Raw genomic sequence first — 71,524 nt, 5'->3', positions numbered from 1 at the left:
CGGCCCAGCTCCTGCCTCTCCTCGGCCTCTCCAGCTGCCAGACTTCCTCAGGTCAGCCTCTCCAGTGCCCGCTCCTCCTCCCGGCGGCCTCTGCAGGCCCACGCTGGCCTCGACTCGGCCTATCCAGGGCTCGCTCCCGCTCCCGGCGGCCCCTGCAGGCCCAACTCGTCGCCCAGTCGGCCTCCGCCGGCCCAGCTCCTGCCTCTCCACGCCCTCTCCAGCTGCCAGACTTCCTCAGGTCAGCCTCTCCAGGCCCAGCTCCTCCGGCCTGCCACTGGCCTCTTGAGGCCCAGCCCCGATCACGCCTCTGGGCGACCTCCTCAGGCCCAGGACTTGACCTCCAGTCGGCCTCGCCAGGCCCAGCCTCCTGCCTCGCGAAGGCCTGCACGGGCCCAGCCTCTGCCTCACAGTGGACTGTCCACGCCCAGCTCTCGCCTGACCGCGGCCTCCCCAGGCCAGAGCTCCTCTTGCCTTTCGGCGGCTCCGCCACGCTCTCCTCCCGACTCCCCGTGGCCTCATTAGGCCCAACTCATTCGTCACGGGGAACGGCCTCTCCAGGCCCAGCCTTTGCCTTTCGGCGGCCTCTCCAGGCCCCGAACTTCCTCAGTCCGGCCTCTCCAGGCCCAGTTGCGGCCTCCCGGCCTCGTGTCCAGGCCCAGCTCGTTCTGCTCCTGCTGCGGCCGCGGGCCGATCTCCGGCCTCACGACAACCTCTTTGGACTCGGCTCCGGCCCAGCTCCCTCTCCGCGGCCTTTGTAGGCCCCAAACGTCCTGAAGCCGGGCCCCACGGTGGCCTCTCCGGGCCCGGCTCCTGCCCTCCAATGGCGTCTCCATGCCCCAGACTTCCTTCAGACAGCCTCTCCAGGCCCAGCTCCTCCTCCCGGCGGACTCTGCAGACCCAGGCTGTCCTCGACTCGGCCTCTCCAGGGCTCGCTCCTGCTCCCGGCGGCCCCTGCAGGCCGTGCTCGTCGCCCAGTCGCCTTCCGCCGGCCCAGCTCCTGCCTCTCCTCGGCCTCTCCAGCTGCCAGACTTCCTCAGGTCAGCCTCTCCAGTGCCCGCTCCTCCTCCCGGCGGCCTCTGCAGGCCCACGCTGGCCTCGACTCGGCCTATCCAGGGCTCGCTCCCGCTCCCGGCGGCCCCTGCAGGCCCGACTCGTCGCCCAGTCGGCCTCCGCCGGCCCAGCTCCTGCCTCTCCACGCCCTCTCCAGCTGCCAGACTTCCTCAGGTCAGCCTCTCCAGGCCCAGCTCCTCCGGCCTGCCACTGGCCTCTTGAGGCCCAGCCCCGATCACGCCTCTGGGCGACCTCCTCAGGCCCAGGACTTGACCTCCAGTCGGCCTCGCCAGGCCCAGCCTCCTGCCTCGCGAAGGCCTGCACGGGCCCAGCCTCTGCCTCACAGTGGACTGTCCACGCCCAGCTCTCGCCTGACCGCGGCCTCCCCAGGCCAGAGCTCCTCTTGCCTTTCGGCAGCTCCGCCACGCTCTCCTCCCGACTCCCCGTGGCCTCATTAGGCCCAACTCATTCGTCACGGGGAACGGCCTCTCCAGGCCCAGCCTTTGCCTTTCGGCGGCCTCTCCAGGCCCCGAACTTCCTCAGTCCGGCCTCTCCAGGCCCAGTTGCGGCCTCCCGGCCTCGTGTCCAGGCCCAGCTCGTTCTGCTCCTGCTGCGGCCGCGGGCCGATCTCCGGCCTCACGACAACCTCTTTGGACTCGGCTCCGGCCCAGCTCCCTCTCCGCGGCCTTTGTAGGCCCCAAACGTCCTGAAGCCGGGCCCCACGGTGGCGTCTCCGGGCCCGGCTCCTGCCCTCCAGTGGCGTCTCCATGCCCCAGACTTCCTTCAGACAGCCTCTCCAGGCCCAGCTCCTCCTCCCGGCGGACTCTGCAGACCCAGGCTGTCCTCGACTCGGCCTCTCCAGGGCTCGCTCCTGCTCCCGGCGGCCCCTGCAGGCCGTGCTCGTCGCCCAGTCGCCTTCCGCCGGCCCAGCTCCTGCCTCTCCTCGGCCTCTCCAGCTGCCAGACTTCCTCATGTCAGCCTCTCCAGTGCCCGCTCCTCCTCCCGGCGGCCTCTGCAGGCCCACGCTGGCCTCGACTCGGCCTATCCAGGGCTCGCTCCCGCTCCCGGCGGCCCCTGCAGGCCCAACTCGTCGCCCAGTCGGCCTCCGCCGGCCCAGCTCCTGCCTCTCCACGCCCTCTCCAGCTGCCAGACTTCCTCAGGTCAGCCTCTCCAGGCCCAGCTCCTCCGGCCTGCCACTGGCCTCTTGAGGCCCAGCCCCGATCACGCCTCTGGGCGACCTCCTCAGGCCCAGGACTTGACCTCCAGTCGGCCTCGCCAGGCCCAGCCTCCTGCCTCGCGAAGGCCTGCACGGGCCCAGCCTCTGCCTCACAGTGGACTGTCCACGCCCAGCTCTCGCCTGACCGCGGCCTCCCCAGGCCAGAGCTCCTCTTGCCTTTCGGCAGCTCCGCCACGCTCTCCTCCCGACTCCCCGTGGCCTCATTAGGCCCAACTCATTCGTCACGGGGAACGGCCTCTCCAGGCCCAGCCTTTGCCTTTCGGCGGCCTCTCCAGGCCCCGAACTTCCTCAGTCCGGCCTCTCCAGGCCCAGTTGCGGCCTCCCGGCCTCGTGTCCAGGCCCAGCTCGTTCTGCTCCTGCTGCGGCCGCGGGCCGATCTCCGGCCTCACGACAACCTCTTTGGACTCGGCTCCGGCCCAGCTCCCTCTCCGCGGCCTTTGTAGGCCCCAAACGTCCTGAAGCCGGGCCCCACGGTGGCCTCTCCGGGCCCGGCTCCTGCCCTCCAGTGGCGTCTCCATGCCCCAGACTTCCTTCAGACAGCCTCTCCAGGCCCAGCTCCTCCTCCCGGCGGACTCTGCAGACCCAGGCTGTCCTCGACTCGGCCTCTCCAGGGCTCGCTCCTGCTCCCGGCGGCCCCTGCAGGCCGTGCTCGTCGCCCAGTCGCCTTCCGCCGGCCCAGCTCCTGCCTCTCCTCGGCCTCTCCAGCTGCCAGACTTCCTCAGGTCAGCCTCTCCAGTGCCCGCTCCTCCTCCCGGCGGCCTCTGCAGGCCCACGCTGGCCTCGACTCGGCCTATCCAGGGCTCGCTCCCGCTCCCGGCGGCCCCTGCAGGCCCAACTCGTCGCCCAGTCGGCCTCCGCCGGCCCAGCTCCTGCCTCTCCACGCCCTCTCCAGCTGCCAGACTTCCTCAGGTCAGCCTCTCCAGGCCCAGCTCCTCCGGCCTGCCACTGGCCTCTTGAGGCCCAGCCCCGATCACGCCTCTGGGCGACCTCCTCAGGCCCAGGACTTGACCTCCAGTCGGCCTCGCCAGGCCCAGCCTCCTGCCTCGCGAAGGCCTGCACGGGCCCAGCCTCTGCCTCACAGTGGACTGTCCACGCCCAGCTCTCGCCTGACCGCGGCCTCCCCAGGCCAGAGCTCCTCTTGCCTTTCGGCAGCTCCGCCACGCTCTCCTCCCGACTCCCCGTGGCCTCATTAGGCCCAACTCATTCGTCACGGGGAACGGCCTCTCCAGGCCCAGCCTTTGCCTTTCGGCGGCCTCTCCAGGCCCCGAACTTCCTCAGTCCGGCCTCTCCAGGCCCAGTTGCGGCCTCCCGGCCTCGTGTCCAGGCCCAGCTCGTTCTGCTCCTGCTGCGGCCGCGGGCCGATCTCCGGCCTCACGACAACCTCTTTGGACTCGGCTCCGGCCCAGCTCCCTCTCCGCGGCCTTTGTAGGCCCCAAACGTCCTGAAGCCGGGCCCCACGGTGGCCTCTCCGGGCCCGGCTCCTGCCCTCCAGTGGCGTCTCCATGCCCCAGACTTCCTTCAGACAGCCTCTCCAGGCCCAGCTCCTCCTCCCGGCGGACTCTGCAGACCCAGGCTGTCCTCGACTCGGCCTCTCCAGGGCTCGCTCCTGCTCCCGGCGGCCCCTGCAGGCCGTGCTCGTCGCCCAGTCGCCTTCCGCCGGCCCAGCTCCTGCCTCTCCTCGGCCTCTCCAGCTGCCAGACTTCCTCAGGTCAGCCTCTCCAGTGCCCGCTCCTCCTCCCGGCGGCCTCTGCAGGCCCACGCTGGCCTCGACTCGGCCTATCCAGGGCTCGCTCCCGCTCCCGGCGGCCCCTGCAGGCCCAACTCGTCGCCCAGTCGGCCTCCGCCGGCCCAGCTCCTGCCTCTCCACGCCCTCTCCAGCTGCCAGACTTCCTCAGGTCAGCCTCTCCAGGCCCAGCTCCTCCGGCCTGCCACTGGCCTCTTGAGGCCCAGCCCCGATCACGCCTCTGGGCGACCTCCTCAGGCCCAGGACTTGACCTCCAGTCGGCCTCGCCAGGCCCAGCCTCCTGCCTCGCGAAGGCCTGCACGGGCCCAGCCTCTGCCTCACAGTGGACTGTCCACGCCCAGCTCTCGCCTGACCGCGGCCTCCCCAGGCCAGAGCTCCTCTTGCCTTTCGGCAGCTCCGCCACGCTCTCCTCCCGACTCCCCGTGGCCTCATTAGGCCCAACTCATTCGTCACGGGGAACGGCCTCTCCAGGCCCAGCCTTTGCCTTTCGGCGGCCTCTCCAGGCCCCGAACTTCCTCAGTCCGGCCTCTCCAGGCCCAGTTGCGGCCTCCCGGCCTCGTGTCCAGGCCCAGCTCGTTCTGCTCCTGCTGCGGCCGCGGGCCGATCTCCGGCCTCACGACAACCTCTTTGGACTCGGCTCCGGCCCAGCTCCCTCTCCGCGGCCTTTGTAGGCCCCAAACGTCCTGAAGCCGGGCCCCACGGTGGCCTCTCCGGGCCCGGCTCCTGCCCTCCAGTGGCGTCTCCATGCCCCAGACTTCCTTCAGACAGCCTCTCCAGGCCCAGCTCCTCCTCCCGGCGGACTCTGCAGACCCAGGCTGTCCTCGACTCGGCCTCTCCAGGGCTCGCTCCTGCTCCCGGCGGCCCCTGCAGGCCGTGCTCGTCGCCCAGTCGCCTTCCGCCGGCCCAGCTCCTGCCTCTCCTCGGCCTCTCCAGCTGCCAGACTTCCTCAGGTCAGCCTCTCCAGTGCCCGCTCCTCCTCCCGGCGGCCTCTGCAGGCCCACGCTGGCCTCGACTCGGCCTATCCAGGGCTCGCTCCCGCTCCCGGCGGCCCCTGCAGGCCCAACTCGTCGCCCAGTCGGCCTCCGCCGGCCCAGCTCCTGCCTCTCCACGCCCTCTCCAGCTGCCAGACTTCCTCAGGTCAGCCTCTCCAGGCCCAGCTCCTCCGGCCTGCCACTGGCCTCTTGAGGCCCAGCCCCGATCACGCCTCTGGGCGACCTCCTCAGGCCCAGGACTTGACCTCCAGTCGGCCTCGCCAGGCCCAGCCTCCTGCCTCGCGAAGGCCTGCACGGGCCCAGCCTCTGCCTCACAGTGGACTGTCCACGCCCAGCTCTCGCCTGACCGCGGCCTCCCCAGGCCAGAGCTCCTCTTGCCTTTCGGCAGCTCCGCCACGCTCTCCTCCCGACTCCCCGTGGCCTCATTAGGCCCAACTCATTCGTCACGGGGAACGGCCTCTCCAGGCCCAGCCTTTGCCTTTCGGCGGCCTCTCCAGGCCCCGAACTTCCTCAGTCCGGCCTCTCCAGGCCCAGTTGCGGCCTCCCGGCCTCGTGTCCAGGCCCAGCTCGTTCTGCTCCTGCTGCGGCCGCGGGCCGATCTCCGGCCTCACGACAACCTCTTTGGACTCGGCTCCGGCCCAGCTCCCTCTCCGCGGCCTTTGTAGGCCCCAAACGTCCTGAAGCCGGGCCCCACGGTGGCCTCTCCGGGCCCGGCTCCTGCCCTCCAATGGCGTCTCCATGCCCCAGACTTCCTTCAGACAGCCTCTCCAGGCCCAGCTCCTCCTCCCGGCGGACTCTGCAGACCCAGGCTGTCCTCGACTCGGCCTCTCCAGGGCTCGCTCCTGCTCCCGGCGGCCCCTGCAGGCCGTGCTCGTCGCCCAGTCGCCTTCCGCCGGCCCAGCTCCTGCCTCTCCTCGGCCTCTCCAGCTGCCAGACTTCCTCAGGTCAGCCTCTCCAGTGCCCGCTCCTCCTCCCGGCGGCCTCTGCAGGCCCACGCTGGCCTCGACTTGGCCTATCCAGGGCTCGCTCCCGCTCCCGGCGGCCCCTGCAGGCCCAACTCGTCGCCCAGTCGGCCTCCGCCGGCCCAGCTCCTGCCTCTCCACGCCCTCTCCAGCTGCCAGACTTCCTCAGGTCAGCCTCTCCAGGCCCAGCTCCTCCGGCCTGCCACTGGCCTCTTGAGGCCCAGCCCCGATCACGCCTCTGGGCGACCTCCTCAGGCCCAGGACTTGACCTCCAGTCGGCCTCGCCAGGCCCAGCCTCCTGCCTCGCGAAGGCCTGCACGGGCCCAGCCTCTGCCTCACAGTGGACTGTCCACGCCCAGCTCTCGCCTGACCGCGGCCTCCCCAGGCCAGAGCTCCTCTTGCCTTTCGGCAGCTCCGCCACGCTCTCCTCCCGACTCCCCGTGGCCTCATTAGGCCCAACTCATTCGTCACGGGGAACGGCCTCTCCAGGCCCAGCCTTTGCCTTTCGGCGGCCTCTCCAGGCCCCGAACTTCCTCAGTCCGGCCTCTCCAGGCCCAGTTGCGGCCTCCCGGCCTCGTGTCCAGGCCCAGCTCGTTCTGCTCCTGCTGCGGCCGCGGGCCGATCTCCGGCCTCACGACAACCTCTTTGGACTCGGCTCCGGCCCAGCTCCCTCTCCGCGGCCTTTGTAGGCCCCAAACGTCCTGAAGCCGGGCCCCACGGTGGCCTCTCCGGGCCCGGCTCCTGCCCTCCAGTGGCGTCTCCATGCCCCAGACTTCCTTCAGACAGCCTCTCCAGGCCCAGCTCCTCCTCCCGGCGGACTCTGCAGACCCAGGCTGTCCTCGACTCGGCCTCTCCAGGGCTCGCTCCTGCTCCCGGCGGCCCCTGCAGGCCGTGCTCGTCGCCCAGTCGCCTTCCGCCGGCCCAGCTCCTGCCTCTCCTCGGCCTCTCCAGCTGCCAGACTTCCTCAGGTCAGCCTCTCCAGTGCCCGCTCCTCCTCCCGGCGGCCTCTGCAGGCCCACGCTGGCCTCGACTCGGCCTATCCAGGGCTCGCTCCCGCTCCCGGCGGCCCCTGCAGGCCCAACTCGTCGCCCAGTCGGCCTCCGCCGGCCCAGCTCCTGCCTCTCCACGCCCTCTCCAGCTGCCAGACTTCCTCAGGTCAGCCTCTCCAGGCCCAGCTCCTCCGGCCTGCCACTGGCCTCTTGAGGCCCAGCCCCGATCACGCCTCTGGGCGACCTCCTCAGGCCCAGGACTTGACCTCCAGTCGGCCTCGCCAGGCCCAGCCTCCTGCCTCGCGAAGGCCTGCACGGGCCCAGCCTCTGCCTCACAGTGGACTGTCCACGCCCAGCTCTCGCCTGACCGCGGCCTCCCCAGGCCAGAGCTCCTCTTGCCTTTCGGCAGCTCCGCCACGCTCTCCTCCCGACTCCCCGTGGCCTCATTAGGCCCAACTCATTCGTCACGGGGAACGGCCTCTCCAGGCCCAGCCTTTGCCTTTCGGCGGCCTCTCCAGGCCCCGAACTTCCTCAGTCCGGCCTCTCCAGGCCCAGTTGCGGCCTCCCGGCCTCGTGTCCAGGCCCAGCTCGTTCTGCTCCTGCTGCGGCCGCGGGCCGATCTCCGGCCTCACGACAACCTCTTTGGACTCGGCTCCGGCCCAGCTCCCTCTCCGCGGCCTTTGTAGGCCCCAAACGTCCTGAAGCCGGGCCCCACGGTGGCCTCTCCGGGCCCGGCTCCTGCCCTCCAATGGCGTCTCCATGCCCCAGACTTCCTTCAGACAGCCTCTCCAGGCCCAGCTCCTCCTCCCGGCGGACTCTGCAGACCCAGGCTGTCCTCGACTCGGCCTCTCCAGGGCTCGCTCCTGCTCCCGGCGGCCCCTGCAGGCCGTGCTCGTCGCCCAGTCGCCTTCCGCCGGCCCAGCTCCTGCCTCTCCTCGGCCTCTCCAGCTGCCAGACTTCCTCAGGTCAGCCTCTCCAGTGCCCGCTCCTCCTCCCGGCGGCCTCTGCAGGCCCACGCTGGCCTCGACTCGGCCTATCCAGGGCTCGCTCCCGCTCCCGGCGGCCCCTGCAGGCCCAACTCGTCGCCCAGTCGGCCTCCGCCGGCCCAGCTCCTGCCTCTCCACGCCCTCTCCAGCTGCCAGACTTCCTCAGGTCAGCCTCTCCAGGCCCAGCTCCTCCGGCCTGCCACTGGCCTCTTGAGGCCCAGCCCCGATCACGCCTCTGGGCGACCTCCTCAGGCCCAGGACTTGACCTCCAGTCGGCCTCGCCAGGCCCAGCCTCCTGCCTCGCGAAGGCCTGCACGGGCCCAGCCTCTGCCTCACAGTGGACTGTCCACGCCCAGCTCTCGCCTGACCGCGGCCTCCCCAGGCCAGAGCTCCTCTTGCCTTTCGGCAGCTCCGCCACGCTCTCCTCCCGACTCCCCGTGGCCTCATTAGGCCCAACTCATTCGTCACGGGGAACGGCCTCTCCAGGCCCAGCCTTTGCCTTTCGGCGGCCTCTCCAGGCCCCGAACTTCCTCAGTCCGGCCTCTCCAGGCCCAGTTGCGGCCTCCCGGCCTCGTGTCCAGGCCCAGCTCGTTCTGCTCCTGCTGCGGCCGCGGGCCGATCTCCGGCCTCACGACAACCTCTTTGGACTCGGCTCCGGCCCAGCTCCCTCTCCGCGGCCTTTGTAGGCCCCAAACGTCCTGAAGCCGGGCCCCACGGTGGCCTCTCCGGGCCCGGCTCCTGCCCTCCAGTGGCGTCTCCATGCCCCAGACTTCCTTCAGACAGCCTCTCCAGGCCCAGCTCCTCCTCCCGGCGGACTCTGCAGACCCAGGCTGTCCTCGACTCGGCCTCTCCAGGGCTCGCTCCTGCTCCCGGCGGCCCCTGCAGGCCGTGCTCGTCGCCCAGTCGCCTTCCGCCGGCCCAGCTCCTGCCTCTCCTCGGCCTCTCCAGCTGCCAGACTTCCTCAGGTCAGCCTCTCCAGTGCCCGCTCCTCCTCCCGGCGGCCTCTGCAGGCCCACGCTGGCCTCGACTCGGCCTATCCAGGGCTCGCTCCCGCTCCCGGCGGCCCCTGCAGGCCCAACTCGTCGCCCAGTCGGCTTCCGCCGGCCCAGCTCCTGCCTCTCCACGCCCTCTCCAGCTGCCAGACTTCCTCAGGTCAGCCTCTCCAGGCCCAGCTCCTCCGGCCTGCCACTGGCCTCTTGAGGCCCAGCCCCGATCACGCCTCTGGGCGACCTCCTCAGGCCCAGGACTTGACCTCCAGTCGGCCTCGCCAGGCCCAGCCTCCTGCCTCGCGAAGGCCTGCACGGGCCCAGCCTCTGCCTCACAGTGGACTGTCCACGCCCAGCTCTCGCCTGACCGCGGCCTCCCCAGGCCAGAGCTCCTCTTGCCTTTCGGCAGCTCCGCCACGCTCTCCTCCCGACTCCCCGTGGCCTCATTAGGCCCAACTCATTCGTCACGGGGAACGGCCTCTCCAGGCCCAGCCTTTGCCTTTCGGCGGCCTCTCCAGGCCCCGAACTTCCTCAGTCCGGCCTCTCCAGGCCCAGTTGCGGCCTCCCGGCCTCGTGTCCAGGCCCAGCTCGTTCTGCTCCTGCTGCGGCCGCGGGCCGATCTCCGGCCTCACGACAACCTCTTTGGACTCGGCTCCGGCCCAGCTCCCTCTCCGCGGCCTTTGTAGGCCCCAAACGTCCTGAAGCCGGGCCCCACGGTGGCCTCTCCGGGCCCGGCTCCTGCCCTCCAGTGGCGTCTCCATGCCCCAGACTTCCTTCAGACAGCCTCTCCAGGCCCAGCTCCTCCTCCCGGCGGACTCTGCAGACCCAGGCTGTCCTCGACTCGGCCTCTCCAGGGCTCGCTCCTGCTCCCGGCGGCCCCTGCAGGCCGTGCTCGTCGCCCAGTCGCCTTCCGCCGGCCCAGCTCCTGCCTCTCCTCGGCCTCTCCAGCTGCCAGACTTCCTCAGGTCAGCCTCTCCAGTGCCCGCTCCTCCTCCCGGCGGCCTCTGCAGGCCCACGCTGGCCTCGACTCGGCCTATCCAGGGCTCGCTCCCGCTCCCGGCGGCCCCTGCAGGCCCAACTCGTCGCCCAGTCGGCCTCCGCCGGCCCAGCTCCTGCCTCTCCACGCCCTCTCCAGCTGCCAGACTTCCTCAGGTCAGCCTCTCCAGGCCCAGCTCCTCCGGCCTGCCACTGGCCTCTTGAGGCCCAGCCCCGATCACGCCTCTGGGCGACCTCCTCAGGCCCAGGACTTGACCTCCAGTCGGCCTCGCCAGGCCCAGCCTCCTGCCTCGCGAAGGCCTGCACGGGCCCAGCCTCTGCCTCACAACGGATCTCCACGCCCAGCTGTCGCCTCACTGCGGCCACCCCAGGCCAGAACTCCTCCTGCCTCTCGGCAGCTCCGACAGGCCCCGCTCCTGACTCCCAGCAGCCTCTTTAGGCCCAGCTCATTCATCATGGGGAACGGCCTCTCCAGGCCCCGTCTTTGCCTTGTGGCGGCCTCTCCAGGGCCAGACATTTTTTAAGGTGGCCTCTCCAGACCCATTTGCTGCGTGTCATCATCCCCTTCTTGCCCAGGTCTTCCTCCCAGTTTTGGCTGCTGCTTAAATTTTTCCTCACGACAATCTGTTTGGACTCAACTCCTGTCCAGCTCCTCGTGGCCATTTAGACCGAGAAGTTTCTCAGGTCCAGCCCTCCAATTTCACTACCTTCCTCGTGGCAGCATGAGCTGTCACTGCTTTTGCCTGACTATTTTTTCTCCAGGCTGCCTTAGCAGCCTCACATTGGTGTTTCTAGGCCCGGATGCTGCATTTTGCTTTTTTCACGTTGCCCGTCTCTTTCCTGGTGCCTGCCTCCCAAGTCCCAGCTCCTGTCTTATTGTGTTGTGTGTTATACTAGCTCCTGTCTCACGATGGCCTGTTCTGCCCCACCTTCGGCGTTATAGTGGACAGTCAAGCCCATCCTCTGCCTCTTCGTGGCCTTTTCTCCCTTTCCTCTTGCCCCACAGTCACCTCTTCTGGATCCATCTTTTTAATCTTTGTGGTCAACAGTATCAAGGAGCCTAAAGCTTCCCTGGACTCTTATTTGTTGGTAACTCTACATCAGAGTGCTTTAGCAAAACACCTCCCTCTTCTGTTAACCTTGACAATGGATTTATGACAAATTTATAATAAATTCTGCCTGCGTGGTTTCATACTGATTTTTGTTTTATTTAGTGTCTCATCATTTTTCTTTTCTTTTTTGGGTGGGAATGGGAATGAGCCTCTGCTTGGGCCCTTTTTCTTCACTATGGACATGGTAGCTTCTCACTTCCTGTCTTCTGTATTTATGTTGTTACAGTTATGTTTTTTTTAGGGTCTTGCTCTGTCACCCAGGCTGGAGTGGAGTCGTATGATCATGGCTCACTGCAGCCTTGGCCTTTTGGCCTGAAGTAATTCTCCCAACTCAGCATCTTGAGTAGCTGATACTACAGGCACGTGCCACCATGCCTGGCTAATTTCTGATTTTTTTCTGAGAGGTTGGTTCTCACTATGTTGCTCAGGCTGTTCCCAGACTTTTGGACACCAGCAATCCTTTTGCCTGAGCCTCCCAAAGTGCTGAGATTATAAGCATAAACCACCATGCCCAGCTTGCTATTTGTTTGTCATAAACTATTAAGAGTTTGCTTTTTGATTAATATACTATTTCTATATAGATTTATGTAGATATAGATAGTTTCAATTTTTCATGGATACCAATTTTTTCCCTTTCTTTGAGGCAAAGTACCACTTTTCCTTCAGGATGGAGTGCAGTGGTATAATCCTGGCTCACCACAACCTCTTCTTTCTTGGCATAAGTGATCCTCCCCCCTCAGCCTGCTGAGTAGCTGGGATCCCAGGTTCGAGCTGCCATAGCCAGGTAATTTTTATATTTCTTGTAGAGAGGGGGTCTCACCATATTTCCCAGGCTGGTTTCAAACTCCTGGACTCAAGCAATCCTCCCCTCTCAGCCTCTTGCAGTGCTGGGATTACAAGTGGGAGCCACCACATCTGGCCTACCATTTTCTTTTAATGCATCATTAAGAATTTACTTTATGCCAGCACAGTGACTCACGCCTGTAATCGCAGCACCTTAGGAGGATGAGGTATGTGGATTACGACGTCAGGAGTTCAAGACCAGCCTGTCCAAGGTAGTGAAACCACATCTCTACCAAAAATTAGTAGGTTTGGTGGCAGGTACCTATAATCCCAGCTACTCCAGAGGGTGAGGCAGGAGAATTGCTTGAGTCTGGGAGGAGGAGGTGGCAGTGAGCTGAGATCACGCCACTGCACTCCAGCCTGGGTGACAGAGTGAGACTCCATCTCAAAAAAAAAAAATTTACTTTTTTTTAGTATAATGTAAATATATAAATATGTGTGTGTATGTATTCATATGTGAATATATGTGTGTATATATTTTCATAGCATACACACACGCACATATACAGTGTGAAATAGATATTTGAATACCTAGAAATTGATAAGCTTCTTCCTGGTTTTGAAACCACCTTTAGCACAAACACGAAAGAAGTACAAACTATCATTATTAATGACAATGGACCAAGATGACCGTGAGTCAATAGTACTTTGCACCTCAACCACCTTCCAGCAGAGCATCTCAAAGGGCTGGGTATATCTGAAAATCACACCCTTTCACATAGACTAGGATGATTTGTAATTCTAACTTATTTTAAGACCTCATTGTGATCCTTGTCATAATGAAATCAAACCATTTCTCAAATCACAGAGATACTGAATAACAGGTTTGGTCAGGAAATAGGTATTGCATTTGGTTTGTCATGACAAGCTCCTGGCCTAGGCAGATGGAATATAGCAGAAATGTGTGTGTGTGAACATTCTTACTCACAGGTGTGGCTGAGGAAGTGGGGGGTAGAATTTGATAAAACCAGCAGGGAGCAGGCTTCTGGGAAGAGGGCACTTGTTTTGGCAGCAGCTGTGTAACTCTAGAATGAACAAAGGCTTGTAATCCACAGTTTTTCCTCCTAGAAAATAAAGATTATAATTCCTGCCTTGATATGTGGACTACGTGATTTGCTACATGCAAAATATCTAGTATATAATAGGTGCTGAATTAATACTACTTTCTGTAGCTCATTCTTAATCACTGCTTAATTTTAAAAAGTTTAGAATGACTATTGCTTTTGTAAAAATTGTTTGTAGTTATTATATAAAATCTAAGTCCTATAGAAAAGTACAAAGCAGGCCGGGTGCTATACCTTACACCTGTCATCCCAGCACTTTTGAAAGGCAGGGTAGAAGGATTGCTCAAGGCCAGGAGTATGAGACCAGCATGAGGAACATAGCAAGATCTCATCTCTAGAAAAAATTAAAACCCAGTTATGATAATATGCACCTGTAGTCTCAGGTACTTGGGAGGCTGAGGCAGGTTGATGACTAGAACCCAGGAGTTTGAGACTGCAGCCTGGGTAACAGAGTGAGACCCTGTCAGATAGAGGGAGGGGGGGAGAGAGAGAGAGGGAGAGAGAAAAAAAAAGTACAAAGAAGCCAGTAATCATGAAATTTTCAGCCACCAAGAAATAACTCAACATTGAGTGACATCTCCAGGCCTGATAGTCCATGCCTGGCTGAGGCACAAAAATCACTTGAGCCTCGGAGGCAGAGGTTGCAGTGAGACAAGATTACACCATTCCACTCCAGCCTGGGCAACAGAGACAGACTCTGTCTCGGAAAAAAAAAAAAGAAGTTGATAATTTATACCCCATTTTTTGCAAATAGGTAGTTAGATAAGTTGATATATTAATGCATTAAAAATAACTTTGCCTGGTGTGGTGGCTCAGGCCTGTAATCTCAGCACTTTGGGAGGCCAAGGCGGGCAGATCATGAGGTCCGGAGTTAGAGATAATCCTGGCCAACAGAGTGAAACACTGTCTCTACTAAAAATACAAAAATTAGCTGGGCATGGTGATGGGTGCCTGTAATCCCATCTTCTTGGGAGGGTGAGGCAGGAGAATCGCTTGAACCTGGGAGGTGTAGGTTAGATTGAGCCGAGATCACGCCAGCCTGGCAACAGAGCGACACTCTAAAAAAAAGAACAAATATCTTTACATATTTTATATGTGTTTTAGTTCAAATATATATAACTTTCATTTTGCTTGATACAACAGAAGCTGAAGAAACTAAAGTAAGGTGGGAGAATTTCTGACCTTCAGATAAATGCCTATGTGAAAGTGATATCTTTTTATTCAACATTCATTAAAATTATGAAAAAAGATAATAAAAGTATCATGATTCTTTTTAATCTGCAGTTTCTATTTTCACCTACAGCTACTGTATTTTTTGAATTGGTGCATGTTTGAGAGATTCTGTTTAATGCGTTTATACTTGGATAGCTATTTCTTTTTGTTTTGATTATTTATTTTTTTGAGACAGAATCTTGCTCTGTCGCCCAGGCTGGAGTACAGTGGTGTGATCTCGTCTCAGTGCAACCTCCGCCTCCCGGGTTCAAGCGATTCTCCTGCCTCAGCCTCCTGAGTAGCTGGGATTACAGGTGCACGCTACCACGCTTGGAAATTTTTGTTTTTTAGTAGAGATGGGGCTTCACCATCTTGGCCAGGCTGGTCTCGAACTCCTGACCTCAGGTGATCTGCCCGCCTCGGCCTCTCAAAGTGCTGGGATTGCAGGCACTCAGCCATCGCACCTGGCCTGGGAGAATATTCTTGATTCATTTTCCTTTTCTTCAGTTTTTCCTTTAACTTCTGACTTTATTGTCATCTAGCTTTGGCTGGGGTTATGGGAAGCTCTGAGGCTGGCTGGAGGTTCTTCCCACATGTACTTATGTTTTCCTGCCCAAAGACCAGTGGAGTACTTTCATTATCACTGAAATTCAATAGTTTCGCCAAGGTTGGCTCCAGGCTAGTCATTCTGTACTAGTTTTTCCAGGTATATGGTTTGCCCTTTGATTACTATGTACTTCTCTATCTCTGCACACAATCTTTTCTTTCTTTCTTTCTCTTTCTTTCTTTCTTTCTTTTTCTTTCTTTCTTTCTCCTTCTTTCCTTTTCCTTCCTTCCTTCTTTCTTTTCTTTCTTTCTTTCATTTTTTCTCTCTCTCTCAACAGGAAAAAAAAATCTAATAATCTGATTTTAAAATGGACAAAAGACCAGAATAGACATTTCTCAAAAGAAGACATACAGGCTGGGCGCGGTGGCTCACGCCTGTAATCCCAGCACTTTGGAAGGCCGAGGCGGGCGGATCACAAGGTCAGGAGATCGAGACCATGGTGAAACCCCGTCTCTACTAAAAAATAGAAAAAAATTAGCCGGGCTCAGTGGCGGGCGCCTGTAGTCCCAGCTACTGGGGAGGCTGAGGTAGGAGAATGGCGTGAACCCGGGAGGCGGAGCTTGCAGTGAGCTGAGATTGCGCCACTGCACTCCAGCCTGGGCGACAGAGCGAGACTCTATCTCAAAAAAAAAAAAAAAAAAAAAAAAAAGAAGACATACAAATGACAAATGGGTATTTGAAAATGTGCTCAACATCATTGATCATCAGAGAAACGGAAATCAAAACTACAATGAGCTATCATCCCACCCCAGTTAAAATGGTTTATATCCAAAAGACAGGCAATAACAAATGCTACTGAGGATGTGGAGAAAAGGGAACCCTGGTACACTGTTGGTGGGAATGTACATTAGTACAACCACTACGGAGAACAGTTTGGAGGGTCCTCAAAAAGCTAAAAGTAGAGCTACTTTATCATCCAGTAATCCTACTGCTAAGTATATATCCCAAAGAAAGAAAATCAGTGTATTGAATAAATATCTGCATTTCTGTATTTATTGCAACACTATTCATAATAGCCAAGATTGGAAGCAATCTAAGTGTCCATCAACAGGTGAATGGATAGAGAAGATGTGGTACATACCCACAATGGAGTATTATTCAGCCATGAGAAAGAATAGAATCCTGTTATTTGCAACAACATCGGTAGAACCGAAGATCATTATGTTAACTAAAATAAGCCAGACACAGAAATGCAAATTTTGCATGTTCCCAGTCATTTGTGGGTGCTAAAAATTAAAACAATTGAACTCAAAAATAGAGAGTAGAATGATGATTACCAGAGTCTGGGAAGGGTAGTGGGCTGGAGGGGGTGCACAGGAATAATTAACGGGTACAAAAATACAGTTAGAATGAATAAGATGTAGTATTTGGTAGTACAACAGGGTGACTGTGGTAAACAATAATTTATTGCATATTTAAAAATAGCTAAAAGAGGTCAGATGTGGTGGCTTATGTTTGTAATCCCAACACTTTGGGAGGCCAAGGCAGGTGGATCACCTGAGGTCAGGAGTTCGAGACCAGCGTGACCAACATGGCAAAACCCAGTCTCCACTAAAAATACAAAAATTGGCCAAGTGTGATGGCACATACCTGTAGTCCCAGCTATGCAGGAGGCTGAGGCAGGAGAATCGCTTGAACCTGGGGGAGGGGGGTGGAGGTTGCAGTGAGCCAAGATCACACCACTGCACTCCAACCCAGGTGACAGAGATAGACTCCATCTCAAAACAAAACAAACAAAATAAAGCAAAAAAGCGATAAGAGCATAATTGGATTGTTTGTAAAGCAAAGAAAGGACAAACACTTAAGGTGATGGGTATCCCAGTAACCCTCCTATGATTATTACACATTACATGCCTGTATCAAAACATCTCATGCACCCCATAAATATATATACCTACTAAGTACCCACAAAAATTAAAAGTAAAGCATTTATAACTCCCTATCTTGGCCAGATGTGGGGCATCCACCTGTAATGCCAGTGTTTTTTGAGGCCAGGATGGGAGGATCACTTGAGTCTGGGAGTTTGAGACCGAGACCCACCTAGGCAATATAACAGGACTCCTGTCTCTAATAATAAAAAACTTAGCCAGGCATAGTGGGGCTCATGCCAGTAGTCCCAGCTCCTTGGGAGTCTGAGACAACAGGATCCCTTGAACCCAGGAGGTTGAGGTTGCAGTGAGCTATGATTGCCCCACTGCACTCCAGCCTGGGTGACAGAGCGAGACCATATCTCTTAAAAAAGCAAACCAATCCTAGCATGATCTGACCCTGCCTGCCACCCTCTATTCTTTTCCTCTTGCTTATTGTGCAGCAGGCATCTGGGCTGCTTTTCTGCTCCTGTAAATGCCAAGTGGTTTCCCTCTTCAGGACCTTTGCACATGCTCCCCCCTGCCCGAAATGGACTTCCCATACCTCCTGCTGGAGCTGGATTTTTCTCATGTTTCAGACCTCAGCTCCCACATCACCTTGGCAGAGAAATCCTCCCTCATCCTGTGGAGGGGGAATCATCCTCCTTTTCATTGCCTCCTCCTGCCGGGTTCTCCCAAAGCAGATATCACACTCAAAATTCAGCTTGCTATTTATTGAATTGCTTGTCTGTATGTCCTCCTCCCAAACTCACATCAAATCAGAACAGAGGCTCCCTGCGGCAGGAGTCCCATCTTATTCATTCTCAGAACCTAATACAGTACTTGGTACATAGTAGGCACACAATAAATGTCATTAGAATGAATAAGTATCAAGGGGCTGGCTGTAGTGGCTCATGTCTGTAATCCCAGCACTTTGAGAGGCTGAGGCAGGTGGATCACCTCGGGTTAGGAGTTTGAGACCAGCCTGGCCAACATGGTGAAACCTCGTCTCTACTAAAAATACAAAAATTAGCTGGGCATGGTGGTGCACACCTGTAATCCCAGCTACTGGGGAGGCTGAGGCAGGAGAACCACTTGAATCTGGGAGGTGGATATTGCAGTGAGCTAAGATTGTGCAACTACACTCCAGCCTGGGTGACAGAGTGAGACTCCATCTCAAAAAATAAATAAATAAAAAGAACAAAAAATGAATGAATAAGTATCAAGGAAGGAAGATTTTGTGATTTGCCACCTTTACATGGAAATCCTGCTTAACATTGACATTTTCTATTTGATGGTATTTCTATAAGAAGAAATTGAAACTGAGCTAATTGAAAGAGAATGAGTTTGGGCACGGTGATTCATGCCTCGAATTCCAGCACTTTGGGAGGCTGAAGGGGGAGTATCATGTGAGGGTAGCATTTTGAGACCAGCCTGGGCAATGTACAGATAACCCTGTCTCTGCAAAAATAACATTTAAAAACTGAACCAGGTGTGCCAGGTGCAGTGGCTCATGCCTGTAATCCCAGCACTTTGAGTGGCTGAGGCTGGTGGATCACCTCAGGTCAGGAGTTCAAGACCAGTCAGGCCAACATAGTGAAACCCCATGCCTACTTAAAATACAAAAATTAGCCAGTGTGGTGGCAAATGCCTGTAGTCCCAGCTACTCGGGAGGCTGAGACAGGAGAATTGCTTGAACCTGGGAGGCAGAATTTTTAGTGAGCTGAGATCAGGCTATTTCACTCCAGCCTGGATAGCAAGGGTAAAACTTCATCAGATGTGGTGGCACATGCCTGTAGTCCCAGCTCTCAGGAGGCTGAGTGGGGAGAATCACTTGAGCCCAGGAGATAGAGGGTGCAGTGAGCCATGGTTGCACCACTGCACTCCAGCCTGAGGGACAGAACTAGACCTTATAGCTAAAAACAAAAAACAAAATAATCAAATGAAAAAAACCGGGCACGGTGGCTCATGCCTGTAATTCCAGGACTTTGGGATGCCAATGCGGGTGAATCACCTGAGGTCAAGAGTTCAAGTCCAGCCTGGCCAACATGGTGAAACACTGGATGTCTCCAGCCCACAGCCAGAGAGGACCTGAGGCCTGCCAGCAGCCATGGAAGGGGGTTTGAAAGAGGATTCTGAAGCCTTGAGAGAGCTGCAGCCCTGGTTGACAGCTCAATTGTATCCTGGTGAGAGCCTGAGCCAGAGGACACAGCTAACCTCACCCAGATTCCTAGCCCATGGAAACTGAGGAAAAAAAAAAGTTTATTGTTTTTTAAGCTGCTGAATTGGGGGCAATTTTTACCCAACAACAGATAACGATTACAAGGATATTGCTTATTACTCAAAATCACTATATAAAGCCCCTGAAAAATTGAAAGCTGCAACCAGGGAAACACTGAAAATCTCCAAGAACACTGTGTTTCTTCTTGAAGACAGTGAGAAAGAATATACATTTGTTTCCCTTTTAGTTTTGGCCACCAGAAAGCTCAGAGCCAAATTTACGACACAATTTTTATAATTTTGTAAGCTCCTATAGCCTGCTTATCTGTGTTCTTATTCCTAGCCTTTCATTATATTCTGACTTTTGGTTTTCTTCGTCCTGATTGTATTAGCTCATCTTTATATTTTTCTATATTATTTGAATTATGGCAAACCACCTCAAATTCAGCTTACAGAGAAGCAAGGCATTTGTAAGTTTTTGTTGTTGTTGAGTCTTTCACTCTATCACCCAGACTGGAGTGCAGTGGCACGATCTCAGCTCACTGCAACCTCTGCCTCCTGGGTTGCAGCAATTCTCATGCCTCAGCCTCCGGAGTAGCTAGGATTACAGGGTCTCATCACTACACTCGGCTATTTTTTTTTTTTTTTTTTTTTTTTTTTGTATTTTTATTAGAGATGGGGTTTCACTATGTAGACCAGGCTGGTCTCGAACTCCTGACCTCAAGTGAGCCACCTGTCTCGGCCTCCTAAAGCATTGGGATTACAGGCTGTGAGCCACTGTGCCCGGCCCATAAATCATTTTATAAAAACAGTTTTTTAATTTAGAACATAGTTTTGCACATTAAAAAAAAAAAGTTTTGCACAGGTTGAACACAAAGTGCCTAGAGGTGGTAGTGGGAAGATGAGGTCATAGGAGTGTGGCTCTAAAGTTCCGAGCATTGGCCAGGGTTGATTTGGATTGGGTCAGAAATATCAAGTGATAACGACGAAAAAGGGAAAAAGGATGGGAATTCGGAGGGAGGGGCCGAGGTCTCGCCCAGTCACCCACAGTAGCATCCTTGCAATGTGTTGCTTGCACCGGTCCCCTAAGTCCCTCCTGCGCTAGCCGCCCGGCCTCGCCCAGCCCCGCCCCGCCCCTCCAGACCCCGCCCTTCCCCGCCCCGCCCCTCTCCCCCCGGGCCCCACCCCTCCCCAGGCCCCAAGCCTGGAGCGCGCCTCGCCCGGCATCCTCTGTCTCCGCCGGCCATCCGGCGTCCCGGCGGTTGCGTGCTCTGCCCCATCCCTCCGCGCCGGCGCTCGCCTTCCCCGCCCTGCAGGCCTCACTAGGTTCGGGGCGGTTGGGGCGCACGCCTGTCGGGGCGGGGCTGGAGCGGGCGACCGAGCCAATGGGGCGAGGCGGCGGCGGCGGTGGCTGTTGCGGTGGCTGTTGCGGTGGCGGCTGTGTGGGACCCAGACGGGCTGGGATGGAGGCGGAGGGAGGCGGAGGAAGGCGGAGTCGGCGGCAGCGGCGGAGGGAGGAAGGTGGCGGCGCCCGTCCTGCTGAGAGTGTCGGTACGGCGGTGGGAGAGGGTAACCGACATGCTGCGTGCAGTGCCGCCGGGATCCTGCTCTCCATCTGCGCTTACCATGTGGAGCTGGAGAAGAAGCGGGACCACCGGCCCTCTGCGACCTGGGACCCTGGATGAAGTGCTCCGCTGCGCTTGCCTCCAGGTAGCCGGCGTTGGGGAGTGGGGCCGGGAGCGGCCGAGCGGGGCGAGCGCGGAGGCCGAGGCTGGGGAGCGCGCGGCTGGAGCTCGGGACTGGAGGCCGCGGGGGGTACTGACGTGGTCGAGCCGGGCGGGGGGCGACCCGAGCCCAGGTCGCGGGGAGGAGGTGGCGGTGCCGCGAGGCAGCCGGGGAGGAATGAGGTGGCAGAGTGCAGCCGGGAGGCCGGGGCAGACGGGGAGCGGTCGGGCGGGCTGGGGCCGGGCTGGGCAGGAGCGCGAGGGGGCTGCGGAGGGTGGGTCTCGGCCGGCTTGACAGGTTTCCTGGTTGTCGGGAGGCGGCCGGGGGTGTGGGATCCTGTCCGCCGCACCCGCGAGACCAGCGGCCACCTCTTGTCCCCGCCATCGCTGCAGCCGAGGCTCTGGGGCCGGCTCCGACCCGAGGAGGGTTGCGTTTCCCACTGTCTTCGTGATGCTGGGTCAGGTGTTTCCGTGGTCAGGCCTCTTTGTACTCCAGCGCTGGTGAGAATTTGCAGACTTACTGGGACGGTGACATTTGCGGATAAACTCGAATTTGACCCTATTCTGGAAGAAGTTACCAGCACTTAACATATCTGATTTCTTGGATTCCCCCTCGTATATTTCAGTGTGTCAGGAAGGGGGCAAATGGTCTGAGTTTGAGTCTAGTTTAAGCTTCATTGGCATAAAGGACAAGTATGTATATGGCGATGTTTTAGGCATTGGGATGACTTTTAAGCATTGTTGCTTATTAGTATAATAGGATACCCATAACAGATTAAAAGCATACGCTTTGCTGAACTGCAGCTATTGGTTTGTGTTACTGATCATTTTAGTTTTTTTTTTTTTAATGTTGTAATTAGTTTGTCTGTTAGGTTTTATTTTAATGCGTTAAATTTCCCTAGGCAAGTTACTTTGAAAAAGGGGGGAATTTACATTTTAAAAGAGGCTGTTTTTGTTTTTTTAACGGGGTGATTAAAAACATAACAAAAGTCGAAGGAATGATTTCAAAATTGGTAGGTTACGATTTTAATAGAGACTATGTCTGATATTTAGATGTTTGTTAACAGTAGTCACATTTGAGCGTTTTCTTCCCCTCCTGTTGATTGGCAAATTGGTATGTATCAGAAATGTATAGCTCACTAGTTTATTTCGACTCACATATTGTTGATTACATGAACAAGGTAGCATTGGAGTTTGTCTTGTTATTGGTTACAAACTTTAGGGAGCTGATCTTTCCACTTAGCTTTTTTCATGGACCAGATACTCTTATCTCATTTGCTCTTAAACAAAATTCCTGTAGCTTTTTACAGGGGAAATAATTGTCATAGGGCCAAATGAAATATTTTAAAAATGCATTTAAAATGTAGGTATCAGGTTACAGGGGAAAATACACGGATGTGACAAAAAGCTCGCATTTGTTGTTGGTTATTCAGAACAAAGTTAATAGGCTGATTGGACTCTCAGATACTCTTTGAGAACCATTGAGTGTCTTTTATGCAAATATTTTTGTTATTTCCACTGTCAGAAAGGACTTTTAAACTTGTAAGTACCTTTCACCCAAAGCTAGTTGAATGAATAAATACATAAGGAAAACATGTAACAGCACATTTCAGGTATTTAAGAAACAAGAAGAGCTAAAAATAACTTTTGATCCTAGTTTAATATGGAATTTTAGCAGAATTTTTACCAATTTTAGATTTTTTTTTTTAAATAAGTAGTCTATAATAAATGGACCTTTTAACATTGGGACGTGGAAAGATTACTTTACTGTATGCTTAAGTTGTTCTATTTTTTGGGACGGAGTCTTCCTGTTGTCGCCCAGGCTGGAGTGCAATGGCGCGATCTTGGCTCGCTGCAGCCTCCGCCTCCAGGGTTCAAGCGATTCTCCTGCCTCAGCCTCCCCAGTAGCTGGGATTACAGACTCCCGCCATCATGCCAGGCTAATTTTTGTATTTTTAGTATAGAGGGGGTTTCTCCATGTTGGCCAGGCTGGTCTCAAACTCCTGACCTCGGTTGATTCGCCTGCCTTGGCCTGCCAAAGTGTGGGGTTACCACGGTGAGCCACTGCGCCCGCCCTTAAGAATTTTAAGTTCTTAAAATTGCCTTTTCTTGGCTGGGCGCGCTGGCTCACGCCGCAATTGCAGCACTCTGGGAGGCTAAGGCGGGCGGATCAACCGAGGTCAGGAGTTTGAGACAGGCCTGGCCAATATGGTGAAACCCCGTCTCTACTAAAAAATACAAAAATTAGCTGGGCTTGGTGGTGCATGTCTGTAGTCCCAGCTACTCGGTAGGCTAAGGCAGGAGAATCTCTTGAACCCAGGAGGCAGAGGTTGCAGTGAGCCGAGATCGCGCCATTGCACTCCAGCCTGGGCGACATGAGTGAGACTCCATCTCAAAAAATAAAAATAAAATAAAAATAAGAATGGACTTTTCTTTAAAAAAGAGAGTTTTGAACCATTTAATAAGCATATACTCTAAGTATTCTCATAGTTATATATCCTGCAAGAGCTGTGTGTGCACCATAAAACATCAAGTAGTATATTAAAAGTATGTATAAGAACTTGTAAGACTAAAAGTAACTGGATCTCTTTATAGTTTTCAATGTGAATTTAATATGTTGTGACTGAAAGTAGTGTTTCATTGTATAGCTTTGGACATAAAATAGTTTAACGTAGATGCTTGCTAAAGGAGGATGGGTAAAAATAAGATATGCCAATAAGAAGAGTAAATAACTTATTTGCTCTCTATACAGTGAAATTATTTTAAGAAATTTGTTCAATTTGATGAGCCTGTTTATAAACTACTTGCAAAAATTAAGTAGTTTATACACTAATTGTTTAATAAATGAATTTACAAATCAACTTGTTTTGCAAGTAGTTTATAAACAGGCTGATCAAAATCACATGTGTGTATATACATATATAATCACAGATAGATGTACATATGTAGACTCATTTTCTTTTGGAAATGGGTAGACAAAACATTGAAAGTTTTTATTTTGTCAACCTGAAAGAGACTTTAAATGAAAGCTGATTATTGGAGACCTCAAGTTAGTTTATTATGATAGTGATTGCCATGTAGCAGTACTACTCAAAGATGTGACTGTTTTAGGAAAAGACAGTTTGAGCCCAGAGGAAAGTTAACAGATGAAAAAGATTCCGAAGAAAGTAATCTTCGAGGATCCAGAGTCACCACGTGGTTTTGGATTGCTTAAACTCACTTTCTTCTCATTTCACAATCCCTAAATGTCTTAATCCAAACAGAATAAGGTAGAGATTAATGAGAGAATCTTGAGGGGCATCTGTGTGTAAAGTCCTCTATTATTCTGGGGAGGCATAATGATGGGAAGTTCCAGAGTTTTAGATTTCTGAAGAAATATTTTCCCCGAATTAGGAGGCTACAATAGAAATGCTGATTTTTAAATTCTACCGGGTACAGCCAATAAAAAGAGTAACACACCACTATCTCCTATCACCATCATTTCATTTAACGAAAGCGTATTTCTATTCAAAGAATTTGAAAGAACAGAATCTCTCAGAATAAAAGATCTTTAAATGGGGAATCATTTAGCTATATGGAAAAGTTTACTTTCAGACCAGCCTGGCCAACATGCTGAAAGCCCATCGCTAGTAAAAATACAAAATTATCTGAGCGTGGTGGCATACACCTGTAATCCCAGCTACTCCAGAGGCTGAGGCAGGAGAATCACTTAAACCCTGGAGGCCAAAGTTGCAGTAAGCTGAGATCGCACCCTTGCACGCCAGCCTGGGTGACAGAGCGAGACTCGGTCTCAAAAAAAAAAAGTTTACTTTCATATTCTTACTATTCCCCATTTTCCCATAAATCATTGAAAACTCTACTGCAAACCTGCACCAGCCTGCCAGTTAACATTAAGTTAGCACTCCCTGCCCCCTTGGTTTGGTACACTGAGCTCAAATCTAAGGAATCTGTGTGGGCTTCCAGCCCTCTCAGTTCTTAGACTTGTAGCCTTATCTTCATGATGCCTCAGTTTCTCATCTTAACTAGGGATTTTAACACCTACTTAGGCCCTGGTGCAGTGGCTCACACCCATAATCCCAGCACTTTGGGAGGCTGACACCTGGCAGAGCTCTTGAGCTTAGGTTTCAGACCAGCCTGGGCAACAGGGCAAAACCCTGCCTCTACAAAAAACACAGAAATTAACTGGGCATGGTGGTGCATGCCTGTATTTCCAGCTTCTTGGAAGGCTGAGGTGTGAGGATCACTTGAGCTTGGGAGGCCGAGGTCCATAGTGAGCCTTGATGGTGCCACTGCACTCCTGCCTGGTTGGTAGAGAGAGACCCTGTCTCAAAAAAGAAACAAATAAACCAAAAAAACCTACTTTGCTAGATGAGTGTTAGGATGAAAAGTGGTACATGTATGTTCCTGAAATAAAGTTTGTCCTCAGTTGTAGCTGTCACCATTGATTGGAGATGTTCTTTTTTTGGTCAGTGTTTGATAATAAGTACCTTTAAGTATAATAAGTTTCTTGTATATACTTGTTTGTATATTTGGATATTAATTGTTTTAATGTAGCATATTGCTGACATAAAGACGAGTTCATTTAAAACAATTTTGAAGTTGTGCAAGAGAAACTAATATGCAGATTTTTTTTTTTTTTTTTTTTTTTTTTTTAGATGGAATCTTGCTCTGTCACCCAGGCTGGAGTGCAGTGGCGCGATCTCAGCTCACTGCAACCTCCGCCTCGTGGGTTCGAGTGATTCTCCCATCTCAGCCTCCCGAGTAGCTAGGATTACAGGCGCCCGCCACCATGTCTGGCTAACTTTTGTATTTTCAGTAGAGACGGGGTCTCGCCATGTTGGCCAGGCTGGTCTTGAACTCCTGACCTCAGGTGATCCACCTGCCTCAGCCTCCCAAAGTGCTGAGATTACAGGCATCAGCCACTGTGCCTGGTCCTAATATGCAAAATATTCTATGTAAGTATTTCCTATATATTAGACCCCTTCTAAGAAGAGTTTCTGAAAAAAAAAAAAAAAAAAAAAAAAAAAAAGAAGAGTTTCTGTGTAAGCATAGTACAAATGATCTGGAAAGGTTAATAGGCTTGGCAAATCTATGTTTCTTAAAACTATAAAAATAGTCCGGTTGTCCTATGGTATATGTATAGGACATATACTATAGGGGATGGGTTCTAGGACCCCTGTTTTTACCAAACTCCTGGCATAGTCAAGTCCCTACTGTGGGCCCTGCAGAACCTGGGTATATGAAAAGTTGAGCCTCCATATATGCAGGTTTCATTCTGCATTTGGTTGAAAAAGATCCACATGTAAGTGGGCCCACGCAGCTTAAACCTGTGTTGTTCAAGGGTGCACTGCATTTGAAAATCAAGTCCACCAAAAAGTTGCCATGTTTTACAAAATGTTGAATTACTACCTCCCCCATATCAAAATGTTGGATTATTACCTCCCCTGTATCTTAAAGTACAATCTATTTACTATCCCATTGAGATAATGAAACTTTTTGAATTAGAATAGAACCTAGGGCTGGACATACTGGTTCACGCCAGCACTTTGGGAAGCTGATGTGGGTGGGTCACTTGAGTTTAGGAGTTTGAGACCAGCCTGGCCAATACAGTGAAACCCCCTCTCTACTAAAATTGCAAAAAATTAGCTGGGTGTGGTGGTGGGTGCCTGTAATCCCAACTACGTGGGAGGCTGAGGCAGGAGAATCGCTTGAACCCAGGAGGCAGAGGTTGCAGCAAGCTGAGATCACACCACTACACTCTAGCCTGGGCAACAAGAGCCTTAAAATAAAAAAGCCGGGTATGGTGGCGGGCACCTGTAATCCCAGGCAGGAAAATCGCTTGAACCCGGGAGACAGAGGCTGTAGTTGGCTGAGATTGCGCCACTGGACTCCAGCCTGGGCAACAAGAGAGAACTCCTTCTCCAGAAGAAAGAACGTAGAAGAGTTTACTTCTCCTTGCTTTGTCAGAGATTCACAGGTTAAGTGACTTGCCCAACACAGGTTATTGTTACCTTGGGCAAGATATCTTGGGCAGGATATCTTGGACAAATTGAGACTTGACACCTGGCTTCCAGAGTACTTTAGAGTCCCCTTTGCACCCTACTTCCTGAGCCTGGAAGTTCTAGATGAGCTTGAACAACATAGTGAGGCCCTGTCTCTACAAAAAATACAAAAAATAGCCAGGCATGGTAGCATGTACTTGTAGTTCTAGCTACTCAGGAGGCTGAGGTGGGAGGATCGCTTCAGCCTGGGAGGTTGAGGCTGCAGTGAGTTGTGATCATGCTACTGTACTGCAGAGAGGGTCTCAGAGCCAGACCCTCTCTCTCAAAAAAAAAAAAAAAAAAAAAAAAAGGGTTAAAAGTATATCTTCTTTTTAAAACATAGAAGGCCAATATAGATATAACAGAAATTGTCATATTGTCAGATTCTTTTCTGCACTCAGCCCTAACAAAACATGCTGTCTTCAACTTTACTTAGTTGGAGACAACTTTATTTAGTTGAAGAGAGAAAAAGTTCTAATTTGGGTTCTCTTTATCCAAGGAGTCTCCACTTTCACTGTGTATTGTTCAAACTGAAAAGAGACTTTGTATTTAATCTCAGATGTCATTAAGTACTTGAAATAAATTAGATTTCTAGTTAAATTAAGAGCTGCTTCAAGTTCTTAATTAGTAGTACATTCAATAGTCAGGAATACACGCTGTTGTTGTTGAGACGGAGTTTTGCTCTTGTTGCCCAGGCTGGAGTGCAGTGGCACGATCTTGGCTCACTGCAACCTCTGCCTCCTGGGTTCAAGCGATTCTACTGCCTCAGCCTCCTGAGTAGCTGGGATTACAGGCATGAGCCACCATGCCCAGCTAATTTTGTATTTTTAGGTGAGGTGGGGTTTCTCCATGTTGGAAATGGCTGGTTTTGAACTCTCGACCTCAGGTGATCCGCCTGCCTCAACCTCCCAAAGTACTGGGATCACATGCGTGAGCCCCCATGCCTGGCCAGGATACACACTCTTAATTTCATGGTCACCTGTTTTCATGAAGCCATTTTCCAGATATATAAAATCTCTAATTTTCACAAAACCAATATATAGAGTATGTAGCTACTGTCTTTTTTCTTTTTTTGAGACAAGGCTTCCCTCTGTTGCCCAGGCTGGAGTGCAGTGGCATGACCAAGGCTCACTGCAGCCTCGACCTTCCAGACTCAAGGGATCTTCCCACCTCAGCCTCTAGTATCTGGGACCACAGGTGTGTGCCCACACGCCTGGCTCATTTTTAGTTTTTTGTAGAGACGGGGATCTTGCCATATTGTCTGGATGGGTCCAGAACTCCTGGGCTCAAGTAATCTGCTGGCCTCAGCCTTCTAAAGTGCTGGGGTTACAGGCATGAGCCACCGTGCCCTGCTTGTCTTCTTTTTCAAGTTGGTCAGTTCTCCTTGCAATGAATGCTTTTCCCCTTACATTTGAACACTTGAAGAATTATTGACAGAACATTTCCATTTCTTTCTCTTTTTTTTTTCCTGAGATGGAGTCTCTGTCACCCAGGCTGAAGTGCAGTGGCTTGATCTCAGCTCACTGCCACCTCGGCCTCCTGGGTTCAAGCGATTCTCCTTCCTCAGTCTTCTGAGTAGCTGGGTTTACAGGTGCCCACCACCATGCCCAGCTAATTTTTGTATTTTTTAGTAGAAACAGGGTTTTCACCATATTGGCGAGGCTGGTCTCAAACTCCTAACCTCAGTTGATCCACCCACCTCGGCCTCCCAAAGTGCTGGGATTATAGACTATGAGCCACCGCGCCCGGCCTGTCCATGGATTTTTTTAAAAATGTGCTTTGAGCAATCTAAAACGAAAGCAGTCTGCCTAAAATTTATATTCATATATTTCTACTATATTGTAGATGTTGATTTTGTGGAGCTATGATTTAATAAGATATTTTACCAGTAATAAGACGTTTTATAATTTTGTATATTGTTATTTTCTGAAAAGTTTAGTTATTTAAGTGCAAATGCAAAGGACAGGAGTGATCATATTGAAGCACTAGGAAAAGACTTTGTGGGTAAAAATTCGACCTCAAATATGCAAATATTTAACTTCCCATATGGAAATAATGTCTTTTTACAAAAGAAAAATAAACATATTTGTTTGCATGGTGTTCTTATACACGCACACATGCGCGCGCACACACACACACACACGCCTTTAGAAATGGTAACCAGGCCGGGTGCCGTGGCTCACACCAGTAATCCCAGCACTTTGGGAGGCCAAGGTGGGTGGATCACCTGAGGTCAGGAGTTTGAGACCAGCCTGGCCAACATGGTGAAACCCTGTCACTACTAAAAATACAAAAATCAGCTGGGTGTAGTGGCATGCGCTTGTAATCCCAGCTACTCGGGAGGCTGAGACAGGGGATTGCTCGAACCTGGGAGGTGGAGGTTGCAGTGAGCCTAGATTACACCATTCTACTCCAGCCTGGGCGACAGAGCAAGACTGTCTCCAAAAAAAAAAAAAAAAAGGAAAAAGAAAAAGAAAGAAAAGAATATGGTAACCAGTCTATATTCTTTTTAGGTGATCTTTGAAAAGCAAAAGCAAATCTATCTGCAAACACATCTAGGTGTGGGGCAAGAGTGTGTGAAAATGGGACATTAAATAAGATTGATTGATGGAAAAAGTGATGTAGAATGTAGGCAAAATCCCTTCCACAATTTTGATGAAAGTTATTTTAATTTGTCTCATCACTCAGCTTAATAAGAAATAAAATTAAAAATAATTTACTTTGTCCTGGTATTTACATTTTACTAGCTCCATATGTGTAGAGGTGTAAGGGATTTTTAGAAGAGAAACAAGGTTAAGACTTTTAAACCTGAATTTGGATAAAAGATGAATCTTCAAAAGTATTGATAGTTTTGGAAAATAATTTTTAAGAAAGGCATGACAGCCAGTGATTATCTAGTTACGCAATTTGTTGCCAGGGATTGTGAAGCTTTACTATAAAAACTACAGGATGAGTGATGAATCCTTGATGCTGAGATTTTGTTCGTCTTCTTTTTCAATAGGTGAACATTGTACCACTGATTACCAAAGCAGACACAATTTCTAAAAATGATTTACAGATGTTTAAGAGTAAGATAATGAGTGAATTGATTAGCAATGGCATCCAGATATATCAGCTCCCAACAGATGAAGAAACTGCTGCTCAAGCAAACTCCTCAATTAATGTAAGTTTCAGTAACAATATCTGACAAAGAGGCTATAAATGAGTGTTTATCCAGAATCTAGTGTGAGAATTTTTACATTTGCTTTATTTTGAAAAGCTTCTGCTGAGAATTGAATATTTGTAAGCAGATTTATTTAAATTTAATTGAAGCACCGTGTTCCTCAAGGATATTGGCCTATAATTTTCTTCTTGGAAGTATATTTTCTTGCTTTGATATCAAGGGGATGCTGCCTCATAAAATGACTCTGAAAGTGTTACCTCTTTTTTCTATTTTTTCAAAGAATTTGAGGATGTTTTATATTAAAATTTCTTTGAATGTTTGGTAGAATTTACCCATGAAGTAATCTGGTCCTGGGCTATATTTTGGAGTTTTGAAAAATTACTTCTTTAGTTTCTCTATTTGTTATTAGTCTCTTTAAACTCTCCATTTATTCTCCATTCAGTCTTGGTAGGTTATATGTTTCTAGTCATTTCACCATTTCTTCCAAGTTGTCAAATTGGTTGATGTACAATTGTCCATAATAGTCCCATATAATTCTGTTTATTTCTGTAATAAGTTGTAATGTCTTCTCTTTCATTTCTTATTTTATTAACATATTCTCTATTTTTGTCCTAGGTCAAGGTAAGGGCTTTGATTTTGACTTTTTTCCCCCAAATCAACTCTTAGCTTAATTGATTAATGTTTTTGTTTTATTTTTTGAGACAGAGTCTCACTCTGTTGCCCAGGCTGGAGTGCAGTGGCACAGTCTTGGCTCATTGTAACCTCCATCTCCCGGATTCAAGTGATTCTCCTGCCTCAGCCTCCTAAGTAGCTGGGATTACAGGAGCGTGCCACCACGCCTGGCTAATTTTTGTATTTTTAGTTTAGATAGGGTTTCACTATGTTGGGTGGGCTGGTCTTGAACTCCTGAACTCAAGAGATCTCCTGGGATTACAGGCATGAGCCACCATGCCTGGCCGATTAAAATTTTTTAAATATTTCATGTATTTATGCTCTAATCTTTGTTTTTTCTTTCCTTCTGCTTATTTGTGTGTGTGTGTGTGTGTGTGTGTGTGTGTAAGGTTAGGTTGTTTATTTCAGATCTTTTTGGTTTTTTTTGAGTTGGAGTCTCCCTCTGTCACCCAGGCTAGAGTGCAGTGACGCAATCTCGGCTCACTGCAGCCTCCGCCTGCCAGGTTCAAGCAATTCTCCTCCCTCAGCCTCTCGAGTAGCTGGGACTACAGGCATGCACCACCATACCCTAATTTTTTTTCTATTTTTGGTAGAGACGGTGTTTCACCATGTTAGCCAGGCTGGTCTTGAACTCCTGACCTCAGGCAATCCACCTGCCTCGGCCTCCCAAAGTACTGGGATTACAGGCATGAGCCACCATGCACAGGCGAGATCTTTTTTTAAGAGATGTAGGTGTCTACTACTATAAACTTCCTTTGTTTTTTATTTTAGATTCAGAGGGTGTAAGTGCGTATTTGTCAAATAGATATATTGCATAATGGTGAGATTCAGCTTCTAGTGTAACTATTCTGAGATAGTAAACTTTGTACCCAACAGATCATTTTTTTTTTTTTTTTTTTGAGACATGGTCTCACTCTGTTGTCCCAGCTGGTGTGCAGTGCTGTGATCACATCTCACTACCAGTAGATAATGTTTTGACCATCAGCCTCCTCCCAATCTCTGCCTTTTGGAGTCTTGTTATCTATTGTTTCCATCTTTATGTCCTTGTGTACTCATTGTTTAGCTCCTGCTTATGAGAACATGTGGTACTTGATTTTGTGTTTCTGAGTGATTTCACTTAGGATAATGGCCCGCAGCTCCATCCATGTTACTGCACAGAGCATGATTTCTTTTTTTTATGGCTGCATAGTATTCCATGGTGTATATATACTACATTAAAAAAATCCAGTCCACTGTTAATGGACATTTAGGTTAATTCCATGACTTTACAATTATGAGTAGGAATGTAATACACATATGAGTGAAAGTGACTTTTTTATATAATGTTTACTTTCAGGTACATGCCTAGTATAATCACTGGGTCAAATGGTAGCTCTATTTTTAGTGCTTTGAGAAATCTCTATATTGTATTTCATAGAGATTGTGCTAATTTATGGTCCCACCAACAGTGAATAAGCATTCATTATTCTCTGCATCCACACCAACATCTGTTGTGTTTGCAGTAGTAGCCATTCTGATTATGTAAGATGATATCTTATTTTGTGTGTGTGTGTGTGTGTGTGTGTGTGTGTGTGTGTGTGTGTGTTTGAGACAGAGTCTCGCTCTGTCACTCAGGCTGGAGTGCAGTGAAATGATTTCGGCTCACTGCAACCTCCGCCTCCTGGATTCAAGCGATTCTCCTGCCTCAGCTCCCCGAGTTGCTGGGATTACAGGCACCCACCACCACGCCCAGCTAATTTTTGTATTTGTAGTAGAGTTGGGGTTTAACCTCATTGGTCAGGCTGGTCTCAAACTCCTGACCTCAGGTGATCCACTTGCCTTGGCCTCCCAAAGTGCTGGTATTACAGGTGTGAGCCACTGCACCCGGCCTTTATTGTGGTTTTAATTTGTGTTTCTTTTTTTTTTTTTTTTTTTTTTTTTTGAGACGGAGTCTCGCTCTGTCGCCCAGGCTGGAGTGCAGTGGCCGGATCTCAGCTCACTGCAAGCTCCACCTCCCGGGTTTACGCCATTCTCCTGCCTCAGCCTCCCGAGTAGCTGGGACTACAGGCGCCCGCCACCTCGCCCGGCTAGTTTTTTGTATTTTTTAGTAGAGACGGGGTTTCACCGGGTTAGCCAGGATGGTCTCGATCTCCTGACCTCGTGATCCACCCGTCTCGGCCTCCCAAAGTGCTGGGATTACAGGCTTGAGCCACCGCGCCCGGCCTAATTTGTGTTTCTTGATGATTGGTGATGTTGAGTGATTTTTCATATGTTTGGTGGCCACTTGTATGTCTCCTTTTGAGAAATGTCTGTTCATATCCTTTGCAGTCTTTTTAATGGGGTTGTTTATTGTTGGTTGTTGTTGAGTTGTTTGTGTTCTTTATAGATTCTGTATATTAGTCTTTGTCAGATGCAAAGTTTGCAAATATTTTGTTCCTGTTGTGTAGATTGTCTCTTTACTCTGTTGATTATTTCTTTTGCTGTGCTCTTTAGTTTAAGTCCCATTTGTGTATGTTTGGTTTTGTTGCATGTTTTTCAGGACTAATTTATGAATTATTTGCCTAGGCCAATATCTAGAAGAGTTTTTCCTACATTTTCTTCTAGGATTTTTATAGCATCTGGTGTTTCATTTAAGTCGTTAATGCATCTTGAGTTAAAGTTTGCATATGGTAAGAGATGGGGATTCAGTTTCATTCTTTTGCCTATGGGTAGCCAGTTTTCCCAGCACCATTTATTAAATAGAATGCCCTTTCCCTATTGTTTGTTTTTGCCAACTTTGTCAAAGATCACCTGGATGTAGGCATGTGGCTTCATTACTGGTTCTTTATTCTCTTTTCTTTCACAATTTTTTTCTCCCTTTTTTAGCTGTATCCTTCCTAGCAACGGACTCTTTATTCTGTTCTATTAATCAATCAGTCTGTTTTTGTGCCAATGCCATACTGGTTTATTTAGTATTGCATTATAGTATAATTTGTAGTCAGACACATGATGCCTCTGGCTTAGTTCTTTTTGCTTAGGATTACTTTGGCTATTTAGATGCATTTTTGGTTCCATATGATGTTTAGGAACGTTTTTTTCTAATCCTGTAAAAAATGTTATTGGTAATTTGATAGGAATTGTGGTGAATCTTTAGGTTGCTTTGGTTAATATGGTCTTGGTAATGTTATTGATTCTTCCAATAGAAAAATTCCATAAATTTCTGGAATAGTTTCAGTAAGATTGATACCAGCTCTTCATTGTACTTCTGGCAAAATTTGGCTGTAAACCCATTTGTTCTTTTTGTTTGTTTGTTTGAAATTATTTTATTACTGAGTCTATTTCATTACTTGTTATTGGTCTATTTAGGATATCTATTTTTTTTCTGGTTCAGTCTTAAGAGGTTGTATGTTTCCAGGAATTTATCCATTTTCTTTCTTTCTTTTTTTAAGGAATATAAAACTTATTGACAGCTGTTCACCAGTATTTACAATAAGGTAAATGACATACAGTTGGATAATATTCTCGTTACCACAGAGGTGTTTTTCCTGCCTTTTACTAAACCAGTAAAGCAAATGCTGAAAAGATTGAGTCTACATGTAAGGAATGAGTTGGGGTAAAGAAAAACATGTAAGTCTTTTAGTTTACTTTTGTAATTTAAGCTATAAAAGGCTTTTTTTTTTTTTTTTTTTTTTTGAGACAGAGTCTTGCTCTGTTGTCCAGACTGGAGAGCAGTGGCGCCATCTCGGCTCACTGCAATGTCTGCCTCCCGGGTTCAAACAATTCTCTAGAAGAGGCCATTTTTTATTGCAGACTTGAAGAGCTATTATTCACTGCCTCCAAGCTGCTCTGGGTTGAAGCTCTGCAGCATCTCTGGCCCTGTGCGCCTCTGGCTCAAGCCACATCTGAGCAGGGAGGGATAAATTTAACCATTTTGTCTAGGTTTTCTAGTTTGTATGCATAGAGATATTCATATTAGTTTCTGATCTTTTGTTTTCTGTGGTATCAGTTGTAATGTCACTTTTATCACTTCTGATTGTGCTTGTGCTTACTTAAATCTTCTTTTTTCTTGGTTAATCTAGCTAGCACCATATCAATTTTCTTTCCTTTCTTTTTTTTTTTTTTTTTGAGACAGAGTTTCACTTTGTTTTCCAGGCTGGGGTGCAGTGGCACGATCTTGACTCACTACAACCTCTGCCTCCCAGGTTCAAGCAATTGTTATGCCTCAGCCTCCTGGACCTGGGATTACAGGCATCTGCCCCCATGTCCAGCTGATTTTTTGTATTTTAGTAGAGACAGGGTTTCCCCATCTTGCCCAGGCTGGTCTCCAACTCCTGAGCTCAGGCGATTCACCTGTCTCAGCCTCCCAAAATGGTAGGATTACAGGCATGAGCCATGGTGCCTGGCCTAGCACCATATCAATTTTCTTATCTTTTCAAAAAAAAAAAAACAGGTTTTTTGAACTAACGCAGGTAAAAAATAAAGAAAATTTAAATAAATAAGAGGTCAAGAAATAGGAAATTATGTAAAGCAACCCAACTTATGAGTTGTAGGCATTCCTGAGAGAGAAGAGGAGAAGATAAAAAGATTAGAAACATATTTGAGGGAATAATCAGAAAAACTCTCTTGGCCTTGCTAGAAAGGTACACATCCAGATGCAAGAAGCTCAGAGAACACCTGGAAATACTTTGCAAGATGAACTTCACCAGACTATCTAAAGTCAACTAGAAGGAAAATACTCTGAAAGAAGCAAGAGAGAAATTTCAAATCATCTATAAATGAAATCACATTAGACTAACTACAGACTTCACAGAAGAAACTTTACAAGCCAGGAGGCACTGGGATTCTATTTTCTGTCTGTCTTCTGCTTAGTCTAGCCTATTGTTAAAGCTTTCAACTGTAAATCCATCCTTCAGTGTGTTTTTCATTTCTAGAAATTCCATTCTTTTAATTTAAAGATATCTGTACTTAATTCACATTCTGCATTGTTCTGATATCTTTGTGATGATTTTCAGTCTTCTCTTGGATCTCATTGAGCTTCCTTATCCATATTTTGAATTCATTATCTTTCATTTCAGAATTGTCATTTTGGTTGGTAGGATCCATTGCTAGAGAGCTAGTGCATCCTTTGGTAATGTCAAAACATTCTGCATTTTTTTGTTTTGTTTTGTTTTGTTTTTTAATTCATGATGCCAAAGTTCTTATGATGGTTTCTTCTCATCCGGGAAAGTTGTCACTTCTTATTTTTGAATTTACTTTAATTTAGATGGGGCTTTTCCCCCTTGTGGGTGTAACTATAGCATCTATAGGGTAGGGGGCTTTGGCTTTGTTTCTTTAGCCCTGTACCCTTCTGTCAGTAGAATTGGTTTGTGCCATTTAACCTCCATGCCAGTAAGTGGCACTTATGAGTAAGAGCCAGCAGTGGCAGAAGTGGATGGTGTGTGTTTGATCTTTTTTTTTTTTTTTTGAGACGGAGTCTTGCTGTGTCACCCAGGCTGGAGTGCAGTGGCCGGATCTCAGCTCACTGCAAGCTCCTCCTCTCGGGTTCACGCCATTCTCCTGCCTCAGCCTCCCGAGTAGCTGGGACTACAGGTACCCGCCACTTTGCCCGGCTAGTTTTTTGTATGTTTAGTAGAGACGGGGTTTCACCGTGTTAGCCAGGATGGTCTCGATCTCCTGACCTCATGATCCGCCCATCTCGGCCTCCCAAAGTGCTGGGATTACAGGCTTGAGCCACCGCGCCCGGCCTGATCTTTGTTTACTGTGATTTCGTCTCTGTTGTTTCAGGTGATAGGCTGCTTTATGTAATGCCTAAACTCTGAGTTGCCTGTTCAGCCCAGAGGGGAAGACAAAGCTGGGCAGAGCTGGACCACAAAGCTTACCCACCAACATCTCAGTGATGAACATGAAGAGTAGCCTTTATAGGGGTGGCTGGAGCAGCTCCTGTTGAAATGCTCACAGGTCTCTGTAGGGAGGGAGGAGCTGTACCAGCTCTGCCTCCTATGTAGGTAGGAACATGATCTGTTTCCCTATCCTACCCCTGTCCCACAGAGCTCATGACTGTTAGTTCAGACAGACACTGTCATCTACCTCCAGGTCATAATGTAGCCAAGAGCTATTGAAAATGCCTGTCTGGTGACTCTTCGTAGGAGCAACCTCAGGGTAGGACCTCCTCTCTCAGCCCAATATAGGCAGCCCTGTGGCTTGCCTGTTCTCTCATGCAGGGACACTGCTACTTTGTGTACATAGGGGAAGCAGCTTCACCTTTCAGCACAGGAGGGTGGGTTTCAGCTGTTGTAGTGTCGGCCAGCTGGGTTAGCACAGCCTTAGTCTCTAGAAGGAGTGATCAGGTGCCAATGGTGGACTGGGCTAGCCATTTTCTTGATTCTCAGATCCCTATATGTTGTTCTAGATAGCATGCATAAGTACTGGAGGGACTGGATCAGAAACAGGCTGGCCTATGTGTCCTCAGGTACCCAGGGTTCAGATGCTGGCTGTGATAGAGAGGGGCAGGCTGGCCCCCACACAACTGGCAGAAAACTTAGGCAGGGGCAGGAAGAATGCTCAGGCAACTGCAGAATGCTAAAGCGACAGCAGTGCCAGGGCTGATTGCAAGTACCTGGGGCTGGGCTCTCAGAAGAGTGCCAGGCCACAGCTGAAATGATCAGATGGGAACATTGTTCTTAATTCTTTTTCTTTGAGACAGAGTTTTGCTCTTGGTGCCCAGGCTGGAGTGCAATGGTAGGACCTCAGCTCATTGTAACCTCTGCCTCCCGGGTTCAAGCAATTCTCCTCCCTCAGCCTCCTGAGTAGCTGGCATTACAGGCACCTGCCATCACATCGGCCAAATTTTGTATTTTTAGTAGAGACGGGGTTTTGCCACGTTGGCCAGGCTGGTCTTGAACTCCTGACCTCAGGTGATTTGCCTGCCTCAGCCTCCCAAAGTGCTGGGATTACAGGCGTGAGCCACTGCACCCAGCCCATCCTTTGTTCTTAAAGGACAGTTTTTTGGGGATAAAGTATTCCTTTTGGTCTTTCTCTTTCTTCCAGTACATTGAATCATCCCACTGTTTATTGACCTGCAAGATTTCTGTTGAGATGTCCATTGATAGTCTTATGCAGGCTCCCTTATATGGGACAAGATGTTTTTCTCTTGCTGCTTTCAGAATTCTCTTTGTGATATGGGTCAGAGTATACAAAGGTTCAGTTTGCAAAATGAGTAATTTCTTTTTTCTTTTTTTTTTTTTTTTTTTGAGATCTAGTCTCACTCTGTTGTCCAGGCTGGAGTACAGTGGCAGTGATCTTGGCTCACTGCAAGCTCTGCCTCCTTCTGAGATTTCTATAATGCGTACATTGGTTTTCTTGACGATTTTCTGTAAGTTCCATATGCTCTCTTCACTTTTTCCATCCTTTTTGTTTTTGTTCATCTAATGATAATTTCAAATAATTTGTTTTAGAGTTCACTCATTCTTTCTTCTGTTTGATTGAGTCTTGCATTGAAGCTGTCCACTAAAATTCTCAGTGCAATTATTTTACATTGTAGAGCCAGAATTTTTGTGTGTTTTTTATTTGTTGATTGAACTTCTAATTTTGTTCATGTATTGTTTTCCTGATTTCATTTTGTCATTTATCTGTATTTGCTTGAAGCTTATTTAGCTTTTTTTTTAGACAGTGATTTTGAATTTTTGCTGGCTGTGGTGGCTCACACCTGTCATTCCAGCACTTTGGGAAGCTGAGGTGGGCGGATCACCTGAGGTCAGGAGTTTGAGGCTAGCCTGGCTAACATGGTGACACCCCATCTCTACTAAAAATACAAAAACTAGCTGAGCATGGTGGTGCGTGCCTGTAGTCCCAGCTACTCGGGAGGCTGAGGCAGGAGAATCGCTTGAATTTGGGAAGTGGAGGTTGCAGTGAGTTGAGATCACACCACTGTACTCCAGCCTGGGTGACAGAACGAGACTCTTGTCAAAACAGACAAACATAATTATTTTGAATTTTTTTCAAGTAGCACATGGATCTTCATTATTTTGGGACCTGTTAATGGCTCTATATTAGCGATTTTTTTCTCTTTTTGTTTTTGTGGGGTCATGTTTGACTTCTTCCTCATGATCTTCATAGTCTTGCATTGGTCTTTGCTTATTTAAAGGAGCAATCTTGTCTTCTCATCTTTACAGACTTGTTTTATTAGGTAAAGACACTCTCATCTTAGGCTCCCAACTGGTGTAACTACCTTAGGGACCATGGTCATGTGGGATGGATCGGGTCCTGGTCTTCTGTGAGTTCTGCAGTCAGTCTGTATGTGGGTGAAGCTCATGGAAGGACTTTGGACAAGGAGCTTCAGTGCTTCGGGCGTGTGCGGTTGAAGCCAAGTCCACAGAGAAATGCGGATGCTTATAGGTCTGCTGAGTCTGCCCTTAATGTATTTCCTACTAAGGTGTGAGTCTGTCTTCTTAAAGGGGCTTTCCTTGGTCTTCAGATATACTAGAATATCATAATCTGCTATCTGGATCCCAAAGCTCCCGCAATGGCACTTTTGTCTATAGATGCTTGCCAAATTAGTATTTTCTCGGGGGATAAGAAGTGGGATCTCCTAGTCTCTTATCTTGCAGGTGTCACTCTCCTTTAATTCTTTAATCTTGGTTTCTCTTAGATCTGTGGACCTAATTATAATGACTATTGGAAATAAAATATTTTTTTAATAAATCCAATATCTGAACAGTCTCACAGCCAGTTTCTGTTGACAACTTTGTTTCTTTTTTTAGGGGTATATTTTATTTTATACATTCCATGTAATATTTTGTTACAAATGGGGTATTTTAGATACTGCATTGTAACAACTTGGGATGCGAGTTCTATCTCCTCCCCTAGAGCTTGTTATTGTTATGTATTTGTTCAGTAACTGGCGGAATTGTTTGAGTAAAGTCTGTTTCTCCTCCTACAATGTTAAGCCTCTGATGTTGCTCCTTATTAAGGTGTAGTTTTAGGCAGGCCCATAGCCACACTGAGTGAAGTGATTTTGGTTGCCCTCTCTCTTTTCACATGATCATACCCAGCTGATAAGCTCCACTAATTGCCAGCTGATTGCTCAGTTGTTTGCAGCACTGCCCTGTTAAAGATAATGTTCTGTAAATGAATTCTATCAAATTATGTCTCCTTTTAAGGAATGATTTCTGAGGTCAGTGTTTGACATTTGTTGCAACCCCAGGATGCCTCCTCCCAGCTTTCTTATTGTTTGTTTCTCTCTTGCAAACTAATTGGACTACAATTTAGCCTTTATTGGAGTCTCCTTATAATTTTATTTTACCCCAACCTTCATCCTTCTTTTTTTTTTTTTTTTTTTTTTTGAGATGAAGTCTCACTCTGTTGCCCAGGCTGGAGTGCAATGGCATGATCTTGGCTCACTGAAACCTCCGCCTCCTGGGTTCAAGCAATTCTCCTGCCTCAGCTTCCTGAGTAGCTGGGATTACAGGCACCTGCCACCATGGCTGGCTAATTTTTGTATTTTTAGTAGAGACAGGGTCTCACCACTTTGGCCAAACTGGTCTCAAACTCCTGACCTCAAATGATCCACCTGCCTTGGCCTCCCAAAGGGCTGAGATTACAAGTGTGAGCCACATGCCCGGCCCCATCCTTCTTTTTAAATGTAAAAGACTAGTTTTTTTGGAGTAGTTTTATGTTTGTAGAAAAATTGAGCAGAAAGAACAGAGACATCTTAAGGCTCTCCCTTGATTTTCTTCTATTATTAACATCCTGCCTTAAGTGTGGTGTATTTGTTACACTTGATGAGGCAATATTGGTAAGTTGTAAACTAAAGTTCGTATCTGACAATTCTTCACTGTGTTGAACATTGTATGGGTTTGAACAGATGTCTAGTGACCTCTATCCCATAGTACAGTAACATTCACCATAGTTTCACTGCCCTAAATATCACCTGTACTTGACGTATTCATTTCTGTCTCCTTCTCTTCCCTTTACCCTTGGCAACTATTGATCTTTTTACTCTTCATAATTTTCCATTTTGGGAATATCATATAGTTGGAGTCATAGTTCATGTAGAACTTTCGGATTGGCTTCACTCTACTTAGAAATATGTATTTAAGGTTTCTCTGTGTCTTTTTTGGTGGCTTGGTAGCTGATTTCTTGTTATTATTGAATAATATTTCATGTTTAGGTATGCCACAGATTGTTTATTGACTCACCGATTGAAGAACATCTTGGATGCTTTCAAGCTTTAGCAATTATGAATAAAGTTGCTATAAACATTTGTGTGCAGGCTTTTGTACGGATGCAAGTTTTCAACTTATTTGGATAAATACTGATGAGTGTACTTATGGATCATACGGTAAAAGTACATTTAGTTTTGAAAGAAACTGCCAAACAGTCTTACAGTGTGGCTATGCCATTTTGCATTCCCACAGGCAATGAGCGATAGTTCCTGCTGTTCTCTATCTTTCCCAGGATTTGGTGTTGTCAGTGTTTTGGATTTTGGAAATTAAAAAAATTTTTTTTGTTTGTTTTTGAGATAGAGTCTCATTCTTGTCACCCAGGCTGAAGATTACAGGTGTGCACCGCCACAGCTGGCTACTTTTTGTGTGTTTTTAGTAGAGATGGGGTTTCACCATGTTGGTCAGACTGGTCTCAAACTCCTGACCTTGGGTGATCCACCCACCTCAGCCTTCCAAAGTGCTGGGATTACAGGGGCGAGCCACTGTGCCTGACCTAAAAATTTTTTTAACTCTTATTTTAGATTCAGTGGGTGGAAATTTAATAAATGTGTAGTATCATGTATTTTAATTTGCAATTCCTTGAGGATATATGTTGTTGATCATCTTTTTTACATGCTGGTTTGTTATCTGAATATCTTTTCTGTTGACGTGGCTATTTGGATCCTGTGCCCATTCTTTTTTTTTTTTTTTTTTGAGACGGAGTCTCGCTCTGCCGCCCAGGCTGGAGTGCAGTGGCCAGATCTCAGCTCACTGCAAGCTCCGCCTCCCGGGTTCACGCCATTCTCCTGCCTCAGCCTCCCAAGTAGCTGGGACTACAGGCGCCCGCCACCTCGCCTAGCTAGTTTTTTTTGTATTTTTTAGTAGAGACGGGGTTTCACCGTAATAGCCAGGATGGTCTCGATCTCCTGACCTTGTGATCCGCCCGTCTCGGCCTCCCAAAGTGCTGGGCCTGTGCCCATTCTTAATTGGGTTGTTCATTTTCTTGTTGTTGAGTTTTAAGAGTTCTTTGTATATTTTGGACATCAGTGCTTCTTGAAGTGTGTGTTGTGTAAAGATTTTCTCTCAGTCGGTGGCTTATCTTGTTATCTTTAACAGTGTCTTTTGCTAGCAGAAGTTTTAGTTTTAATGAAGTCCAACTCATCAATTCTTTCCATTCATCGATGATGTTTTTGGTATTATATCGATGAAGTCATTGCTAAACCCAAAGTCACCTACATTTCCTTTTATGTTATCTGTTGCAAGGGAATGATGACCCTGTGGACTGGTGGTGTAGGCATAAAAGAATTTATCGGTTGGGTTTGGTGGCTCATGCCTGTAATCCCAGCACTTTGGGAGGCCAAGGTGGGTGGATCACCTGAGGTCGAGAGTTTGAGACTAGCCTGACCAACATGGTTAAAACCTTGCCTCTACTAAAAATACAAAATCAGCTGGGTGTGGTGCCGCATGCCTGTAATCCCAGCTACTTGGGAGACTGAGGCAGGAGAATCGCTTGAACCTGGGAGGCGGAGGTTGCCGTGAGCCAAGATCACTCCATTGCACTCCAGCCTGGGCAACAAGAGCAAAACTCTGTCTGCAAAAAAAAAAAAAAAAAAAAAAAGAATTTTCCTTGTTGAGGCAGAGGTTGCAGTGAGCCAAGATTGCACCACTGCCCTCTAGCCTGAGTGACAGAGTGAGACTCTCTCAAAAAAAAAAAAAAGTTTACCTTGTTGTAGGTAGGGAAGGTAGACTTATTAAAGAAAGTAGGAAAATACATTGCTAGGGAAGCAATAGGCAGCTTGCAAGAAAGAAGCTGACTGCAAACAAAGGATTGCCTGAGATTTTATAGGCTAGTTCTTAGGCTGTATGCTGAAGAGGGCTTTCTGTAGTGCTGATAATGCCAAGGTTGTGATGCAAGATTATTCTCAGTCATTTTGCCAGCCAGGGACCTCTGGCCAGTGACAAACCCACCTGGGCCTTGCTTGGGCATGCTACCTGCCACACAGGAGGCTTTCCATTCACTTGGCCCAGTCTGGCTTGCACAGCGGCTCTGCCTGTGGCTGGACCAGCATGCCCCAGCCTGCCGTGTTACAGCTTCTACCTGAGATGGGGGGTTCATGAGCTCTTTTCCCATGTCCAAGAAGAATGAGGATACCCTGACAATTGAAGGATGAGGAAGGCAGAGAAGAATTTTATTGAGTGATGGAATAGCTGTCATTGGAGAGGGGACCTGGGGGCAGTTTCTCTCCTTGTGTGGCTAAGCCCCGGGATTTTATGGGCTCAGAACAGGGGAGTACATGCTGATTGGTTTATGAGTATGCAAAAAGGTTAAAACAAAGGCACCACCCAAAGGTGGGCACAACAATGTGAAAAAACAATTAGGAAGTGTAGGTGTATGTAAACCAGGTGAAGGGTGGGGATCAGTCAGAGGAAAGAGCACCAGGCAGGGAGGCAGCTTCTCAGTCCAGTCCATGGATTTGACTTGTAGCTTGGCTTTCAGGGTTTAAACTGTCCTTGGCTTGGAGGTGGGGTTTCCCTGGGGACTTGCCCCTATCTGCCTAGGCATTTGTCTGCCTCCTGCCGCTATCAGTGCAGTGAGCTAACTTTCCATTTTTTTAATCAACCGAGGGTCTGCTGGTAGCCAGGCACAGGAAGATTGTGCGTTGTTTGTGCAGGCGGGCTGTGTGTTCTGAATTATGAAGAAAGACTTGTAGCTTATCTGCTTCCCTGTTTTTGATTTCCCCTGCTCCCACCAGCCTGACTCCCCTTCCCTAATTAGGACTCTACATTATCTTCCAGGAATTTTATCATTTTATGCTTTACATTTAGGCCTATGATCTGGTTTGAGTTAATTTTGTGAAATATCTAACGTCTGTTTATAGATTCTTATTTTTGCATGTGAATATCCAGTTCCAGCACCATTTGTTGAAAAGAATATCATTTCTCCATTGAATTCCCATTGCTTCTTTGCCAAATATCAATTGACTATATTTGTGTAGGCATATTTCTGGGCTCTCTATTCTGTTCCATTGATCTGTTTGTCTATCATTTTGCTCATGCCATGCTGTTTTGATTACTATGGATTTGTAGTAAATCATGAGGTTGAATAGTATGTCTTCCAACTTGGTTCTTCAATGTTATGTTGGCTATTCTAGTTCTTTTGCTTTTTCATATAAATTTTGGAGTTAGTTTATTATTTACAAAATAATTTGGTGAAATTTTGATTGGGATTGTGGTGAATTCATAGGTTAAGTTATGGAAAATTGACATCTTGACAATATTGAGTCTTTCTATCCATGTACATGGAATGTCTCTCCATTTATTTAAATGGTCCCTGAGTTTTTCTTTTGTTTTCTTTCTTTTTCTTTCTTTCTTTTTTTTTTTTTTTTTGTATTTTTAATAGAGATGGGGTTTCACCATGATGGCCAGGCTGGTTTTGAACTCCTGACCTCAGGTGATCCACCTGCTTTGTCCTCCTAAAGTGCTGGAATTGCAGGCGTGAGCCACGGCGCCCAGCCTGTCCCTGGTTTTTTCAATGGAGTTTTATAGTTTTTCTCATGTGGAACCACTATGAAAAACAGTACGGTGGTGGTGTGGTATGGCTGTGTCTCCACCAAATCTCAACTTGAATTATGTCACCCAGAATCTCCACATGTTTTGGGAGGACCCAGGGGAGGGTAATTGAATTATGGGGGCTGGTCTTTCCCATGCTATTCTCGTGATAGTGAATAAGTCTCACAAGATCTGATGCGTTTATCAGGGGTTTCTGCTTTTGCTTCTTCCTAATTTTCTCTTGCTGCTGCTGTGTAAGAAGTGCCTTTCACCTCCCACCATGCTTCTAAGGCCTCCCCAACCATGTGGAAGTGTAAGTCCGGTTAAACCTCTTTCTCTTCTTAGTTGCGGGTATATGTTTATCAGCAGTGTGAAAACAGACTAATACAGGTGGTTTCTACAAAATTGAAAATAAAATTACCATATGATCTCACAATCCTGTTTCTGGGTATATATCTGAAGGAATTGAAAGCAGGGTCTTAGATACTTGTAAAGGCATATAAATTGTGTTATTATTCACAGTAGCTGAGAGCTGCAAGCAACCCAAATGTCTATCAATAGAAGAATAGGTAAGGAAGGATTAACTCTGAGATCTGTATTTGATTCCATTGGTCTACCTGTCTGTCTTTATGCCACTTCCAAACTATTTTAATTACTGTAGCTTTGTAATATGTTTTGAATTCTAGAAGTGTGAGACCTCTAACTTTGGTCTTTCTTTTCAATTTTTTTTTTGGCTGTTCAGGTCCCTTGGGATGACATTTAAATTTTTGGATGGGCTTTCTCTGTTTCATGGCCTGTTTCCCTCCAAGGCAAAATCTCTGAGGCAGTGTTCTGTAATTGTGGGTGGAAACAATGACAGGTTACCCCCCCCCCCGCCCCCCCCAAGCTTCAGGCACCCGCTGGTAACCTAGAGCTCATTGTGGAGGAGCAGCAGTCTGAGGTTCTTTGGATTGCTTCCCCACATAATGAGCCACTGCCTCATGAACTAGGCAAGGATGGTCAGGGACCCCATCTTCTCCATTTGCTGCATCGAAGGCAGGGCCCCTGTTTCACAAGTAGGTCTTGAGTGTTAAAAGGGAGCCTCCAACTCTCAAATGCACTTGCCTCAAAACAAATAGATGGGGGTTGGATGCGGAATGCTGTGTTGTCTCTGGTTTTAGAGTCAGGGCAGTAGTAAAGATGATTAAACTCTTTATTTGTATAAATATTTTTTGGTAGTAAATACCTAACATATTAGCTTAAAATGTGAAAGATGACTACTTTTTATTTATTTATTTATTTTGAGATGGAGTCTTGCTCTTGTTGCTCAGGCCAGAGTGCAATGGCGTGATCTCAGCTCACTGCAACCTCTGCCTCCTGGATTCAAGCAATTCTCCTGCCTCAGCCTTCTGAGTAGCTGGGATTATACATGCCCATCACCACACCCAACTCATTTCTCTATTTTTAATAGAGATGGGGTTTCACCATGTTGGCAAGGGTGGTCTCAATCTCCTGGCCTCAGGTGATCTGCCCACCATGGCCCTTCAAAGCGCTGGGATTATAGGCATGAGCCACCATGCCTGGCTGAAAGATGATAAATTTTGAAAGTATGTAGATTTAGATTTCCATCCTATCTTCTCTACTTAAAAGCCAAGAGATCCTGCGCAATTCACTCATCTTCCCTGAGACTGTTAACTTATCTATGCTATGGGATCAATGACACCTCTATTAAGCCTTTTTTTTTTTTTTTTTTTTTTTTTTTGAGACAGAGTCTCACTGTGTTGCCCAGGCTGGAGTGCAGTGGCCGGATCTCAGCTCACTGCAAGCTCCACCTCCTGGGTTTACGCCATTCTCCTGCCTCAGCCTCCCGAGTAGCTGGGACTACAGGCGCCCGCCACCGCGCCCGGCTAGTTTTTTGTATTTTTTAGTAGAGACGGGGTTTCACCGTGTTAGCCAGGATGGTCTCCATCTCCTGACCTCGTGATCCACCCATCTCGGCCTCCCAAAGTGCTGGGTTTACAGGCTTCAGCCACCGCGCCCGGCTTTTTTTTTTTTTTTTTTTTTTTTGTGAGGTGTAAGTGCCAAAATCTTTGTAAAGGATGTGAAACACGGAGTCTAAACTGTAACTGTTAATTCCATTTGTTCCATTTCTCTTTTCTTATTATTTACACATCCTTTTTTTTATTTCTTATTTTGTGTGTGTGTGTGTGTGAAACACCTCGTTTATTTTAAGATAACTGAAACACTAAATAGATTTCTGAATTGAAATGCTAAGTACCATAAAATTTAAAAAATTCTTTTTGCCGGGCATGGTGGCTCATGCCTGTAATCCCAGCACGTTGGGAGGCCAAGGTGGGCAGATCACCTGAGGTCAGGAGTTTAAGACCAGCCTAGCTAACATGGTGAAACTCAGGGTCTACTAAATAATCCAAAAATTAGCCAGGCGTGGTGGCAGGTGCCTGTAATCCCAGCTACTAGGGAGGCTGAGGCAGGAGAATTGCTCAAAACTGGAAGGTGGAGGTTACAGTGAGCCAAGCTCACACCACTGTACTCCAGCCTGGGTGACAGAGCCAGACTCTGTCTCAAAAAAAAAACATAATTTATCGAGGTATATACAGTATTGCTTATTAATACATTTTATATTGTATCCATTAATTATTCTAATAGTTGTTATTTTTAATATTTTTGTCTTTGAACTTTATACCAGAGTTACAAGTTATTTGTATGTTATTTCTTCAACATTCAGGGTAAAGATGGTTCAGGGTAAAGATAGTGTGAGAAAAATGATGTCTACTAAAAATCTTTTTTCTTTGTGTTTCCCACAGCAGGATACCTTGCTTTAGGCTCTGCTCAGTAGACAGTTTCCAACTGTGTGCACAGCCTGAGACTGATGCTGACAGAAACTAATTGGCGCATATTGTTAAGTCTTAAAATGAGATACAGGGTAGATCCCTAATTAAGTTTATTACAATATCATCATCACTGTCATTTTTATAACAGTAGTGAGAGTAATAGAGTGAGCTCTATTGGTGCTAGAGAATTCAATTGATATTCTTGTTTTCTAGGTGCTGTTACCCTTTGCTGTGGTGGGGAGTATAGATGAAGTGAAAGTTGCAGAAAGGATGGTCAGAGGCCGTCACTACCCTTGGGGAGTTTTGCAAGGTAAAAATGAAAGAGGGCAGGCTTTGGAATGATTAAGTTAAATATATGTGTGTCATTCATAGTCTCAAAGTAACATTTTAACTTGGGCTAATATTGGTAACTCTGGTAATCTGTAAGTTAACAGTTACTAATGAGGAACATAAACTCTGTTTTATTTAAACTAATGCTTACTTTGACCATGATTCATTCTCATAGAAGTTTGCTGAAAGCTCTTTAAGCCAAAATCTGCAGAGTCTGGGAAGAACCTCTTTGTTTATCCTAGTGCTCCCAATGCGCCATGTACATACTATCTGTCTCTGTGTCAATCATGACATTGAGAATGCTGGAAAGCACTTTAAACAAAATGGAAGCAAAAATACTAGTGTGTAGACATGTTACATAAACTCATTACTACCTAATGTAGAAACCATTTTAAACTGGTCACTAGAAAAAAGAGTGATAAACTTTTTAAAACAAGAAAGTACAATTTACCTTTGGCTAAAGATTATACCTTTGACATTTATATAATTATTTAGCATCATACTAAGTTAGAATAGTGTAGTAAGCAGTAATTTATTGTCTGATTCATATACTTGTGGTACTAATTATTGGACAATGGAAAATTTCTACTTGTACTGGTTTCCAAATGATATGTTTTGTTTTTTTGTTTGTTTTTTGAGACAGAGTTTTGCTCTTGTCACCCAGGCTGGAGTGCAGTGGCACGATTTTGGCCCACTGCAACCTCCACTTCCTGGGTTCAAGTGATTCTCCTGCCTCAGCCTTCCGAGTAGCTGGGATTACATGCGCCTGCCACCACACCTGGCTAATTTTTGTATTTTTAGTAGAGACAGGGTTTCACCGTATTAGGCTGATCTCGAACTCCTGATCTCAGGTGATCCACCTGCCTCAGCCTCCCAAAGTGCTGGGATTAAGGCGTGAGCCACCGTGCCCAGCCCCGAATGATGTTTTTAGTAAATTGACATATTAGAAATTTTAAAATTTGTTAAAGATACTTAAAATTTAATGTTTTAATATTTGTTGTATTATGTTGTATTACATATTAGTTTATGTTATAAAATATGTAACTATACTATATGTGGATGTATTAAATTTGGTCACAGTATTAATCACAATAAACCATATATTGTAGTCAGTTTTCTAGACATGATAAATATAGGAGAGAGCCATACAAATTATTTTTCATTAATTAATCTTCATTGACAAACTGTATGTACTTTTCATGTACAACATATTGTTTTGAAATACATATACATTGTGGAATGGTTACATTGATTTAATTAACATATGTGTTATCTCAATTATTTTTGTGATGAAAACTTAACATCTATCTTAGCAATTTTCAAGAATATAAAATATTGTTATTAACATGGTCACTATGTTGTACAATAGATCTCTTTAACTTTTTCGTATCTAACTAAAATGTTGTATCCTTTGACTAACATCTCTCCTACCATACCCTCTACCTAACTCACATAACCACAATTCTACTCTCTGTTTCCACAAGTTTAACTTTTAAAAATTTGATCTATTAGTGAGATCATTTACTGTTTGTCTTTCTGTGCTTGATGTATTCACTTAGTGTAAAGTCCTCCAGTTCCATCCATGTTGCTGCAAATGATAGAATTTCCTGATTTTTAAGGCTGAATAGTATCCCATTGCATACGTATGCCACAGTTTTTTCTTCATGCATCTATTCATGGACACTTAGATTGCTTCCATATCTTGGCTCTTGTGAATAATGGTAGTGTAGGTATCTCTCTGACATACTGACTTCATTTTTTGGAGGTAACATATCCAGTAGTGAGATGGCTGGATCATATGATCGTTGTTTTATTTTTAATTTTTTGAAGAAACTCCATACTGTTTTTCATAATGGCTATCCTAATTTACATTGCCACGAACAGTGTACAAGGGTTCTCTTTTTTCCATGTCCTCACCAGCACTTGTTTGTCTTATTGATAATAGTCATTTTAGCATGGGTGAAGTAACAACTTGTTGTGTTTTTATTTTTTTATTTATTTTTTTTGAGATGGAGTTTAGCTCTTATTGCCCAGGCTGGAGTGAAATGGTGTAATCTTGGCTCACTGAAACCTCCGCCTCCTGGGTTCAAACAGTTCTCCTTCCTCAGTCTCCCAAGTAGCTGGGATTTTTTTTTTTTTTTCTTTTTGTATTTTTAATAGCAACAGGGTTTTGGCATGTTGGTCAGACTAATCTCGAACTCCTGACCTCAGGTAATCCACCTGCCTCAGACTCCCAAAATGCTAGGATTATAGGTATGAGCCACCACACTGGGCCTGTGTTTTTAAATTTTTAATTTTTATGGATAGATAGTAGGTGTATATATTTATAGGGTGCATGAGATATTTCATACTGGCATTCAATGTGCAGTAATCACTTGAGGGTAAGTAGAGTACCCGTCAACTCAAGCATTTATCCTTTCTTTGTGTTACAAACAATCCAATTATACTCTTAGTTATTCTAAAATGTACAGTAAATTATTGTTGACTGTAGTCACCCTTTTGTGCTATCAAATACTAGATCTTATTCATTCTATTTATATATTAGTACCATCCCCACTTCTCTCCCTCCCAGTCCTTTCCTAGTTACTGGTGATTAACATTGCACTCTTTATCCCCATGGGTTCAATTGTTTTAATTTTTAGCTCCACAAATGAGTGAAGACATGTCTTCCTGTGTCTTGCTTATTTCACTTAACATAATGTCCTCGGTTCCATCCATGTTGTTGCAAATGACAGGATCTCATTATTTTTTATGACTGAATAGTATTCCATCATGTATATGTACCACATTTACTTTATTCATTCATCTGGTGATGGATACTTAGGTTGCTTTCAAATCTTGGCTATTGTGAATAGTGCTGTAACAAACATGGGAGTGGAGCTATCTCTTTGATATACTACTTTCCTTTCTTCTGGGTATACACCTACTAGTGGGATTGCTGGATCATGTGGTAGTTCTATTTTTTTTTTTTTTTTTTTTTTTTAGGAAACTCCGTACTGTTTTCCATAGAGACTGTACTGATTGACATTCCAACCAACGGTATACAGGGATTCCTTTTTCTCCACATCCTCACCAGCATTTGTTATTGCCTGTCTTTTGGATAAAAGCTTTTATAACTGGGGTGAGATGATATCTCATTGTAGTTTTTATTTGCCTTTCTCTGGTAATGAGTGATGTTGAAAACCTTTTCTTTTTTTTTTTTAAATTTATTTATTATTATTAAACTTCAAGTTGTAGGGTACATGTGCACAACGTGCAGGTTTGCTACATATGTATACTTGTGCCATGTTGGTGTGCTGCACCCATCAAAGGATATGAACAGACATTTCTCAAAAGAAAACCTTTTCATTTGCTTGTCTGGCATTTTAAAAAACTCACAATGAGCAGTTACTTCACACATGTTAAAATGGCTGTTGTCAATAAGACAAAAGAAGACATTTGTATGTCTTCTTTGGAGAAATGTCTATTCAGATCTTTTGCCCATTTTAAATCAGATTATTAGATTTTTTCCTATTGAGTTGTTTGAGCTTCTTAAATATATTCTGGTTATTAATCTCTTGTCAGATAAATTGTTTGCAAATATTTTCTCATTGTGTAGGTTATCTCTTCACTTTGTTGATTGTTTCCTTTGTTTTGCAGAAGGTTTTTAACTTGAGATGATCCCATTTGTCTATGTTTGCTTTGATTGCCTGTGCTTGTAGGATATTACTCAATAAATGTCCTAAAGAGTTTCCCCATTGTTTTTTGTAGTAGTTTCATAGTTTAGGGTCTTAAATTTAAGTCTTTAATCCTTTTGATATGATTTTTATATGTGGTGAGAGATAAAATCCTAGTTTCTTTCTTCTGCATATGGATATCCAGTTTTCCCAACACCATTTATTGAAGAGCTTATCCTTTCCCCAATGCATGTGCTTGGCACCTTTGTTGAGAATGAGTTCTCTGTGGCTGTATGGATTTATTTCTGTGTTCTCTATTCTGTTCAATTGGTCTATGTGTCTGTTTTTATACTGGTACCATGCTGTTTCACTTATCATAGCTTTGTGGTATAATTTGAAGTCAGGTAATGTGATTTCCTCCAGTATTGTTATTTTTGCTCAGAATTGCTTTCAGTGATTTTTTGTTGTTGTTCTATATATATCTTAAGATTGTTTTTTCTTTTTCTATGGAGAATGTCATTGGTATTTTGATAGGAATTACATTTAATCTATGGATTGCTTTGGGTAGTATGGACATTTCAATATTATTGATTCTTCCAATCCATGAATATGTTTTGTGTCCTCTTGCATCAGTATTTTATAGTTTTCATTGTAGAGATTTTTCATTTTTTTGGTCATGTTTATTTCTAGGTATTTTATTTTATTTATAGCTACTGTAAATTGGATCAGTTTTTATTTCTTTTTAAGATTGTTCACTTTTACTATAAAAATGCTACTGATTTTTGTAGGTTGATTTTTGTGTGTTGTAACTATTAATTTTGTTTATCAGTTCTAATAGTTTTTTTTTTGGTGGAGTCTTTAGGTTTTTCTGAATAGGAGATCAAATCATCTGCAAACAAGGATAATTTGACTTCTTCCTTTCCAGTTTGGATACCCTTTATATCTTTCTCTTGTCTTATTGCTCTAGCTAGGACTTCCAGTTTAATAACAGCAATGAAAGTGGACATCCTTGTCATTTTCCAGACCTTAGAGGAAAAGCTTTAAGTTTCTTCCCATTCAGTATGATACTAGCTGTGGTTCTGCGATACATGGCTTTTATTATGTGGAAGTATGTTCCTTCTATCCCCAGTTTTTTGAAATTTTTTATGATGAAGGGATATTGAATTTTATCAAATGCCCTTTCAGCATCAATTAAAATGATCATATGGTTTTTGTCCTTCATTCCCTGATATTATCCCTCTGAGTAGTCTTTCTCTTCCTATCCCTCTCTCTCCCTGCCTCCTTTTTTTTTTTTTTTTTTTTGAGATGGAGTCTGACTCTGTCGCCCAGGCTGGAGTGCAGTGGCCAGATCTCAGCTCACTGCAAGCTCCGCCTCCCGGGTTTATGCCATTCTCCTGCCTCAGCCTCCCGAGTAGCTGTGACTACAGGCGCCCACCAACTCGCCTGGCTAGTTTTTTGTATTTTTTAGTAGAATCAGGGTTTCACTGGGTTAGCCAGGATGGTCTCGATCTCCTGACCTTGTGATCCGCCCATCTCAGCCTCCCAAAGTGCTGGGATTACAGGCTTGAGCCACCGCTTCCGGCCTCTGCCTCCTTTTTAAGGCCAATAACTCTTAGATTTGCTGTTTTGAGGCTATTTTTAGATCTCGCAGGCACACTTTATTTTTAGTTTCATTTTTCTTTTCTTTTTCTTTCTTTTTTTTTGAGACGAAGTCTCGCTCTGTCGCCCAGGCTGGAGTGCAGTAGCCAGATCTCAGCTCACTGCAAGCTCCGCCTCCCGGGTTCATGCCATTCTCCTGCCTCAGCCTCCCCAGTACCTGGGACTACAGGCACCCACCACCATGCCCAGCTAATTTTTTGTATGTTTTTTAGTAGAGATGGGGTTTCACCATGTTAGCCAGGATGTTCTTGATCTCCTGACCTCGTGATCCACCCGCCTTGGCCTCCCAAAGTGCTGGGATTACAGGCGTGAGCCACCACACGCGGCCTCATTTTTCTTTTGTCTCCTCTAACTGTATTTTCAAATAGCTTTCTTCAAGTTCACTAATTTTTTCTTCTGCTTGACCAGTTCTGCTGTTAAGAGACTCTGATGCATTCTTCAGTATGTCCATTAAATTTTTCAGTTTCATTATTTCTGCTTGATTTTTAAAATTATTTTAATCTCTTTGGTAAATGTATCTAATATAATTCTGGATTTCTTCTCTGTGTTATCTTGAATTTCATTGAGCTCTTCTAAAACAGCTATTTTGAGTTCTCTGAAAGGTTACATATCTCTGTCCTGAGATGTGTGATTGGGATTGGTCATTAGTGCCTTACATGGTTCATTTGGTGAGGTCATGTTTTCTGGGATGGTCTTGATGCTTGTCATTGTTCATCTATGTCTGGGCATTGAAGAGTTAGATATTTATTGTAGTCTTTGCCATCTGGGCTCAGTTGTGCCTGTTCTTCTTGAGAAGGTTTTCTAAGTATTCAAAGGGAATTTACTAGGGAGTACCCTAAGTCCAGTAACACTGTGACTCTAGCAGACTCATACTGCCTCAGTGGTCTTGGATAATATCTGGGAGAATTCCTTGGACTATTAGGCAGAATCTCTCAAACTCTTTTCTCACTTTCTCCCAAACTGAAGGAGTCTCTCTGTCTGTGCTAGGTTGCTTGGAGTTGAGGGAAGGGTGACATCATCGCTCCTGTGGACACCACAGCTGGTACTGTGCTGGGTCACGTATGAAGCCAGCAAATTACTAGGTCTTGCCCAAGGCCCATGGCAACTACTGCCTTGCTACTACTGATGTTTAAGGCTCAAGGGCTCTTTAGTCAGCAGGTGGTGAGTCCTGCCGGGCTGGGTCCGTCTCTTCAGTGCAGCAAGTTCCCTTCTGTCCCAGAGTGGGTCTAGAAATGTCCAGGAAGTAGGGCCTGGAATTGGGGGCTTCAGGAATCAGTTTAGTGGTGTGTTTTCCTGTGGCTGAGCTGCTACTCAATTTGTAAGACACAGTTCTCTTCTAATCTTCCTTCTCTTTCCCACAAGTGGAAGGAGTCTGTCTTTGAGCTGCACTGCCTGGAGTTGGGGGAGGTGTGATACAAGCACTTCTTGGCCACCAAAACTGATGGCTCACTGGGTCATGCGCATTCCCATTCCAGTGGCTCTGAGCGAGTTCAGCACCTGGATTTGCCCAGGAACTGCAGACCTTGTGGCCTGACTGCCTTTCAAATTTATTCAGGACCCCAGGGCACTTTAATTAACTAGTGGTGGAGGCAGCTGGAACTGAAGTTCCTATCTGTCTCTGGCTTGGGAGAGTCCTCTTTAGTGGGAGCTAGTTTAAATGCTCCCTTTGGCCGGGAGTGGTGGCTCACACCTGCAGTCCCAGCACTTTGGGAGGCCAAGGCGGGCAGATCACCTGAGGTCAGGAGTTCGAGACCAGCCTGACCAATGTGGTGAAACCCTGTCTCAACTAAAAATACATAAATTAGCTGGGCTTGGTGGTGTGCAGCTGTAGTCCCAGCTACTCGGGAGGCTGAGACAGGAGAATCACTTGAATCTGGGAGGTGGAGGTTGCAGTAAGCCGAGATCACGCCACTGCACTCCAGCCTGGTTGAAAGAGCGAGATTCCATCTAAAAAAAAAAAAAAAAAAAAAAAAAATGCTCCCTTTGTGGGCACTAGCAGAATTCTGCCCTGTGTTGTGTTCCACTGTGACAGGGCAGTCACTGAGTTCCAATGCAAAGTCCCATAATCACTTCACTCTCCCTCCCCAAAGCACACAGATTCTCTCTCTGTTCAGTATGGTGCTGCTGGGGGATGAATGTCAGATGGTATAGGCTATGCAAGACTCTCTTTACTGCAATCTCCAGTGCCTCTTTTCTTGATATAATATTAAAACCAGGTACTGAGATTGCTCACCTGATTTTTCATTCTTACGAAGGTGCTTTTTTGCATGGATAATTGTTTAATTTGGTGTTTATGTAGGGGAATGATTGATGAGGGATTCTATTCAGCCATCTTGCTCCACCCCACTCCCCGTTTTAGCAATTTTGAAATATATAGTTGCTTAGTATTAACTATGGACACCATGCAATGCAATAGATCACTGAAGCTTATTCCTACAGTCTAACTACAACTTTGTACCATTTGATCAATATTTTCTGTTTCCCCATCCCTCTGCCTCCCCACTTTCCTCTACTCACCACCTGTCTACTCTCTATTTCTGTGAGACTTTTAGTTACCACATGTAAGTGAGATTATACAGTATTTGTCCTTCTGTGCCTGGTCTGTTTCTCTTAGCATAATGTCCTACGATTTCATTCATGTTTTACACATGACAGGATTTCATTCTTTTTAAAAGCTTTATAGTATTTTATTGTGTACCTTGTTGATGGGCACTTAGACTGTTTCCATATCTTGGCTATTGGGAATAATGCTGAAAAATAAAATGCTTAAGAATAAATCTAACCAAGGAAGTAAAATATCTGCACACTAAGAACAGTAAAACTTGGCCAGGCGCAGTGGCACATACCTGTAATCCCAGCATTTCGGGAGGCTGAGGCAGGTGGATCACTTGAGGCTCGGAGCTTGAGGTCAGGAGCCTGAGACCAGCCTGGCCCACATGGCAAAACTACTTCTCTACTAAAAATACAAAAACTTAGCCATGCGTGGTGGCGGGCACCTGTAATCCCAGCTACTCAGGAGGCTGAGGCAGGAGAATCACTTGAACCTGGGAGGTGGACGTTGCAGTGAGCCGAGATTGCACTACTGCACTCCAGCCTGGGCAACAGAATGAGTCTCTGTCTCAAAAAAAAAAAAAAATGCTGGGTGCGGTGGCTCACACCTGTAATCCCAGCACTTTAGGTGGCTGAGGCAGACAGATCACCTGAAGTCAGGAGTTTAAGACCAGCCTGGCCTACATGGCAAAACCCCTTCTCTACTAAAAAAAAAAAAAATAGAAAAATTAGACTCAGTGCAGTGGCTTATGCCTGTAATCTCAGTACTTTGGGAGGCTGAGGTGGGCGGATCACCTGAGGTTGGGAGTTCGAGACCAGCCTGACCAATATGGAGAAACCCTGCCTCTACTAAAAATACAAAATTAGCTGGAGGTGGTGGTGCATGCCTGTAATCCCAGCTACTCAGGAGGCTGAGACAGGAGAATTGCTTGAACCCGGGAGGCGGAGGTTGCGGTGCGCCGAGATCGCACCGTTGTACTCCAACCTGGGCAACAAGAGCAAAACTCCATCTAAAAAAAAAAAAATTTAGCCAGGCATGGTGGTGTGTGCCTATAATCCCAGCTACTTCGGAGGCTGAGGCAGGAGAATCACTTGAACCTGGGAGGTGGAGGTTGTAGTGAGCCGAGATCACACCACTGCACTCCAACTGGGCAACACAGCAAGACTCCGTCTCAAAAACAAACAAAAAAAAGAACTGTAAAACTACTTGATTTAAAATTGGAGAAGAGTTTGCCTTCCTGCCGATATCTGTTGCTTCCGACAGCCTCCACTGAGCACCATGGCTCCTGGGAAGGGCAGCAGTTGTGTAGCCAAGACCAACTCCTTAGGGAGGTGGAAGCTTACCTCCTTTGTTAAAGACTTTGACCGTGAAGTGGAAATACGAATCAAGCAAGTTGAGTTAGACAGGCAGAACCTCTTTAAGGAGGTAGATAAACTCTACAACATCCAGATCCTGCAGCTCCCCGAGGCATTGTGCAAAGATGAATGGCTCGATTGTTTCTCCCTTGGAGGAAACAAAGCTTGGTAGAGGCAGCAACAGCTGACCTGAATATCACCAAAATTGACAAACTAACCACCGAAGCTATTCAAACACCCCTGAAACCTGCTAAAACATGAAAGGTGATACAAGTAGATGAAATGATAGTGGAAGAGGAAGAAGAAGAAAATAAACATAAGAATCTTCAAACTGCAAGAGTCAAAAGGTGTCCTCCATCCAAGAAGAGAACTCGGTCTGTACAAGGAAAAGGCAGAAGGGAAAAGTCAAGCTGTGCCATCACTGTTACCCCAGCTTTGGGCCGATTAGACGTGTCCATAGTGAAACCAACTCCAGGCCTGACACCCAGGTTTGACTTGAGGGTCTTCATGATCCCTGGCCTGCACACTCCTGCCACAAGAGAGTGGATTTACAACATCTCAGGAAATGGCATCCCTCTTGCCCACAGCAAAGAGATCTTTCTCACTGTGCCAGTGGATGGCGAAGAGCACATGTGATTATTGGCCAGTGACTTGCAGAGGCTTAGCATCACCCAGCTAGATCCAGAGGCCTTGGGAAATGTTAAGAAGCTCTCCAACCATCTTGCCCAAATCTGCAGCAGCATACAGACCATAAATGAGAAGTCAAAGTTGACAGGGTGGACTTTTTTTTTTTTTTCTTGGGACAGAGTTTCACTCTCGTCACCCAGGCTGGAGTGCAGTGGCGTGGTCTTGGTTCACTGCAACCTCTGCCTCCCGAGTTCAAGCAATTCTCCTGCCTCAGTCTCCTGAGTAGCTGGGATTACAGGCGCCCTCCACCATGCCCAGCTAATCGTTGTATTTTTAATAGAGGCAAGGTTCCACCATGTTGGGCAGGCTGGTCTGGAACTCCTGACCTCGGGTAACCCCCTGCCTTGGCCTCCAAAAGTGCTGGGATTACAGGCTTGAGTCACTGTGCCCAGGCAAGACTTCTTCCCTTCAGGCTTGTTGTTTGAGTGTGAAGTTCCAACGCAAAGAGCCGTGTTCCTCTGTGGGAATTCAGGAAGGGGAGACATGCTGTTCCCACACCAGTTAGGTAGGGCTGTGCTCTTCAGCCCTCCATCCCAGCTGACCCCAGCAGTTGCTTGCAGGGGCCATGCCATGGAAACATCCTGTCAGTCTCCAGCTGAATCCTCCCTGCCCTCTGAGCTGCTGCCTTCTGCCCGCTGTACCTCAGCATCCTCTTTGCCCTGCCCTGCCCTGCCTGCAACCGAGGTGGTGCACAAGACCCCTGTGTTCTCCGGAAGACTCCCTCCACCACCCCTACCCAGAGAGCTTTTGCATCTGGCATTTCTGTTCTCTATGCTTGAGACTGGGAGGTTTGGGCTCAGAGAAGTGCACTTTGGGCCATGAGAGGGCTGGTCCAGAAAGTGGGGGGCACTGTACAAATCATCAGATCAGGACAGTTGGCAGCAGTGACCTCAGCAGGGAACATGCACGTCTCCCCTCTGGCACTCATCTCTCCTCCCCCTCCTCCCTTTCTTCCTCCTGCTGTTGGAGGTGCTCAATGGGACTTTGGGATCTTTCACCTGCTGTGTCCAGTAGTTCTTTCGAAGCCCACTTGTGAAACAGTGTTTGTTTGTTTGTTTTCCTTTTTTTGAAATGGAGTCTCAATCTGTTACCGAGGCTGGAGTGTAGTGGCATGATCTTGGCTCACTAAAACCACCATTTCCCAGATGGCAGAAATTCTCCTGCCTCAGCCTCCCGAGTAGCTGGGATTACAGGCACGTGCCACTACACCTGGAAAATTTTTGTATTTTTAGTAGAGATGAGGTTTCACCACATTGGCCAGGCTGGTCTTGAACTCCTGACCTCAAGTGATCCGCCTGTCTCGGCCTCCTGAAGTGCTGGGATTACAAGTGGGAGCCACTGTGCCCGGTCAACACAGTGTTTTATGTTTATCTCTGTTTTTTGAAGACCAAATACTGGTTTGGAGACAGCTTCCATGTCTTACTCTTCTACCTCACTAGTCAGTGGGAGTTTGGGTAAGGGAATTGTAGGGCTTAGATTCTAGGTTTTTTATGTGATTGATCACAGAATAATTCTCTCTAAGCTATCTATGGCCCAGTGTTCCCTGCCGAGTCTGTAGGTTTCACTAAGCACTTCTCTTTTATGGGGCTCGTGTTGGCAGGGGCAGGTATGATTTGCCTGGTAGCCTCATTCCCTGTGTTTAACCTGTGCCTGGGGCATGGACTTTGTTAAATGGAGTCAGCAGTGAGGCCCTCGTGCTGCAGCCAGCCTCTCTGTCCCAGAGAATCATGTGCTGTGTTCTAAGAATTTGAGAACCAGAGTCCTCACCCACAGGCTTGAAGGCACGTGGTTTTCTCAAGTAGGGCTCTTTGTGGTATTTGTTATTACTTTGCAACAAGACCATTTTCATAATATAGTCGTATTCAAGTTGAATTCTTTTGAGTTCTTTTATTGTCCTTTCCTTGAGATTTTTGTATATATTGTGTATCTACTATATATATATATATGTATATATATATTTTATATGTATTGTTCTTCTGAGTAATGGTATCTCTAAGCTGATTTGTTCTAATCAGAGCTAGTACCTGCTTTCAATAATTCTGGTTTTGTGTTTTAAAAATATTGGAGAAGACACAAATAAATGGAAAGTTACCTCATGTTCATGGATTAGAAGAAATAATATTATTAAAATGTCCGTATTACCCAAAGTGGTCTACAGATATAATACCATTCCTATCAAAATTCCCAAGTCATTTTTAACACAAATAGGAAAAAATCCTAAAATTATACGAAGCTAGAAAAAAACCCTGCATAGTGAAAACAGTCTTGAGCAGAAAACAACAAAGCTGAAAGCACTGTACTCCTTGATTGCAAGATATATTATAAAGTGATTGTAATCCAAACAGCATGGCACTGGCATAAAAGCAGACACATCAATCAATGTAATAGGATAGAATGCCCATAAATAAACTTAAGTAGTTATAGCCAATTGATTTTTGACCAAGGTGCCAAGAACATATACTGGGTACAGTATGATCTTTTCAATAAATAGTATTGGTTAAACTGGATATTCACATGCGGAAGAATAAAACTTTACTCTTATCTTACAGCATGTACAAAAATCAACTCAAAATGGATAAAAGTCTTAATACTTGAAATTGTAAAGCTATTAGAACAAAACATAGGGGAAAACCTCTATGACATTGATCATGACAATTATTTCTTGAATAGAATTCCAAAAGCTGGCCAGGTGCAGTTACTCATGCCTGTTATCCCAGCACTTTGGGAGGCTGAGGTGGGTGGATCACCTGATTTCAGGAGTTTCAGACCAGCCTGACCAACATGGTGAAACCTCGTCTCTACTAAAAATATAAAAATTAGCTGGGTGTGGTGGTGGGTGCCCATAATACCAGCTACTCAGGAGGCTGAGCAGGAGAATGGCTTGAACCCAGGAGGCGGAGATTGCAGTGAGCCGAGATCTTGCCACTGCACTCCAGCTGGGACAACAGAGTGAGACTCCACCTCAAAAACAAACAAACAAACAAAAAACTTCAAAAGCACCAGCAACAAAACCAAAAGAAATAACTAATAGCATGAAGATACAACCCAGAAATTGGAAAAAATATTTTCAAATTATACATCTGATAAGGGGCTGATGTTCAAAATATGTAATACTTTTGCTATGACTCTAACAACTCAATAGCAAGAAAACAAATAACAAAATAACACAAGGAAAAATGGACGAAGGATCTGAACAGGCATTTCTTAAAAGAAGAAATACAAATGGCCAAAAGAAATATGAAAAAAAATAGCATCTCTAATCATCAGGAAAATGCGAACTAAACACATGATGAAGTATCACTTCATGTCTGTCAGAATGACTGTTATCAGAAAGCCAAACTATCACCGGTGCTGGCAAGCATATGGAGAAAAGAATTCTTTTTTAAAAAAAAATTGTATTTTTGGTTCAGGGGTACGTGTGCAAGTTTGTTGCATAGGTAAATTGCATGTCATGGGGGTTTGGTGTACAGATTATTTCATCACACAGATAATAAGCATAGTACTGGCCGGATGCAGTGGCTCGAGTCTATAATCCCAGCACTTTGTCAGGCCAAGGCGGGTGGATCACCTGAGGTCAGGATTTGAGCAACATGTCAAAACTCTCTCTCTACTAAAAAATAACCAAAATTAGCCGGGCATGGTGGTGCGTGCCTGTAATCCCAGCTACTTAAGGGAGAATCACTTGAACCTGGGAGGCGGAGGTTGCAGTGAGCCAAGATCACACCATTGCACTCCAGCCTCGGCAACAGAGACTCCATCTCAAACCAACAGAAAAAAGTGCTCGCTTTGGTAGCACATATACTAAAAAAGAAAAAGAAAAAAAGAGTAAGCCTAGTACCTTTTCTATCCTCACTGTCCTCCCTCCCTCAAGGAGGCCCCAGGATCTATTGTTCCTTCTTGGTGTTCATGTGTTCTCAATATTTATCTCCCACTTATAAGTGAGAGTGTTTGGTTTTCTGTTCCTGCATTACATCGCTTCAGATAATAGCTTCAGCTCCATCCATGTTGCTGCAAAGGACATGATCTTGTTCTTTTTTTTATGGCTGTGCAGTATTCCATGGTGTGTGTGTACATTTTCTCTAACTAGTCTCCATTGATGGGCATTTAGGTTGATTCTGTCTTTGTTATTGTGACGAGTGCTGTGATACACATGCCTGTGTCTTTATGATAGAACAATATATATTCCTTTGGGTATAAACCTGGTAATGGGTTTGCTAGGTCAAATGGTAGTTCTGTTTTAACTTCTTTAAGAAATTGTCAGGCCAGTCATGGTGGCTCACATCTGTAATCCCAGCACTTTGGCCTGAAGAGGGTGGATCACTTGAGGTCAGGAGTTTGAAACCAGCCTAGTCAACATGGTGAAACTCCATCTCTACTAAAAATACAAAAATTAGCTGGGTGTGGTGGTGGATGTCTGTAATCCCAGCTACTCGAGAGGCTGAGGCCAGAGAATCACTTGAACCCAGGAGACGGAGGTTGCAGTGAGCCGAGATCACACTGCTGCCCTCCAGCCTGAGTGACAAGAGCGAAACTCTGTCTCATAAAAAGAAAAGAAAAGAAATTATCAAACTGCTTTTCACAATGGCTGAACTAATTTGTATTCCCACCAGCAGTGTATAAACATTCCCAAGAGAAAAGGGAATTCTTAAACATCATTGGTGGGAATTTAACTTGGTACAGTCATTTTGGGAAATAATATGAAGGTTCCTCAAAAACTAGAAATAGTATTACCGTATGATCCAGTAGTACCACTTCTTGGTATGTACCCTAGTGGAATGAAATTGATCTGTCAAAAGACATCTCACATTTTTATTTCAATCTTTTAAAATATATTAAGACTTAGTTTGTGGCCTAACATATAATCTATCCTGAAGAATGTCTTGTGTTTGAAAAAAATGTGTATTACTTTGCTGTTGGATGAAATATTTCACATATGTCCATTAGGTCTATTTGGTCTAAAGTGTAGTTTAAAGCTGACATTTTTAAACAGATATTCTGTCTGGATAGTCTATTCATTTCTGAAAGTAGGGTATGTAAATCCCTTACTATTACTGTAATATAGTGTATCTCCCCCTCAAGTCAACTAATATTTGCCTTATATATTTAGAAGCTCTGATATTGGATGCATATATATTTACAATTGTTAGTTTTTTGATAAACTGACCTCTTCGTCGTGATATGATGACCTTCTTTATATCATTTTACAGTTTTTGACTTCAAGTCTGTCTTCTGTGATAGGAGTATCGGTCTCTGTGCTCCCTCTTTTAGTTTCTAATTGCATGGAATATCTTTCCAACTGAAGTATGTACAATTGTAAGGCCTTTTTGCTAGCAGAATTTACTTTGATAAAATTATTTACACTAGTGATGTTATATTACATATTCTGTTAGCACTCCAAAATACCCAGAGGTAGTTTATAACATACTAACACAATTGTTAATAAAAACCAATAGCATATATGCATATAAAATATTATTTCACTCTTTCCTGCTTGTTCTTCAGGTAATAAGTTTAAAGCAAATTTGCTAACCTATAAATAATCTCTGCCTATAGTTGGTATGTATAGTGTAACCACACTTACATGGTTAAAAGAATTATAGCTATTAATCAAATTGTGCAGTTATGGGTTATTTTAAATGTGTTTTTTATTCATGTGTTCATTCATTATTTCATGATTTCATTCGTTCATGATTGTCAGGGATTGATAATGAGAGTTGTTGATTCATTACATTTTTTTACTAGTGGAAAATGAAAATCACTGTGACTTTGTTAAGCTCTGAGATATGCTTCTTTGTACCAATATGGAAAATCTAAAAGAAAAAACCCACACTCAGCACTATGAAAGTTATACCAAAAACTGGAGAAAATGGGTTTTACAGATGTGGGCCCAGACAATCAGCCTGTTAGGTGAGTAAAAATATTGCTAGCACAACCAAATGGACAATTTAGGAGTCCCCTACAAGCAGAAGACACAATAATTTGGGTATGAGAATAATTATACTTCTCCCATCTTGAGCCATCCTAAAGAAAACATCCTGAATGTTAGGTGTTTTTATCATCTTTTGATGAAGATAGAGATAGTAGGAACAACATCATGCGAGATCTCATTTTTATGCTGAAATATGTGTATTCAATATGTGTATATGCTGAAATGTGTGTTGAAGAAAAAACCCAGTATTTTGTTCTATTTTTTGTATTTATATGAAATGTGTATGTATTATATGAAAGAAAGGATAGGCTGGGCACGGTGGCTCTTGTCCGTAATCCCAGCACTTTGGGAGGCCGAGGCGGTTGGATCATCTGAGGTCAGGAGTTCGAGACCAGCCTGGCCAACATGGTGAAACGCTGTCTTCACTAAAAATACAAAAATTAGCCAGGCGTGATGGCATGCACCTGTAATCCCAGCTACTGGGGAGGCTGAGGCAGGAGAATCACTTGAACCCAGGAGGTAGAGGTTGCAATGAGCTGAGATCGCATTACTACACTCCAGCCTGGGCAACAGAGCTAGACTTGGTCTCAAAAAAAAAAAAAAAAAAAAAGGATAAAGAAAAAGATGGAAAAATATTAGCAAAGTTTGACAAAAGATATTAAGAAGAGTTTGATGGAGGAACCAGCTGAAAAGCAGTAGTGCAGTGTCCTGGAAGTTAAATGAGAAAAATTTGAGAGCAGACATATTGCTCTAACTTGAAGAAGAATAGAACTGGGTGCGGTGGCTCCTGCTTGTAAGCCCGGTACTTTGGGAGGTCGAGGCAGGCAGATCACCTGAGGTCAGGAGTTTAAGATCAGCCTGGCCAAGATGGTAAACCCTGTCCCTACTAAAAATACAAAAAAAATTAGCTGGGTGTGGTGCTGGGTGCCCATAATCCCAGTTACTTGGGAGGCTGAGGCAGGAGAATCGCTTGAATCTGGGCGGCAGAGGTTGCAGTGAACTGAGATCATGCCACTGCACTCCAGCCTGGGCAACAAAGCGAGACTCTGTCTCAAAAAAAAAAAAAGAATAGGACTTGTGCTGCAAAAAAAATATGGAAATATGGCACTGTAGTGTATGTAATTCAGTTATTCATTGTTCTTTGCAGACACCAAAATTTAGCTATCTTAAATGAATAATATCTTGAAAGGCTCTTTGCTTTATTTTAGACAATTTTTGAAAATCGTCTCATACATTAGAGGTTTCGCTGAATTTTACTGTCAAAAGATGTGAAGAAGGTATGATATGCTGGAAAGTGGTGGGGATAAGAATTCACTCATACAAGTGTTGGAAAATTGTAGTATTCTTTACATGTACTCTCTATATAACATTTCTCTTTAGTTTTCAAGAAATCTTTGAAGCCAAAAAACAAGAGTTCTACAATCAATGTCAGAGGGAAGAAGAAGAGTTGAAACAGAGATTTATGCAGCGAGTCAAGGAGAAAGAAGCAACATTTAAAGAAGCCGAAAAAGAGGTCAGTACTGACATTTGATATAATTTGCATTAATTTTTAGGTGCCCTATTAATTTGGGGGTTTTAATCTCAAGAGTTTAGTTGATGTTTTTGGAGGATACTTGCTATTTTTCAAAAAGCAGCTTTTTACCATGTAAATTTGAAGATAGCCTTTACAAAATTGTAGTCTGTAATGTTTTTTTCTAGAGAACTTAGATAATTTTCCATTTAAGTAACTCTTAAGATAATTTTATAAAAATTTATTTATTTTATTTACAATTTAAATTTTCATGCATAAAGTTTAATTTGTGACAAACCCAAGCTATTTATTTTGAGAAGAGTCTTGTACTATCTAATGCTATTAATGCACTAGAAGATTGTCTTCACTTTTATAAATAAGCAAATGTTGACTAGTGCTGGCCTTGATTAATGAGAAAATTTTAAGTTGGTAAATTATGTAAATTATTTATTTATTTTATTCCATGCCATTTCTAATAAAATGGAAAAGAAGGCTATTAATATAGTTTTAATTATTTGCCACAAATATGTTTTTGGTGAAGATATATTTTTGAAACCATGATTTCTTTCTCTCAAGTGTAGGTGGCTTTAGTTTAAGAACATTTAGTTTTATTAGGTAAATTGGAACATGAACTTCCTTTTTCATAAAAATAAAATGGTAATTAGGTGCTAGAGGCCAGATGTCTCACTCAAAGACAGTTGAATTATAAGTAATAAAAATTTTGGCCGGGTACAGTGGCTCACACCTGTAATTCCAGCACTTTGGGAGATGGAGGCAGGCAGATCACCTAAGGTCAGGAGTTTCAGATGAGCCTGGCCAACATGGTGAAACGCTGTCTCAACTAAAAATACAAAAATTAGCCAGGCATGGTAGTGCATGCCTTTAATTCCAGCTACCTGGGAGGCTGAGGCAGGAGAATTGCTTGAACCTGGGAGGCAGAGGTTACAGTGAGCCGAGATCGCGTCACTGCACTCCAGCCTGGGCAACAAAGTGAGATGACTCCTAAAAAAAAAAAAAAAAAAAATTCATTAGCTTAGATGTAAAAAACAGTCTGGATGTATACATGGGTAAGTCATGGTATCCAAGGACAACAGATATAGCTGGATCTCATGAAGACTTAAATCAAAACTAGGAAGTGACCAGACACCAAAGCAACCATTTAAATTTTCTCTTTCTCTTCCACTTCACTTCCCTTAGTTATGAACTTTATTCCTGTACGTCTGCTTCTTTTTTCTTTCTGGAGATTAGTTTCTTTTCCGTATCTCAACTATGTGTTCTCTTAGGGTTGATTACATATCTTGATTATTGTCACTTAATGCTGCAATAAACATGAAAGTGTAGATATCTCTTTGACACACTGATTTTATTTCCTTTGAATATGTAACTATTAGTGGTGTTTAATGTTTAATGAAGTCCCATATTGTTTTTCATAATAGCTGTACTGATTTACATTTTTATCAAAAAATTGACATATAGTGGCAATTATTCATTGAATAAATGGACCCAGCAATAGTGCATTAGCTATGCTATATGCATACATTAAAAATGCAGATATATTGACTTTCGAAAGATAATGTAACTTCTTACTGCTTTTGAACATGTTTGTGAGTTATATTGCTGAGGGATCTTTATCTTCTCATTCTTTCATCTTAATCCAATGTTATTAAAATTGAAATCACCAATATTATTCCATATCTAAAAATAATATCTACCTTGTAAAAATTATCACTCTGGCCCGGGCTTGGTGACTAATGCCTATAATCCCAGCACTTTGGGAGGCCAAGGCGGGTGGATCACAAGGTCAGGAGTTCAAGACCATCCTGGCTAACACGGCAAAACCCTGTCTCTACTAAAAAAAAAAAAAAACAAAAAATTAGCTGGACGTAGTGGCAGGTACCTGCAGTCCCAGCTACTCAGGAGGCTGAAGCAGAAGAATGGCATGAACCCGGGAGGCGGAGCTTGCAGTGAGCCGAGATCACGCCACTGCACTCCAACCTGAGTGACAGAGCGAAACTCCATCTCAAAAAAAATAATTATCACTGCTGCATTTGAGAATAGACTTTTTAGGTAATAATGATATAATCCATAGGGTTTTTGGGGGGCACAGAAGGATTCATGTAACAGAATATTTTATTTTGTATTTTCCCAGAGCTATAAAACATGATGTTATAATAGTATAAGGCATATTTTTCCTCTTTTCATAATTTTTTCTAAAAAAAATTAGTGTTTGTTTCCCATATAACTTTTAACTTTATAAGTAAATATTTGTCTCTTTTAGCTCCAGTTTTATGTGAAACAGAGTTTCCAGATTTATGTAGCATGGAAAGTTTTTGTAAGTCAGAGTTACTGATTTTTGCTATTTTCTCAGTTATTTAGTTCTTTTATCTTTAGTTGATTTTTTTTTTTGTAGTGACACATTTTGTTTCCATTCTCATTTTCTTTTGTTTATATTCTATGTATATTTCATTTTTGGTTACTATGAGAATTACACATAACATCCTAGAGTTATAACATTCTAATTAGAATTTATTTCAACTTAAAAGTTCAATCACATACCAAAATTCTACTGCTATATAGCTCTACTGTTTTTATGTTATTGATGTAGCAAATTATATCTTTATTCACTGTATACCACTTAACAGATTTATAATTACAATTTATGCATTTGTCTTTTAAATCCTGTAGAAAATAAAAAGCAGTTACAAACCAAAATTACAATAATACTGTTTTTATGTTTGTTTACATATTTACCAGAAAGTTTTATATATTCATATAGCTTGCTTATTTACTTATATAGATACTGCCTAGAGCTCATTTATTTCAACCTGAAGGAGTTTAACACTTCTTGTATGGCAGATTTAGAGATAAATGGATTTTTTTCAGCTTTAAAAAAAAAATCTGGAAATGTCTTAATTTCTCCCTCATTTTTGAAGGACAAGTTTTCCAGCTGTAGATTTCTCAATTGACAGGTTTCTTCATTATTTTAAATATATAATCCACTGCCTATGGCCTTCAAGGTTTCTGCTGAGAAATCAGCTGCTAATGTTATCCAGATCCCTTGTCTGTGAGAGTTGCTCTTTTCTCTGAGCTTTCAGTATTCTCACATTGTCTTTTTGTTTGTTTGTTTGTTTGTTTTTTGAGACAGAGTCCTGTTCTGTCACCCAGGCTGGAGTACAGTGGTGTGATCTCAGCTCACTGAAACCTCCGTCTCTTGGGTTCAAGTGATTCTCCCATCTTGGCCTCCAAAGTGGCTGAGGCTACAGGTATGTGCCACCATGCCCAGCTAATTTCTTTGTATTTTTAGTAGAAATGGGGTTTTGCCATGTTGCCCAGTCTGGTTGCAAACTCCTGGCCTCAAGCAATCTGCCTAGGACTACCATTTTCCCAGCAATCTCATTACTTGGTGTATACCCAAAAGAAAATAAATCATTCTACCAAAAAGGCACATTCACTTGTATGTTTATCACAGCACTATTCACACTAATAAAGACATGGAGTCAACTTAGATGCCCATCAATGGTGGACTGGATGAAGAAAATGTGGTACATTTACACTGTAAAATACTACACAGCCATAAAAAAGAACATGTCTTTTGCAGCAACATGGACACAGCTAGAGGCCATCATCCTAAGAAAATTAACGTAGAAACAGAAAACCAAGTGCTGCATGCTCTTATTTACAAATGGGACATATGGACATACATTGGGTACATAAGGACATAAAGATGGGAAGAGCAGACACAGGGTACTACTGCAGGGGGCAGAGGAAAGAGACGGGGAAGGCAAGGACAGAAAAAGTACCTATTGGGTACTATGCTCACTATCTGGGTGATGGGATCGTTCATACCCCAAACCTCAGCATCTCACGATATACTCATGTAACAAACCTGCACATGGACTCTCTGAATCTAAAATAAAAGTTGATCATATTAAAAAAATTACATGCATATATACTTATTGGCACTCTTAAAGGCTGTCAGGGCTGGGCTTGATATAAGCACAAAATGACTCAATCACAGAACCAACCCAACCACAAAATTGATTGATTTAATCACAGTAAATAACTGATTTTTTTTTTTTCTTTTGAGACGGAGTTTCACTCTTGTTGCCCAGGCTGGAGTGCAGTGGTGCAATCTCGGCTCACCGCAACCTCCACCCCCCGGGTTCAAGTGATTCTTCTGTCTCAGCCTTCTAAGTAGCTGGGAATACACATATGCACCACTACGTCCAGCTAATATTTTGTCTTTTTAATAGAGGTGGAGTTTCACCATGTTGGTCAGACTGGTCTCAAACTCCTGACCTCAGATGATCTGTTCGCCTCGGCCTCCCAAAGACATTAATTGATTTAACTGGAAAGATGTTATGATGGAAAAGTGAAACCATCATAGAAATTTTGGATATCTAAAATAGCATATTTAGATATTTTTTAAAATATTTTGAAATAATACAAAATAAAAACAAAACCTTTTTATTGTGCATCACAGAAAGACACTTTCCTCAAAAATATATAGATCACATGAATTCATCACATAATACACTTTTTTTTTGTTTTTGAGATAGAATTTCACTCTTGTTGCCCAGGCTGGAGTGCAGTGGTGTAGTCTCAGCTCACTGCAACCTCCACCTCCCAGATTCAAGCCATTCTCTTGCCTCAGCCTCCCAAGTAGCTGGGATTACAGGCGCCTGCCACCATGCCCTGCCAAGTTTTTTTATTTTTAGTAGAGACGGCGTTTCACTATGTTGGCCAGGCTGGTTTCGAATTCCTAACCTCAGGTGATCTACCCGCCTCCGCCTCCCAAAGTGCTGGGATCACAGGCATCAGCCACTGTGCCCAGCACAAAATATACATTTGTAACACACAAGTCAAGAAACAGAACATTGACAGCACCACATAATCCCCCCACAGCGCTTCCCAAACACTGTCTTCTCTTTCCTCCTCAAGGGAACCGCCATCCTGACTTCTAACACTGTAGATCCCCTTAACTGGCTTTGTTTTTGTTTTAGTTTTTAACCTTATATAAATGGAATTACGCAGTTTGCGTGCTTTTGTGTTGGGCTTCTTTTGCTCAACATTATGCTTATGAGATTCATTTACACTGCTATATATAGCTGTGGTTTCTTTTTTTTCATTACTATGTGCTGTGCCCTTCTGTGATACACCAGAGTTTATTTAGTCCTTCAACTGCAAATGGACATTGGGTTGTTTCAACCTGGGCTATTACAAATAATGCTGTCATGCCCATTGTTTTTAGATGTCTCTGGCTGCACATTTATATTTAGAGAGAGACATTTAAAAACAAGATTAAATATATATTCTTGTTCCACAACCTTCTTGACTCTTTTAATTGTGGTAATTCTGGTGGGTTTGTGGTGGTATCTCATTATGGTTTAATGTGCGTTTTCTGATTTATTAATGAGGCTGAACACTTTTTCATGTTTACTGGTCATTTAACAATTCTCTTTTGTGAAGCATCTGTTCCAAATGTTTTCCTGTGTTTCTACTGGGTTGTCTTTCTTTATCGATTGGCTGGAGTTTATATATTATTGACATAAGTCCTTTCAGAGTTGTGAGTGCTGCAAATGTATTTTCTTCTCTGTGGCTTTTTAGTCTTTTAGTTATGTCTTTTTGACAGCAAAATTTCAGTGTGGTCAAATATTAATCTATTAGTCTTTTCCTTTATGATTCATGCTTTTTTTTTTTTTTTTTTTTTTTTGAATGGAGTTTTGCTTTTGTTGCCCAGGCTGGAGTGCAATGGCGCAATCTCGGCTCACCACAACCTCCACCTCCCAAGTTCAAGCTATTCTCCTGCCTCAGCCTCCCAAGTAGCTGGGATTACAGGCATGCACCACTACTCCTGGCTAATTTTGTATTTTTAGTAGAGACAGGGTTTCTCTATGTTGGTCAGGCTGGTCTTGAATTTCCAATGTGAGGTGTTCTGCCCACCTCAGCCTCCCAAAGTGCTGGGATTACAGGTGTGACCTACCGCACCTGGCCTGATTCATGCTTTTGAAAGGCAATTTAACAGACCTTTTCCTAATTTGGTGTCCTGAAGATATATGTCTCTGTTACCTTCTAGATTAGTGCTGTCCAATAAAAATAGGAAACCACACATGCAATTTAAAATTATCTAGTATTTACATTAAGAGAACAAAAATAATCAGATAAAACTAATTTTAGTAATGTTTAACTCAGTATATCCAAATTATTACTTCAAAATTTTAATGTTAAAATACAGATATTTTAAGTTTTTTTTCTACTAAGTGCTTAAAATCCAGTGCAAATTTTACACTTAATAGCACATCTCAAATGCTCAATAGTCATACATGAACAGAGTATTTCTAAAAGATTTATTGTTTTTACCTTTTCATATTCAGGACTATGGTCTATCTGCAGTTTATTATTATTATTGTTATTATTATTTTTAAGACAGAGTCTCACTCTGTCATCCAGGCTGGAGTGCAGTGGCATGATCTCAGCTTACTTCAACCTCCGCATCCCGGGTTCAAGCAATTCTCCCACCTCAGCCTCCCGAGTAGCTGGGATTACAGGTGACACTACCACACCCGGCTAATTTTTATATATTTTGAGAGACACAGGGTTACCATGTTTGCCAGGCTGGTCTCAAACTCCTGACCTCAAGTGATCCACCTGCCTTGGCCTCCCAAGGTACTGGGATCACAGGTGTGAGCCACTGTGTCCAGCCTGCAATTGATTTGCATGTAGTGTGATATAGGAGTCTAGCTTAATTTTTTTTCCAAATGAGTATCCAAGGGATTCAGCACCAATTTCTTGAGAAGAAATCCCCTCTGCTCCTTTTTTCTTAAAATGACCACATATGCATGAGAGTCTGTTTCCAAACT

General features: G+C 45.6%; 1 long non-coding RNA gene and 1 pseudogene across 8 annotated transcripts; both read left to right on the top strand.

Moving 5' to 3' along the window:
* Window positions 1-20,100: 20,100 nt before the first annotated feature.
* Window positions 20,101-68,317, top strand: LOC119625951 (uncharacterized). 8 transcript variants are annotated; one of them, XR_012090093.1, is made up of 8 exons: window positions 20,101-20,557; window positions 29,614-29,775; window positions 44,679-44,725; window positions 47,201-47,297; window positions 50,303-50,438; window positions 62,968-64,431; window positions 64,535-64,667; window positions 67,810-68,317. It is a non-coding gene; the product is annotated as an uncharacterized lncRNA (long non-coding RNA). The 8 variants fall into 8 exon arrangements; XR_012090094.1 differs by lacking the exon at window positions 44,679-44,725 and adding an exon at window positions 33,855-33,899; XR_012090090.1 differs by lacking the exon at window positions 44,679-44,725 and having other exon boundaries at window positions 20,106-20,557; window positions 62,968-63,132; window positions 64,363-64,431.
* Window positions 52,290-62,957, top strand: LOC140709602 (borealin pseudogene; annotated as a pseudogene).
* Window positions 68,318-71,524: the final 3,207 nt, after the last annotated feature.

The sequence above is a fragment of the Chlorocebus sabaeus genome, chromosome 21 (assembly GCF_047675955.1).
Source record: "Chlorocebus sabaeus isolate Y175 chromosome 21, mChlSab1.0.hap1, whole genome shotgun sequence".
NCBI classification, from domain to species: domain Eukaryota; kingdom Metazoa; phylum Chordata; class Mammalia; order Primates; family Cercopithecidae; genus Chlorocebus; species Chlorocebus sabaeus.
This window is presented reverse-complemented; position numbering and strand designations above follow the sequence as displayed.